Source organism: Tursiops truncatus, chromosome 15, assembly GCF_011762595.2.
Source record: "Tursiops truncatus isolate mTurTru1 chromosome 15, mTurTru1.mat.Y, whole genome shotgun sequence".
NCBI classification, from domain to species: Eukaryota; Metazoa; Chordata; class Mammalia; order Artiodactyla; family Delphinidae; genus Tursiops; species Tursiops truncatus.
This window is the reverse complement of record NC_047048.1, coordinates 15,873,441-15,934,388: the sequence shown is the minus strand read 5'-3', so window position 1 is coordinate 15,934,388 and position 60,948 is coordinate 15,873,441. Positions and strand designations below refer to the sequence as shown.

Genomic DNA, 60,948 nt, shown 5'->3' with positions numbered 1-60,948 from the left:
TACATTGTACCCTCATGTTCATTGCAATATTATTTATAATAGCCAAGACACTGACGCAACCTAAGTGTCATATACATATATATATATATATATATAGAGAGAGAGAGAGAGAGAGAGAGAGAGAGAGAGAGAGAGAGATGTATATACTTATATACAGGAACATTATTAAGCCATTAAAAAAGAAGGAAATCTTGCCATTTGTGACAACATAGATGGACCTTGAGGGCATTATGCTAAGCAAAACATAGAGAAACACAAATACTGGATGATCTCACTTATATGTGGAATCTTAAAAATAAAAAACAAACAAAAAAACCTCATAGATACAGAGAAGAGAGTGGTGGTTGCCAGAGGCGGGGGTGTCAGGGGTGGGTGAAATGGGTGAAGGGGGTCAAAGATACAAACTTCCAGTTATAAAATAAATAGGTCCTGGGAATATAATATACAGCATGATGACTACAGTTCATAATATTGTATTGCCTTTTTAAAAGTTGCTGAGTAAATCTTAAAATTTCTTATCACAAGAGACAAAACTACGTGTGGTGATGGATGTTAACTAGACAGTGTGGTGATGATTTTGCAATATATACAAATATCAAATCATTATGTTGTACACCTCAAACTAATATCATGTTATAAGACAATATATCTCAATTAAAATTTTAAAAAACTGGTGAAGTTAACAAAAGTGAAAGGAAAAAATCCAAGCCTAAGAAAGAGCAAATAGAGTAACCCACTTCACATTTGACTATGAGCCTCCTGGGGCTGGCCCTTAAAGGGACAATTTACATGATGAGTTTTCCTAGTCAAAGAGGAAGAAACACAGTAGTTCCTCAGGGGAGTCAGTGTTTTCCTGACACTCACTTATAAAGTTAAGGGTTAGGGATCCAGGATGATGGGCGATGAGAGGGAAGTGGCCAGCTGCTGACTCTCATCTGAGGTAGAACCAATGGGATTTCTTAACACATTGGATATGGGGGTGTGAGAGAAGGGATCTGACAGCACCAAGGTTTCTGGCCTGACTAACTGTAAGAACCAAACTGTCGTTTTCTGATATGGAAAGGCTGGGGATGGAGCAGGTTTGGGGGAGAAGATATAGCATTGATCAAACATGCTAAGTTTGATATGCCTATTAGACACCCAAGTGGAGGTTTCAAGTAAGCAATTCTCTAGGAGCAAGTGAGGAACTCCCAGAAGAGACCCACATTGAAGGTGTAAATTTGGGGGCCATCAGCATCTGGTTGGTGTTTAAAGCTGTGAGTCTGGATGAGCTCACCTCAAGAGTGAGTGTTGATTAACAGAAGAGGACCAGAGCTGACATGTGAGATCGGTGTTACTGCAGTTACAGAGAGGGCCATGGTGGCTCAGAGAGTTTAAGTGACTTGCCCAAGATCACACGGCTAGTAAGGGGGTAGAATCTGCATTCAAACCCAGGTCCCAGTTCGAATCTTTCAACACTCCTTTAGAGTCGTCTATATAAGCTTCTTTTGATCTAATTTGAGCCAGGGCTATAATTTAGAACACTTAGAGGATTTAACTGGTGTTCATTCAGGTTCCAAAGCCCTCGGTTGTTTCTCAACTGAGCTTTGAAAACAGCTAGAGAATCAGGAGTCCAGGGATGGGCCTGAAGGTCTGATGGGATTCCCACACACGGAGACAGGGCAGATCTGTGTGCTTTGCAAAGCCAGAGGTGATAGGACTCAAAATACTCGATTATGAAAGTTGGAGATATTGAATATTAAGACATGATTTCGGATCTATCCCAGCCCCAGAACAATTAGTGGAGCACTCAGTATTACAGCCCTGCAGCCTTCCTCCAGTCTGGAAGAATGTCACCAGTAGTTGTCACCAACTACTTGCCCTCATCCCAATCCTAAATTAAAGGTAATGGTGCTCATCTCTCCAGGACTGTTATAAGGTTAAACAAGAAAATATCAGTGAGGTCACTCAGCTTACGGCAAGCCCTGGCACAGAGTTTAATTTATTTTTCATCTCATGCCTCAGCCATTAAGAATATGGAAGCCATATGACTTCCAAGGGTTCCCTCCTGCCCCTACCCCAGGAATTTATTCAGTTTGACTTGTCCCACCTAGGACAGAGTTCCACCCTGGGGTTCAGAGGTGGTCCTTTGGGGCTTGTCACCCTGGGCTGGTTGACAGCTGCCCTCCCCAGATCCCTTCTCTGCCCTGCTCTCTGCCCTGGAGGCTCCCTTGCCCTCTGGCTCCCACTTGGGTTCAGCTAAAGGTAGGACAGCCTGGAGATCAGAGGGAGAGTGAAGAGAGTCAAGACATTTCTTCCCTGCTCCGGATCACGCCTCTGGCAGTGGCTTTATCTCCCTACCCATGTCTATAGCATCTGTGAGCTGGCCTCCTGTGATATTGTGATTTGCAATAAGAAATATACATTTGAACTTTGTCCCCGTTTCTGGCATGGAGCTCCCCAAACCACACACACACACACACACACACACACACACACACACACACACACACACTGCAATTGATGATCAGAATTTTACCTCCTCCTCTATGTCTCCAGCTTTCACTGGGGTTCAGCGACACTATTTCTTCCTCTTCTCCTTTAGTCCTTGGGGGCAACATTCTTTGTAGGTTCCTTTCTTTGGCAGCGTTGGGTCTTTGTTGCTGCACACGGGCTTTCTCTGGTTGTGGCGAGCGGGGGCTACTCTTCGTTTTGGTGCTCGGGCTTCTCATTGTGGTGGCTTCTCTTGTGGAGCACGGGCTCTAGGCGTGGGCTTCAGTAGTTGCAGCACGTGGGCTCAGTAGTTGTGGCTCGCGGGCTCTAGGGCGCAGGCTCAGTATTTGTGGCTCATGGGCTTAGTTGCTCCATGGCATGTGGGATCTTCCCGGACCAGGGCTCGAACCTGTGTCCCCTGCATTGGCAGGTGGATTCTTAACCACTGCACCACCAGGGAAGTCCTCTTTGTAGCTTCCTTTAACCATACACGTATCTCTACCAGGAGTCCCTATATTAAAGTCTCTGGAATTGTGCTGTCCAATATAATAACCACTGGCTACATGTAGGTATTTGAATTTAAATTACAATAATTAAATTAAACACAATTTAAAATGCAGTTCCTCCATTGCACTAGACACATTTCAAGTGTTCAGTAGCCAATGTGGATAGTGGCTACCATTTTGAACAGTGCAGATATAGAAATCTGATCATGACAGATGATTCTATTGGACAGCACTGCTCTAGAACCAGCTGAGTTAGACTCTGTTTCCTGTTGGGCTGGACTGGTACCTACCTTCCCCCACATCCGTCAGAACCAAGGCACTTCTTTTTTTTTTTTGATGTGGACCATTTTTTTTAATTAATTAATTTATTTATATTTATTTTTGACTGTGTTGGGTCTTCGTTTCTGTGCAAGGGCTTTATCCAGTTGCGGTGAGCGCGGGCCACTCTTCATCGCGATGCGCGGGCCTCTCACTGTCGTGGCCTCTCTTGTTGTGGAGCACAGGCTCCAGACGCGCAGGCTCAGTAGTTGTGGCTCACGGGCTTAGTTGCTCCGCGGCATGTGGGATCTTCCCAGACCAGGGCTCGAACCCGTGTCCCCTGCATTGGCAGGCAGATTCTTAACCACTGCGCCACCAGGGAAGCCCCGAAGGCACTTTTATCTGGTTTATATATTTGGGAATCCAGTTTAAACTGTCATTTGATTTCAACTATTCTAACAGATATTCAAGACATAATGTTTAGGGACTTACGTGGTGGTTCAGTGGTTTAGACTCCACACTTCCACTGCAGGGGGCATGGGTTCGATCCCTGGTCAGGGAACTAAGGTCCCACATGCTGCATGGCACGACCAAATAAATAAATAAATTCTTTTTTTTTTTTTTGGCATATGTACTTTCTTTTAAAATTTAATTTATTAACTTATTTATTTTTGGCTCTGTTGGGTCTTCGTTGCTGCACGCGGGCTTTCACTAGTTGTGGTGAGCAGAAGCTACTCTTTGCTGCGGTGCGCGGCCTTTTCATTGTTGTGGATTCTCTTGCTGCAGAGCATGGGCTCTAGGCGTGCGGGCTCAGTAGTTGTGGCGCATGGGCTCAGTTGCTCTGCGGCATGTGGGATCCTCCCGGACCAGGGCTCGAACCCATGTCCCCTGCACTGGCAGGCAGATTCTTAACCACTGCACCATCTGGGAAGTCCAATAAATGAATTCCTAAAAAAAAAAGAAGACATAATGTTTAACCCTCGTACACTGAGGGCGGGAACATGCAACAGTGCAGCCACCTTGGAAAAATTTGGCAGTTCCTTTACATACTAAACGTTTATAAGCATATGACCCAACAATCCCACTTTGGGGTATATACCCAAGAGAACTGAAAACATAAAAACCTATACGTATGCAAAAACTTGTTCACAATGTGTATTATTTCTAATTGCCAAAAAGTGGAAACAACCTACATGTCCATCAACTAACGCATGGATAAACAAAATCCCAATTCTCAATTTTTCATGGTCCCTTGGACCCCCAGGTCTCAGTTTCCTCCCTTGGGCTGTTATCTATCTGCTGAGACTGTTGGGTTATAAGCCGGCCTGGCCTCCATCTCAGACCACTCTTCAAAACCCTTTTCAATGAATATTGATTGAGCACCTACTGTGTGCCAGGCATGGCACTCAGTGCTGGAGGTACACGGGCTCTGCAGGGTTTCTGGCTTTCATGGAACTTACTGCAGCCATTGACAAGAGTTACGAAGGGGAAGCACAGACCTATGAGACCACATAACAGAAGCCCCTACTCAAACCTGAGGATCAAGGAAGGCGTCCTGGAGGAAGTGATACATTCACTGTACCTGAAGGATGAATAGTAGAAGTGAACCAGACAGAGAGAAGAGGGTAGAGAACTCCAAGAAGAGGTAAGAGCTTTAGCAAAGGCCTGGAGGCAATAAGGAGCCTGTGGTGTAGAAGCTGCTGGAAACAACTCACTGTGACTGGCATGTGGGGCGGGGGATGTGCTGTGAGCAGTAAACACAGGCCTGAGGGCCTTGTTAGGACAGGCGATAACAAACCTGCCAAGCTTCCTACTCTGTGGCAGGCCTGGGATCCACAGGCAGCCTTGACAGTAATGGCACCCCAGGCAGTGTCACGCTGGTGCCCTGCCATTTACTGCTCATGTTAGAACTTGCAAACACCAGTGTCTTCCTGAGATTCCCCACAAAAGTTGAGTCGGCACACACTGGTGCAGCTCTCCAATTGTTAAGATACTGGAATAGTTCTGTACCTCTACGTAAAGAGCCACTGGGCCAGGACTTCCCTGGTGGTCCAGTGGTTGAGACTCCATGCTTCCACTGCAGGAGGGCGCGGGTTTGATCCCTGGCTGGGGAAATAAGATCCTGCATGCTGCACGGCGTGGCCAAAAAAGAAAAATTAAAAAAGAGCCAGTGGCCCAAGAAATCCCTCCAGTAACCCCCACACCAGGCACTCTGGCTACTCCTTCAGGAAACTCCAGAAGGGCCCACATTCCTGCTACTGATAGGTCTGCACACCTGAAGAGCAATAGTACACCCTGCCCCCGTGTTATCATGAGGACTAATGTATGTACAATTAAGCCTAGAGCCTAAATGCACATTATTAGTACTTAATGAATGTAGGCTATTATTATTATCACCAAGACAACTTCAGAGCAAAGTCTGCTCCCCAGAAGACAAACCTCCTGTGGGTTTCAGGTAGATGTTACATGTCCTGCCTCCTCATGAATCCCAGAATAGCTGGTGGCAGAAGGACCGCAGGGAGCCTGTAACTGAGCAGGACCCTATGGGGTCTTCCCAGGACAGCTCCCTGCCCCTTGCCCATCCTGTGCCTGCCTTTTTCCTATAGAAAAACTTTAGCCTTCTGGCCTTCCCCAAGCTCCAAAGAATAAATTTAGTCAGAGAAATGAGAAAATGCAGAAACAAAGGAAAATAGTCAAGCAAGACAAAATAATAATAGTTTAGGCATTAAACAAAGTCAAGGACCTTTAGTTCCTCCTCAAGGGCTATAGATAATATTTTGAGCTCTTTTGCAGATACCAGGTGGAAGAAGCTAACTGTATGTTGCCCCAAGAAATTTGACCCCAGACCGGTTGGAAGCAGAAGGTTGATGATGTTGACTCCTGGTTACCTCACCATCAACAAATCAGAAAAATGTCCACGAACTGATCATGCACCCTGCAACCCTCTCCTCAGCATGTAGACCCTTCCTCATTTCCCTATATACTCTCCAAGCAAAACTTGGGGAATGGGGAGTGGTTCTTTGGGACATGAGTCCACCTTCTCCCCAGGATTGTTGGCTTCCTCAATAAAGCTATCTTTCCTTTTACGCAACACTTGTCTCTAAGTATTGGACTCTTGAGCAATGAGCAGCCTTACCTGAATTCAGTGAAAAGCCCATGGTCATGACATTCAAGGCCTGGGTCCTTCCACCACCCTGCTCCCCCATGTCTGCCTCTCACCCACATTGCATGGGTGCTCATGAACACAGAGAATGGGCCCTCCTGCTGACTTCCATGGAGAACTTTGGAGACATTTGTAGAAAACCAGAAGCTGCTGTTTACTGCCTCTTCTGCCACTAATACTGGGGCACAAGGTGGGGCTGGGCTGGGGTGCAGCATAGTGTAATAAGAGAGCCTGACTGGGGCTCTGACCACAATGGAGTAGTGGGGGCTGGATATACCTACCTATCTTAAACAAGTAAAGAGCCACCCAAAATCTAGGATTTTCAGACACTGGACAACAGGCAGTGCAGGACGGTGAGCTCTGTGCCCTAGTTTATTCTTCTCTGGGAGAGAATTCCCAGAAAGCACAGGAAGAGAGAACCCAGATAGACTCCAGCAGTCTCCCTGAGTTGAGGAGGAGACATTGAGAATTTGCGGAGGCCATGGCCATCAGAATTCACAGGGCAGAGTAATGGAGGAGGGAACTGTACCAAGAGGGAACTCTGGACCCTGGCAGAGGGTTGCCATGAGACTTCAGCTGAGTACTGAGCAGGGGAGAAAATCCCCAGGGCTCATGCGGAGTGGGAGTAGCTGCTGGTCCCACTGGGGAGAGTGAAAAGACCTCCAAACACATGGGCATCTTGTAGAGGATTCAGAAGGGCATTGCCTCAGCATGGGGGCCAAATTAACCCTAGACTAAAGGCTATTCTGGTCCTAACAAATTGTAAAAGCAAGTCTTGAAAGAATCAAACTGTTTCCAAGGCATTAAGACTCCCCGGAACTGCTTGGCCAAGTAACATAACTGTTTACCACAACAAAGTTCAAAATATTTAAAGGAGGAGATTTCCGGGAATTCCCGGTGGTCCAGTGGTTAGGACTCCGCGCTTCTACTGCAGGGGGCACGGGTTCGTTCAGGGAACTAAGATCCCGCATGCTGTGTGGCACAGCTACCCCTGCCCCAAAATAAGGAGGAGATTTCCACCTATGGTTGAGTGAGGAGGTCAGCAAATCCTCTCTCCAAAAGTAACTGTAAATCTGGGCAAACTAGACAAAACAGCTACTTCAGGGCTCTGAGATCGACCAAAGGCATACCCCAATCCAAGAAGCAAATTGGGTTGAAAACTGTTCAACTCTGAGTTAGAACAGTGAGAGTCTGTGGTGTTCTTGCTTGGGGTTGCTCCATCGTGCCCCCTTCCCAGCTTGATAGGTTCTGCCAAGGTGGGGCGGGTCTTGAGGACCAGTGGCTTCACTGCTGAAGGGGACTCATTGGATTTAGAGACCCAGACGATGCCCATGCCAAGCGACGTTGCCGATATAAGTAGCTAAATGTGTGGCGTGCAAGTGAAGAGCCTGGCGCTGTGGCTGTGGACGAGGCAAGCATGCTCCTAGCTGAGGCTGTGTGCTTTGCCGCAGAGGGCAGAGGGCCCGCTCCACCCTTACACGCTTGGCTAACCCTGAGGCTACATGTACAGAGAAGACTCAGAAGGGCTCAGTGGAAAGTAAGGCTGGGGCCAACTTGAAAACAACGGGAACTTTGTGCTCTCCTACCCACACACAGATCCATTGGCAGAGGCAGAATTCTCACTGACGCAAAGTAACTGAGTACAACCTCCATCCAATAATTGGCTGACCATTAAGCTACACTGACACAGAGGTCTACCTAGGAACCCAAACTTTAAAATTAAAAAAAAAAAAAGGATTTTTTAAAACATGGTAGGGACTTCCCTGGTAGTGCAGTGGCTAAGAATCCGCCTGCCGATGCAGGGGACACAGGTTCGAGCCCTGGTCCAGGAAGATCCCACATGCTGTGGAGCAACTAAGCCCATGTGCCACAACTACTGAAGCCCACGTGCCTAGAGCCTGTGCTCCGCAACAAGAGAAGCCACTGCAATGAAAAGCCCGCGTGCCACAATGAAGACCCAACGCAGCCAAAAATAAGTAATTAATTAATTAAAACAATAAAAACAGGGTAGAAAGGTCAGTGACCACACACCATGAAGGAGGCAGATTTCACAGATTTTGCCTAGGCCAATTATTAAACAAACAAACATACCATGACAACAATAACCTTTAGGGGGCATCAGAATCCAGTCTAAACTCAGGGGAAAAAAGTAATCAGTAGACGTTGTCTCTGAATGCCCCCAGATGTTGTATTTAATAGACCAAGGCTTTGAAGTAGCTATTATAAATATGTTCAAAGAACTAAACAAAGAAGTGTGACAGCAAAACAAAGATTCAAAGAAAAGTGTAACAACAATGAATCAAAAATAGATCATCTTGATAAGGGGGTAGAAATCATGTGTTTTTTTTTTACAGAAAAGTTCTGATACATGCTACAACATGGATGAACCTTCAAAATAGTATGTTAAGTGAAATAAACTGGACACAAAAGGACAAATATTGTATGATTCCACTTATATGAGGTACCTAGAATAGGCAAATTCATAGAAACAGAAAAAATAGAGATTATCAGGGACTGGAGGGAGAAAGGAATGGGGAGTTTATTAGTTAGGGTACAGAATGTCTGTTGGAATGATGAAAAACTTCTGGAAATGGACATCAAGGTGCCGAAGAAACTCAACAAGAATAAGAAACTGGCCAAGAAGCTGGCCAAAAAGTATGATGCGTTTTTGGCTTCAGAGTCTCTGATCAAGCGGATCCCATGAATCCTGGGCCCAGGCCTGAATAAGTCTGGCAAGTTCCCTTCCTAACTGACCCACAATGAGAACATGGTGGCCAAAGTTGATGAAGTGAAGTCCATGATCAAGTTCCAGATAAAGAAGGTACTGTGTCTGGCCGTGGCTGTTGGCCACATGAAGGTGAAAGATGATGAGCTTGTGTACAACATACAATCCGCTGTCAACTTCCCGGTGTCATTGCTCAAGAAAACTTGGCAGAACAGCCGGGCTTTGTACATTAAGAGCACCACGGGCGAGCCCCAGCGCTTGTACTAAGGTGCAGCTCAATAAACCATACTCCCATCATTTAAAAAAAAAAAGGAATTCTGGAGTTGAGAGTAACAATAATAACTGAAGTGAAATATTCACTAAAGGGACTCAGCAGCAGATTTAAGATGACAGATAATAGAATCAGTGAACTTGAAGATGGGTCAGTAGAAACTATTCAATCTGAAGAACATAGAGGGAAAAGGCAAATAAAAATGAGTCGTGGGACTTCCCTGGTGGTCCAGTGCGTAGGACGCTGTGTTCCCAATGCAGGGGGCCCTGGTTTTATCCCTGGTCGGGGAACTAGATCCCACCTGCATGCCACAACTAAGAAGTCCGCATGCCGCAACTAAAGATCCTGTGCACCACAATGAAGATCTGGAGCAGACAAAATAAATAAATTAAATATATATATATATATATATATATATATATATATATATATATATATATATATATATATAGTGTGTGTGTGTGGTACGTGGGCCTCTCACTGCTGTGGCCTCTCCCACTGTGGAGCACAGGCTCCGGATGCACAGGCCCAGCGGCCATGGCCCACAGGCCCAGCCGCTCTGCGGCACGTGGGATTCCCCCCGGACCGGGGCACGAATCCATGCCCCCTGTATCCACAGGCGGACTCCCAACCACTGCACCACCAGGGAAGCCCAATAAATATATTTTTGAAAAAATAAGTCTTTGCTCAGTTATCTATGGAACAACAGGTGTCCCAACATAAGCATAGTAGGAGTCCCAACAGGAAAGGAAAAAGAGAAAAGGGCGGGAAAAAATATTTGAAGAAACAATGGCAGAGATTCCCAGTTGGTGAACATATCTACATACTGGGAGGGTGGCACATCCAGTTTCATGGGGACAGAATCTCCTGTGCTCAGGACCCTTCCAGACGCTGCCCTATGTACTTCTTCATCTGGGTGTTCATCTATATCCTCTATAGTATTCTGTATAATAAACCGGTAAACAAAAACCTAGACACAGAGCAATGAAGTGACTTGTCTTCCACTAATAAGTAGCAAAGCTGGAATTCAAACCCAGGACTATCTGACTAAGAAACCAAAATCTTAATCACTTTGCTCATGGAATATGTCTTCATAGAAACTAGTAATATTAAGTACTTTACCAGGGAAAAGGGGAAAAAAAGACACGATAGCCAAAAACTTCCCAAATGTGATGAAAAAATAATCTACACATCTGAGAAACTCAATGAATACCATGTAGGATACATACAAAAAGATCCACGGCCAGACACATTATAGCCAAACTGTTGGAAGACAACAAGAAAAATCATAAAAGCAGCAAATACAAAAGACTCATCATGTGTAGGGAAGCATCAATACTGATATACGCCGACTTTGCATCTGAAACAATGGAGATCAGAAGGTAGTAGAATGACTTATGCAAAGTGCAACAAACAATTCAAAAATGAAATTAAGAAAGCAATTCCAGGGAATTCCCTGGTGGTCCATTGGTTAGGACTCTACTCTCTCACTGCCGAGGGCCTGGGTTCAATCTCTGGTCAGGTAACTAAGATCCCACAAGAGGCACAGCAAAAAAAAGAAAAAAGAAAAAGAAAGAAAGAAAGCAATTCCATACATGACTTTGTGCCAGTAAATTCAACCACATAGATGAAATGGAAACATTCCTTAAAAATAATAAACTACCAAAGCTCACTCAAGAATAGAAAACTTGGGGACTGCCCTGGTGATCCAGTGGGTAAGACTCTGTGCTCCCATTGCAGGGGGCCTGGGTTCGATCCCTCGTCAGGGAACTAGATCCCACACGCATGCTGCAACTAAGAGTTTGCATGCCGCAACTAAGGTCCGGCGCAGCCTAAATAAATAAATACATATAAAAAAAAAAAGAAAACTTGAATTAGACTTACATAATTAATGAAACAATTTGTAGTTAAACCTTCCTATGAAATCAATTTGAGCACTGTGCCTAAAATAAAAGCTTTATCTTCAAAACTTCACAGACTGGGCTTCCCTGGTGGCGCGGTGGCTGAGAGTCCGCCTGCCAATGTAAGGGACACGGGTTCGTGCCCTGGTCTGGGAAGATCCCACATGCCGCGGAGCGGCTGGGCCCGTGAGCCATGGCCGCTGAGCCTGCGCGTCTGGAGCTTGTGCTCTGCAACGGGAGAGGCCACAACAGTGAGAGGCCCGCGTACCGCAAAACAACACCAACAACAAAAACTAGCACAGACCTCTAGGCATTGAAAGGCAGAGTTTTTTCTTTTTCATTCCCAGAAATACTCTTTCATCATACAAAATTTATTGGTTTGGAGGGTTTTGGGGTGTGGTTTTGCTGTTGTTGTTGTTGTTTTTGTCTCTACATGAGCCAACTTTCAAAATATTTGGAAGCATAAAGGATTCACCCTCAGGTTTCCAGCATTTCTCTCCTGGTGACATTGTAAAGTCAGTTGAATTCCTTCACATTCCCCATAAACTGAAGGTAATAAATGGAAATATTCAGGAAAGGAAAAAAACTTTCCTACAAAGAAAACTCCAGGCACAGATGGCTCCACTGGTAAATTCTACCAAATATTTAAGGAAGAACTCAATAATATCAATAAATATTATTAGGAAGAAATAGATATCAATTCTACATGACTTAACACTATCCCAGTCTAATCCCAACAAGGTTTTTGAGAAACTGACAAGCTGATTCTAAAATTTATATAGAAAGCCAAAGACATAGACTAGCCAAAACAATTTTTAAAAAGAAAAAAGAGGAAGTACATTACATGATGTCAAGACTCACTATACAGCTACAGTTAACAAGACATGGTTTTGGTGTAGAGATAAACATATAAATTAATGAAATTAAATAAATAATTCAGAAAAAGATGAACACATATGTGGTCAGTTGATGTTTAGCAAAGGTGGCAGGGCAATACGATGGGGGAAAGGAGAATATTCTCAATAAATGGTGCTGAAACAATTGGATAGCCATATGCAAAAAAAAAAACCGAAATGACTCAAATACAAAAGCTAAGTCGAATGTATCATAAACCCAAATGTTAAAGCTAAAACTATAAAGCTTCTAGAGGAAAACATAGAAAATCTTAGTTACCCCGGGTTTGATGAAGATTTCTTAAATAGGACACAAAAAGCACAAACTATAAAAGAAAAAAAATTACAAATTGAACTCATCAAAATTAAAAATTTGTTGTTCTTCAAAAGATACTGATTTTTAAAAATGAAATGAAAAGCTATGGACTGAGAGATAATATTTGCAAAATATGTATCTGACAAAGCCCTTGTATCTGAGATATATGAAGGTCTCACAACTCAAGAAGAAGACCCAATTTAAAAATAGGCCATAAATTGGAACAGACAGCTCACCAAAAATTCTGTCTGGACTTTAGGATCACACAGGCCTGGGTTCAAATCCTGGCTCTACCATTTTCAGACTTTGCCATATTGGGCAGGTCAGTTTACTTCATCTCTCTAAGCCTCATTTTTCGCATCAGCAAGATGGGGAAAATATGTAACTAAATAGTAGGTAGTCGGGAAGATTAAACATAATATTCCTAACTTATTTAGATACTTAAGGAATGTCAGGAATTCCCTGGCGGTGCAGTGGTTAGGACGCCACACTCTCACTGCCGAGGGCCTGGATTCAATCCCTGGTTGGGGAACTAAGATCCTACAAGCCTCGCAGCATGGCCAAAAAAAAAAAAAAAAAAATAGAATAAGAGGATCTGAGTACCAGCCTGTCACTTTATTTTTTTAATTGGGGTATAGTTGATTTACAATATGATATTAGTTTCAGGCGTACCTTATAGTGATTCAAAACTTTTATAGATTTACTCCATTTAAAGTTATTATAAAATATTGGCTATATTCCCTGTGCTGTACAATACATCCTGCAGCTTACTTATTTTTTAAAATTTATTTATTTATTTTTGACTGCGTTGGGTCTTTGTTGCTGCGCGCAGCTTTCTCTAGTTGCAGTCAGCGGGGGCTACTCTTCGTTGCGGTGCGCAGGCTTCTCATTGTGGTGGCTTCTCTTGTTGCAGAGCACGGGCTCTAGGCGCGGGCTTCAGTACTTGTGGCACGCGGGCTTCAGTAGTTGTGGCGCACGGGCTTAGTTGCTCTGTGGCATGTGGGATCTTCCCGGACCAGGGCTCGAACCTGTGTCGCCTGCATTGGCAGGCAGATTCTTAACCACTAGCTTACTTATTTTATACATGGTAGTTTGTACCTCTTAATCCTCTACCCCTATCTCACCCCACAGGACCAGGGAAAAAAAAAGAAATGTCAAACACCCTCCTCTTCTCTTATCAAGTAGAGATGGGTTTAGCCTCAGAAGTCTGGGTCAGGTAAGAGGCAGCAGCGCCCTTAGGCCAGAGGGCAAAAGCCCACATTGTGTCCAAGGGAGTGTGAAGAGGCTGAGACAGAGAAATGTGTCCAAAATAGGGCGTGGGAGCCACAGGGCCTGATGCCACCGAGAGCTTCAGAGATACTCTGGGTAGAGATATGTGGGGTAGTGGGTGGAGAACAGGAAAGTAACAACAAGGATGATAGCATCAGAACAGGAAAACCAGAAGCTGCCCAAGCAAATCTCAGCATCAGCGTCTGCAGCTAGGTTTTACACACTTGTCACGAGCAGTATTTACACAGGGAGGTGGGGTCTTACCTACAGGGCAGGCTGAGCCAAACAAGCCTCCTAGAGGACAGGGCAGCAGCAGCCCCCAGCCAGCCAGCTGGAGATGTGTGCTGGGAAGCTCCCCCGGGAGGAGGTTGAAGCTGGTCTGGGAAGTGGTGAACCCACCACAATGAAAGTGTATCATTGAACTTGGGGAATGGCCGAAAAGGACCAGGGACAGCCCAGCCTCCACAGGGAGTTCAGAAATGGCTACTGACTTGAAGGAACATTATCCACCCTGGAATCCTGCGCAAAACATCTGCTACTAAATCCACCCTTGAGGGAATTCCCTGGCGGTCCAGTGGTTAGGACTCCACGTTTTCCACTGATGAGGACATGGGTTCAGTTCCTCGTCAGGGAGCTAAGATCCTGCAAGCCGCAAGGTATGTATGTATGTATGTATGTATGTATAAATCAATCAATCAATCAATCAATCAATCCACCCTTGAGAGGAATTCCTCTCGGGTCTCAGCACCAGAAAGAGCTTGGCATCTCCAGGGCTCCAGCTTGGTTCTGGCTGGAAGCAGAGTGGAAGGCAAGCTGCCAGGTTCAGGTCTCCCCACTGCCTGGGAGCTTGGGGTTCAGTGACTGTGCAGTGAGACTTCCAGCCAGCCAGGCGGGTCTGGAAGGGGTGGCAGGTGTGTCAAAGGTGTGAAGGTGCCCAAACTCCTCAGGCTTTGTGGATGCTGATTCTTCATTAATCTTAACCCCTTTTGGGCTCTTTCCCAGTCCTTGTCTCCCCCAGAGCCCCACCAGATGCCCAGGGCAGAGTGATACCCCAGCCCTCCACCAGGAGTGTCTAGACTCACCCTCCCCCACTCTCGCTACTCTTCTGGAAAATGGCCTGCCAAAGCCAAGAGGCTGCATTTCAGAGGGTCTGGTGTCCCAGATGCAGTGATGACACCTGCAGGTGTCAAGGGTTTGACCTTGAACCCCTCCTATAAATTTGCCCATGGGTCAGTGACACCCCCAGGAGTTAGAATGACCCTAAAGACCCCTCCATCCTGCCCCTCTGGGGGACGCTTGGGTCTAGACACCTGTACACTGCCCATCCAGGTCACACCTCACCCCCTCTGGGGCAACAAACAGCCCCACAGGTTCCCACTTCCCCAGTCTGGCTCAGGAAGGCGCTGTCCCCCTGACACACAGGAGGGGGAAAGAAATGGCTCATTCCTTATTCATTCATCAGCACTGATTCCCTGTCTCAGGCTAACTGGTGAAGACAGGCCAGGAAAAGCCGCTCTGGGTGTTGCATCAGACGTCTGTGCTACTGGGCGCTGTGGAAGAAATGCTGACCAACCTGGGAAGTGGGAGTGGGAGTCAGGAAGCCTTTAGGAAAAGGAGGCCTAGAGCTAAGGCACGACAGACATAGTCACTGGTCTCCCTGGAGAGTCTGAGAAGAGAGAAGGGCATCACTGGCCAGGCCTGGAGAAGTGAGTTATTTGTCCTGTTCTGGGAGCAGGCCGGAGCCTACAGCCTGGTGTCAGGGGAGGCCGGGAGGAAGGAAAGCAAAGGCAGCTGTGGAGGCGGAGGGGCTGGCTTAGGCCAGGCCACGGAAAACCTATCAGCTTCAAGCTTTCGAACTTTGAGGGCAATGCGGAGCCTTTAAAAGTTTCAGTGAGGGGCTTCCCTGGTGGCGCCGTGGTTAAGGACCCACCTGCCAATGCAGGGAACACGGGTTCGAGCCCTGGTCCGGGAAGATCCCACATGCCGTGGAGCAACTAAGCCCGTGAGCCACAACTACTGAACCTGCGCTCTAGAGCCCACGAGCCACAACTACTGAAGCCCATGTGCCTAGAGCCCATGCTCCACAAGAGAAGCCACCGCAACGAGAAGCCCGCGCACAACCAAGAGGAGCCCCCGCTCGCCGCATCTAGAGAAAGCCCGCGCACAGCAACGAAGACCCAACACAGCCAAAGATAAATTTAAAAAAAAAAGTGATGCCTGTAAAAAAAAAAAAAGTTTCGGTGAAAGGCAAGGGACTTCACTTCTGTTGTCTTCCTCCCCCAAACCCATAACCCAAATCTAATCATGGGGGTAATACCAGACAAGCCCAAACTTTAGGAATTTGACAAAATACCTAGCCAGCACTCCTCAAACTGGTCAAGGTCAGTGAAAACAAGTCTGAGGACAGAGGAAGCTAAGGAGACATGACAGCTAAATGTCCTGCAGTGTCCCAGATTGGGACACTGAAACAGAAGAGAGGCATTAGGGAAAAGCTAGTAAAATATAAATAAAGTGTGAGATTTAGTGAGCGGTAATCTGTCCATACAATTGAATGTTAGTCAACAATAAAAAAGAATAAAGTACTGTTACACATTACATGGGTGAATCTTGAAAACATGCTAAGTAGAAGCAGCAGACACAGAAAACACAGACCATGTACGGTATGATTCCATTTGTAGGAAATGTCCAGAATAGGCAAATCTACCGGGACAGGAAGTAGATTAGAGGTTGGCAGGGACTGGAGGGTGAGGGGGGATGGAGAAGAATAGGGAGGAACTGCTGACAGGTGGGGTTTCTTTTAGAGAAAAATGTTCTAAAATGAGATTGTAGCAATGGTTGCACAACCCTGTGAATGTACTAAAAACAATGGTACTTTAAACGGGTGGATTCTATCTCAATAAAGCTGTTTAAAAATAGCAAGGTCATTGGTACCTTGGCTGTAACAAACGTACTACTGAAAGATGTTAACAATAGGGGAAGCTGGGTGAACTCTGTACTATTTTTGGAAATTTTGTTAATCTACAAAACTACTGTAAGATATACAAAGCTTATATAAAAATATGTATGTATTTTTATATACATTTTTATATATGTACACACACATAAATATGTACACAGTTTGTTTTTTTAAAGGCAAGGGAGTTAAGTGTTGATAGGGGCTTGAAACAGGGACATGGTGGAGGTAGAGAGAATTTACTGATGCTCATGAAGGAGAGGCATTCAGCTGGATGGAGTGTTAGTTTCCTATTGAGGCTATAACAAGTGACCCCAAACTTAACAACTTAAAACAACACGATTTTATTAGTTCTAGAAGAGGTCAAAAGTCCAAAATGGTTTTCACTGGGCTAAAACCCACAGTGGGGCTGCATTTCTTTGTGGAGACTCTGGGAAGAACCCGTTTTCTTGCCTCTTCCAGCTTCTATAGGCTGCTGCATTCCTCGGTACATGGCCCCTTCTTCCATCTTCAAACCCAGCCGTGGGTATAACATCTTCATCTCCCTCTCACTTTGACCCGCCTCAGTCCCTTTCATGTAATAGGACCCTTGTGGTTACACTAGGCCCACCTCAATAATCCAGAATAATCTCCCCATCTCAGTCATTAACATAAGCACATTTCAAGGTCCCTTTTGCCATATAGTCATATATTCACAAGTGGCCATCTCTGGGGGCCATTATTCTGCCTACACATGATGTCTTCAGGGAGGTGAACACAGGAGGCTGTACGGGTGGGGAAGGTGAGATCAGCTTTGGATTGTGGAGCCCGGGGTGCCTTTGGGACATCCAGGGGAACTGCCCCCCATAGCTTCCATCTATTCACCAAACACTAAGTACCTCCCATGAGTCGGTCACTGGGGATATAAACGTGAACACTGTATTTCACTGGTCCTAAGACATCTGTTTTTCACTTTGGAACATTTCTGAAATCAGGAGGCAGCTCTGAACCAATGACATCTTACAACTGCAATGCGCAGGCTTTTCTTTCTAACTGACACATAAAGTAAGACATCTTACAATTGAAGGCATCTTAAAGTCAATGAAATCCAGGTCTGGGCTAGCACTAGAATGGGCCTAGTTATTATAGTAGTTAATTATTATATAAGTTGGGTGCCTCACTAGAGCATCAAGTATCCCCATGCCGCCCCTCCAGCCTTTCCTGGTTCCAAGCCTGACTCCTTCCACCCTCCCATCTGCCCCCACGGCTCTGGTGCTTGACTCTCCCGTAGGTAACAGACTCCACCAGAGCCCCGGCCACACCCATGCTCAGCTCCACCACAGCAGGGTCCACGAAACGGCCCCTTTCCCCAGGTGTAACCTCAGTCCTGGAGTCAGGCCCAGTGGTTTTCCACCTGGCTGCATGTGGGAAACACCTGGGAGCTTTTTAAAGCCCCAAACACCAGGCCATTACCTAGATCGATTCATTCAGAATCTCTGCAGAGTGATGTTACAGCTCCCCATAAAACTCCAACAGAGAGCCAAGGTAGAGAACTAACTGGTGTGAGTGAGAAGAGGCATAAGGCAGCACCGGTGGGAGGTGGAAGGTGTTTGGTTCAGACTATACAATTATGCATATCAGTCTTCCTCCCAATCCCTCCCCCTGACTCTGAATTCCTGGGAGGTGACCAGCCCAGTTCTCTCAGTTCCCTCAAGGCACTAACCAGTGTCAGACACATTGTGGAAGCCCAGAAAACGTAAGCCACAGGGCTTCCAAGGCCAGACAGAAAAGCCCTGGTGCCAGGAAAGGTCTTCGAAGGGAGCCCACTGGGTCTGGGCCCGCCCTCTGATGTGCTGTGTAACCTCCAGTGAGACACTGCCCACCTCTGTGCCTGTACAAAGCATGACTGGCCCAGGTGGCCTTGAAAGGTCCTTCAAGTGCCAACATTGAGTCTAGACTTTACCTAAGAGGCCGTTTCTATCCACTTCTAAGAAGTCTGAGGCAGTGGGGAGCCAGTGAGTATCAGCTTTCCTGCTCACTCCCAACAGATGTCCCAGCCTTTCCAGGCCTAAAGTCTCCACTTCTGGGGCTCTGTCCTGCACTGGCTGAAAAGCAGAGCATCTTAGGTCCTAAAAGCCAAAGACCTAAAAACAGCAAAACAAGAATTGCCAGAGAACTCTGGAGAACGGCATGTGAGTGGAGAGATTTTTAGATGGTGAACAAAGTCAGGTTGGGAGGCCACAAGACACCTGACAGGCCCAGCTCTGCCCCGAGGACTGGTAAACAAAGGCGAAGTGGTTCAAGGGACCAGAGACAAACTCCCAAGGAGGAACTTCATGAAAGGAAACACTCAAGGGCCAAAGCAAGTCCAAAGGGGTCTGGAAAACGTTCCCAACTTCTGGCCATCAGCCCAGCCAAGGCCCTAATACACAACTAAAGGCTTTTATTGGGGAAAGGAAGTTGACTGAAAAGTGGCCCCCGATATCCTCACTGCCTAAGGCAGCTGGGGCCTCCTCCGCAGAATCCAGGAAAGAAGGGGCCACCAAACTCGGCCCTCAGTAGGCTCAGGTGTAGAGGTCAAAATCAATCCGTTTGGAATTGTAGAACTGTCCGCCGGGGGTGTCCATCTTCCGGCAATACACACCGTCCGGGAAATAGCCTTCATTCACCCAGGTCTGCAAGAAGAGAGGGCAGAGCTGGGGGAGGACTAATGGGGTGGGGGGAGAGAGAGAAGAGGCAAAGTGAAGAAGAAAGGATTTTACCTGCATCTGGGTGCTGGAGAAGGGTCCATACAGCTCAGCATCCCCTGTGTTCTCCCACTTATATTCCCACATCACGTCGGCCAGACCATCTCCGGGCGACTCTGCGTCTAAAATAACAGGCAGAGCCATCTGGACCTCAAGGGGCCTGCCCCTGCCCACAACATCCCTCCTCTGCCCTTCAATCTTACCTCCTCTCTGGGCAGGGGTTGGGGTCTCCAGCTCCCCCTCCGCCACTTCCTCAGCAAACATGTCCAGGGAGGGTGGGGCTGTGGGGTCACGGGGTCCCTGGGTCTGGCACCCCAACCCCTTCAGCCGCATGGCCAATCGTTCCCTTGTCTCCTGATACACTCCGAGGTTGCCCCGAGCCACCATCTGGTCAGCCAACCCGGAGAGCCGGTCCAGGCGCTGGGGGGAACTGGGCCGCCCAGGCCCCTTGCTGCCCCCTTTGCCTCCTCCTCGGGCTCCCAGGCGCCTCAGTGCCCCAGCCACTGTCTCTCTTGGCAACATCAGCTCCAGAAGGCCCTCCAGGAGGGCCTGGGCGCTCATTGGTGTCTGGCCCAAGCTGTCCTCCTCCTCTGAGTCTGACGGCGGCCGCTGATTGGGCGGCCGCTCCCTGATCTTTACCTGCAACGTGAAAATGGGAAGGTTTTGTTTCTGACAAACTGCCAGCAAGGCCCAGGCCCAGCCACGTCCACCTCTGGCCCTCACCCAATCAATGTTGTCCAGCCAGCTGTCTCGGATCTGAGCTTCCCGGTTCAGGAAATAGTTGCCATCAGCATCAAAGTGGCCTTCCTCCATCTCTTCCTGCAGGTTGAAGGGTGTGATCCGCACACCTCCCTCACTGGGGAGTGTGGCTGCTTCCTGACCTGCACCAAAGACACAGGCGTCCCATGCTAGGAATGCAAAAATGAGACAGGAGCCTCCTGTGCTCTGTGACCTCAGAAACCCCTATTTGGTCCTCCAGCAGAAAGTCAGTTCTTGGCTATAGCTCACCTTCTACATCTTCTGAGGCCAGGATGTCATATTTGCTGGACCCTTCATCATCATCCTCCTCATCGCTGTCCAAAGAGTGTTTGCCTTTGAAGCGGCTCCCAGGACCTCCTGCCCCAGCCACAGGGTCCACCAACTGTGGGCAGCAGTCAGAAATCGAGAGAGATGCAGGTTACTGGCTATTACTCAAAATACTCTAGGATCTAGACTCAAACTGAAAATCCTGCAAACCCATTTCTCAGAGCACATAGAAAAGCTAGCCCTTTCCACCTTTTCTTTATCCCTCCAGATTTCTCTCTTGGCTTCTAGCTTTTTTTCCTCCCATCACTCCTCCCCAGAATGCAGGAATCTGGCCCCCTCACCTTTTTCTTGGGGGGACTGATTTCATCCTCATCATCCTCATCTCCCACGCCTTGGAAGGTCACTTTCCTCTTTGGCATGACTGGACAGAGGAGCCTTTCTCAAGCTGAGCCGAGGAAAAGGGTGCAGATTAAAGGAACTGGGTGAGGAGAATACTCACCGCGAGAGGATCCCCCGCACGACATATCTTTCCCTTAGTCGGTACTGGATCCAGTTTGGGAGGGGAGGGAGCACAGAATCAGGGGCCGAAAGGGGAGCTGGCAGCCAAGAGGCCCCCAGGACTTGGTCTGGCATCCGAAAGAGCTGCTGGAGCGGGGATGGAGAGGTGGACGCGCGGAGGAGCTCCCCACGGGCACCCCCCCTTGAGACGGGCTCCCCCGCGTGACCACCACCATTCCCGGCCCCCGCAGTCCTGGGCGCGACGTTGCTCTGCGAGCAGACACCCGCTCAACCACCTCCAGCTTCCTCGCAGCCAGCGGGGCCTCGGCGAACCCAGGACCTGGCACCCTGGCAGCCCCGCTCCTCCCTGCGCCGAACTCCCGACTCCGTGGGGTGACCCCCAACTGTCCTGGGCTGTGTACAAATCAGAGTGGCAGCAGAGCCACGAGGACTCCAGCAACCCCGCCGGCGCGCGCTCACCTAAAGACCCAGGAAAGGCGGGGGAATCCAGGGAGACTGGTTTTCGCCAGGACTACATCCGGGTCACCCGCCCGCCACCACCCGGAAGAGAACTGCGGAAGGCGCCGGGGAAGGCCGGAAGTGGCTTCACTCGTGTTAGAGGACTAACTGAAGGAGAGGGCGGAAGTACGCGCTGAGCGGGGAAAGACACCCCCTCCCAGAAGTGACGTGAGACGTGTGGGGCGACGATGGCGAGCAGAGGGCACGTATGAACGCCTAGACCCTGATCGGACGAGAGGGATGGCCGGAAGTGGTCTCAATTCCCTCCTACAGCAGTAGAGGCTCTGGGGAGAAAGCGGAGCGCGCTTTACCTAAAGGGGCGCCCAGAGTCAGGATGGAGGGGCAAAATCCCAGCAGGGCCGCTGGGTCCCTGCCCTTGTTTCCCTTTCCCCGGTTGGGTCTCGTTTTCTCCAGGGCTGGCTCTGCGCCTTTCATCATCTCATTAGAGATCCTGCCTTCCTACTCTCAGCGTTCCGTTGTCCGCCCTCTCCTAGTTCGAGGTGCGGCCTTGCTCTTGTCCCAGAGGGGTTGCTCGGTTCTCCTGGGGCATTTTCCCAGCCCAGCTCCTTTTAGGACCCAGGGGAAGTCATTTACCCCACGCCTACCACCTGGGCAATTTCCTGGTTTCTGAGGTGGGAAAAGCCATAATAGGAGAGGTGGCAGTGGCACCTGTGCCCAGTACCGAGGCCAGAGGTCCCTTGTGCCCTCATCTCAGGTACGCCTGGAAAAGGGCAGTAGTGGATACCCGTGCCCCCCACCCCCGCCAAAACAGGACCCCAGCCCAGCAGCCCCTGCCCAGGTTTTGTACTCTGTCCCAAGGGGCAGAGCTGGGGTTGGAAAGTGGGAGTAGGTCCCAGTGCTCAGGGTATAAGACCTCTACCTCTTGAGGATACTCAGAGTCTGAATCCCAGGAGGCCAAGGCTGGGCCCAGAAAGAGCCTACTGGAGCCAGAGGAGGGCACTGGGGGCAGCTGGGGTCCCTAGGATACCAGATGGTCCACCCCTCCTTTCTCCTGCCCCTAGGGTTTCCTCCCAGGATGGACTACCATGAAACTGCACAAGTCCGTGCTCAGTTTCTTCCGTGGCTACAGAACACAGGCTCTGGACCGGGAAGGCATCCTGCTAAAGAAGGGGGCCAGAAATACCAGCTACCAGCACCGCTGGTTCATCCTCCGGGGAAACCTCCTCTTCTACCTGGAACTGGTACCAGGCTGACCCACACACCCCTGAGCCTCATCCTTTTAGAGAACTGCCAGTGAAGCCACGCCTTGGGGCCACAGAACCCTACGCCTTTACCATCCTGACCCCAGGGGTAGAAGGTGGGCAGGCCTACAAGCCGGCAGCAGAAAATCAGGAGAAGCTGGGAGCCTGGCTGTGCTGCTACGCTCTCTGGAGGCCCAGCACCAGGAGCTGTGCCAGGCAGCTGGACAAGAGACCAGCTCACCCCCAGAGGACTGTGGCTCCCCACAGTACAGAGAGGGCAGTACCCTCTCCAGCTTGCAGGAGATGCACGAGCACTCTGGGAAGGAGATCCGGGTGCTGCAGGCGGCGCACAGACAGCTCCAGGAGGCCAGTGACAACGGAGGCAGTGGATCCCAGGCAGAGGTGGAGTGGGAGCTCAACCACTGTCTGTTGATGAGTGACTAATAGACCAAAGGCCAAAAGGTACCTACCTGCCGAGACCAGGAGACCAGCCGATTGCTTCAAGAGACACCCACATCCTGACTAGCTCCGTCACTTCCTCCCTCCTTGTCCTTATTCTAACCCCCTTCATCAAATAACAATGCAGGAGACAGGCCCAGGTACAACAGCAGGTTCTTTTCCGGTTCCTCAAAGCGCCGCACAGGGTGGGGGCAGAGACAGAAGAAAATGTAAACATTGGGTTTCACCCCCTGGTGCTCAAGGGAAGACCCCTTACCCAGGTAGGGGCTGGAGAGTTGGAAGGGAACAAGGTGAAAGGTGGGAGCCCTGGTGAGACAAAGCAGGGGAGGCCTGAGAATACAGAGAAAGGTAGGTGAAGAGGAAGGAGAGCAAGGAGGGTGGTGGTGGGGAAGTGGGGGACATTTCCTGCTCCAGTGCATGTCCCCTTAATTAAACCAGCGTGCAAGAACATGGTGGAGGAAAACCAAAGGACAGAAGAGAGTGAACACCCCCACCCTGGGCCAACCGGGCCCTCCGTACATAATTACAACACAGAGATGTCCAGAAGGAGAACACGAAGAGCCTGGGCCCCCCACCAGGAAGTGGGGGGAGACAGGCAGGACTGAAGAAGGGAAAAGGAACCCAGCTCCACTTCATGGGTAAGGGGAGTGACTGGAGTGTAAGAATCTGAAAACCGCTGACTCCCATTGCCAAAAGTCACCCCTGTGGTGACAAAAGGCCAATCAGGACAGCACCTGGGAAGGGATCCCAGAGGGAATCGGGGCAGGAGTGACAGAGACCCCAGCTGGGCCTAACTGGAGGGCTCCAGACTTGTTCGCTGCTGCCCCAGGGAAATGCAGCTGCCCCACGTACTCTGACTGTCCTGGCCGTGTAGGGATCAGCAGCTGGCAAGGAGACGGGGAATCAAGCCACTTTCCTCAGAAGGAGGGACAGCCTGCCAAGGGGGCCGGGAGCAGCACCCCAGGCCAAGGCCTGCTCTTGGCTGAGGGAAGAAGAGAGGGCCCTGCAGTCCAGCCCCAGGGCAGAGGTCAGAAGTAAGCATCCTGCCGGGCCTCTGATGCTGAGGACCTGTCCCCGCCATCCTGGGGGGCTGGGGGTCCATCTGCCTTCCGACGCAGCGAGAGCTTCCTGCCCTGAGCCTTCTTCTCCTGCTTCTGCCGCTCCTTCTCCTGCTTCTGCCGCTCCTTCTCACGTTCCTTTTCCTGTTTCTGCCGCTCCTTCTCCTGCCTCCGGGCCTCCTTGCTGGGAGCCAGTGGGGTGCTGTTGCCAGTAGGCGAAGGAAGGGATGGATGCAGTCCCTCAGCGGTGACCAGAGGCCCTGGGGCAGGCCCAGCACTGGCCCTGCGGACAGGAGGGGGTGGAGAGGGGGCCCCTCCAGCTGCCCGAGAGCCTCGGCTCTTGAGGCCAGGGAGGCTGAGGAGGCTGGAGGAGGGGCCCAGGGGTGGCTGCTGCCGCCGACGCTCCTCATGGATCGCCCGGGAACCGTGTAGTCTCCGTGAGGGCCGATACTGCAGCTCGCCCCGGGTTTCCCGCCACTTCTTGAGCTGGGCCGAGTTCTCTCGCTCAATCAGTGCTTCTGTCACTGGGAGGTTGGTCACCTAGATGGAGAAGAAACAGGTACCAGAATAAGATTGGGGATGGGGATGGGCCAAAGCAGGTGTGAGGTATGCTAAGGCTAGGGCCTACCTCATGCACCAGGAAGTCCTCCTGCATGCACTGCTGGGGCAGATTGCGCAGCTGCTCCATGGTTTCATACATGCCTTGGCAGGAGCGCAGCTTCTCCACAGAGCCCAGCGTGTGCCGCAGCAGCACCAGGGCCACCCGGAAGATGATCTTGACGCCTGCAGGGTCCAAGGAAGAGAGGCTGGATGATCAGCCCAGGATCTCAGCCTGTCCCATTTAGGAGGGACTCACAGCCCCCATCCCTGTCTACTGCCAACCTTACAAATGAGGAAACTGAGGCCCTAAGAAGGGAAACAAGCTGCCATGGGTTTTAGGTTCCTGGGAGGTAAAGCAAGCTGTGGGCTGGTGGCAGAGCCAACAAGATCAGGCCTCAGTTTCTCCAGCCCCAAGACATCTTCCAGTGAAGCCTTATGTCAGCAGGCCACCCTCTGGCAGCCACCACGGAAACCGCAGCCCCGTCATGGCCTGAAATGGCTACAGAAGTACCTTCACAGAAGAACATATCCCAGACACGTAGCACTGAAGCCCAGGGAAGAGTGCGGGCAAAGATGCACATGAACCATTCTGTCATGTACAGCACGGGGTCAATGCGCTGCCGTCGCAGGTGCCGATGTGCCAGTGGGGAGGCCCGGCGCAACAGCGCAAAAAAGATTTCTCCATCCAGTTGAATGGCCTCCTGAAAGTGGGACAAACCATGAGAAGAGGCCTGCTGAGGACCCTTGGGGTAGAACCGGCCCTGGTAGTCAGTACCCATCCACAAAGTGGGATCCTCACCTCAGTAGGAGAGGCCCAGAACAGAGGGACAGAATGGTACAGCGTGGGGCAGGACAAGGACCACCCTGCAGTCTTGGGGAAAAGTCACAGCCCCAGTTGCACCCAGCCTCCAGACACTCACCAGCCCTGCACTATAGTAACCGGGGAGGTACTTGTCGCAGATCTGCACCAGGCACCAAAAGGCTTGCTGAGAAGGGCAAGAACAAGGAGGGAGGGATGGGGCCTGAGAAACAGGGAGGAGGGAGCTCCCCCATCACCACTGTAGGCCAAGATCCTCCCAGCCCCTCCCCAACCAGGCCCAGCGTCTGCTGACCTCAGCAGGCATGTGCATGAGCAGCACTGCGGCCACGGGGGCCTGGGCCTGGCAGTAGCCCTCGTCAGGCCGGTAGATAGTGTAGGCCTTCAGGATTCGATACAGGTCCTGTTGCCTGTGGGTATGGGGAAAGACCATGAGGAAAGTCACAGGAGTTGGGAGCTCTCGCCCCCAAACTAACCCGCACCCCCCGAGAGCCCCCCTATATCCCGTGGCAGATCAACCCCAGAGCTTTACCACCACAACCTCTATCCACCTTCCTAATCCTGCCTATCAAGCTTAAGCCAAAGACTCAGACCGTAACCTAAGCTTTGTTCCAGGCTCTAGGCTTCCGCCCTTGCCTGCACACCCACGTGCTCCCCACCCGTGTCCCCACACGGGCTGTGCTCTCTCTCTGTCTGCCCCCATCCCGTAAACCTTCAAGGTCATCTTCTTCAGGAAGCTTTTCAACAGCGTCAGCCCTCCTCTGGCACTGTCTGAATGCTTTTACTGCCCCAGAGCAGGCACTCTCCCAGGGCAGGCCCTGCCTTATCTGTCTGGAATTCATCAGTCCCGCCGGGCAGCGCCCTGGTTCTCGGTGTAGGCTTGGGAAGCCAGCTGTGCCTCAGACCTTTCTCTTGTCTCTGCATCCAAAAGAATAAACTCTCTGCCCTAGATCTGTTCCTCTTCCCTGAGGGTGCCCCATCTCTGTGTGTGGGAATCCCATCCCCTCAGCCCCACATCAGAAAACAGCGAGCCTTCCATCACTCCCCACAGCTAATTATCAAGTCGTATCAACACTACCTTCTGAATTTTATTCACGTCTATTCCCTCTCTCCGCACGTCTATTCCCTCTCTCCGCCGCCACAGCCACTGAGCAGCTCAGACCTTCATCTCTTAACCAGGACGATGTAATAACCTCCCAGATCCTCTCCCTGCCTCCAGTCACACACACCTGACCACTGCTTACATAGTGTTTCTCAAAATTCAGTCACTGGAGTGTGATCTTCATTTGTGCTTTATCTGCACACCACCCCACTATTATTTATTTTTTCTCCACTTTGTAATAACGTCCATGAAATGACAGGTTTGATATACTAGTTATTTCATCTAATATATATTAAAATAAACATGTAACTTCCCTAAGCTCCCATGCTACATTCACCCACCTGCCTGCTTCTGTGCCCCTGCCTTCTCCCCTGTTGCTATGGGTGAACTATCTGTGATCCTGGCCAACCACAGCCTTTCCACTTGGACACTGGGTCCCATCCCCTCTCGCCTACACAGGCCATCCCTCCAGCAACCTTCCCATTGTTTGTGCGTCATCCATTTTTCTCTAACTACAGAGGCTGGCATACCAACATGTCATTTCTTCTAGCTTAAAAAAAAAAACACCTCGTGACTTCCCTGGCGGCCCAATGGTTAAGACTCCATGCTTCCACTGCAGGGGGTGCGGGTTCGAGCCCTGGTCGGGAAAATAAGACCCCGCATGCCACAGGGCATGGCCAAAAAACAAACAAAAACCTCTCTCTACCCAGCCTTCCCCTCTGAATACCACATCGTTTCTTTCCTACCTATTCAGCCAAACCCACCTAGAGTACAGACTTGCTATCTTCAAGTTCTTTCCTCCCATCCTCCAGTCAGGCTTTAGCCCACTGCTCCACACAAAACTGCTTTTATCAAGGTCACCAATGACCTCCACATTGCTAAATCCAGAGGTCGATTTGCAGACTTCACTTTACTTGACCCATCAGCAGCATTTCATACAGCTGATCCCGAAACCCCTCTTCACTTTGCTTCCAGGAATCACACTCTCCTGGTTTTCGTTATACCTCACCAGCTTCTTCCAGGCTCCTTTACAGGTTCTTTCTCATCTTCCCATTCTTGAAATGTTGGAGCTGCAGGGCTCAATCTTTGAACAGCTTCCTTTCATATCTACACTTGCTGCCTTGATGACCTCATCTAGTCCCATGGGTGAGATCTGGTCCCGTGTAGAGCCTGACAACTCTCAATTTCCAATCTGTCTCCAGTTTAAACCTCGCCCTGGATGTTGTGTCCACTGTACATCCAGCTTACTTGGCATCTCCATCTGGATATCCAGTGAGTATTTCAAACTTCACATTCCAAAAATGAGCTCCTGATATACCCTTCAAGCCTATGTTCCCCCCAGTTTTCCCATCCATATCAGTATACTGCAACTCCATTCATTCTAGTTTCTAAGACCAAAAACCTTGAGAGTCTTCCTTAACTACTATCTCTCTCTCTCTCTCTCTCTCTCACTCACACACACTCTCTCTCTCTCTCTCTCTCTCTCTCTCTCTCTCTCTCTCTCTCTCTCTCTCTCTCTCTCTCCCTCTCTCCACATCTAATCCACTGGCAAATTCTTTTGGCTTTACCTTCAAAATATATCCAGTTTCACAGCTACCATCCTGGTCTATCTATCATCATCTCTTTCCTGGATTATGGAAATAGTCTACCTGGTCTCTCTGCTTCTGCCCTTGTCTCCTATAGTCTATTGTCAGCACAGCAGCCAGAAATGATCCTTTTTTTTTTCTTCCAGCCGTGCTGCGCAGCATGTGGGATCTTAGTTCCCCAACCAGGGATCAAACCCATGCCCCCCGCAGTGGAAGCACAGAGTCTTAACCACTAGACGGCCAGGGAAGTCCCAGAATGATCTTTTTAAAACACAAGTCAGATCAGGTCACTTGTAACCAAATCTCGGCTCACATTCTCTTTTCCCCTTTCTTGCTTTAAACTCTTCTATTTACCACCATTGTACATACAACATACTTTCATTCTTTTATTTATTGTCTATCCTTACTAAAATATAAGCCCTGAGGGGGCAGCTGTCATCTGTAGCTAAAACAGTACCTGGCAGATAGCAGACGCTTGACTAATATTTGCTGAAAGGATGAACCTACTGTTAAATGTCCATCCACATGCTCCCACAAGGAGTTGAGAACCACCTAAAAACATCGCACACTACTAGGAAGCGATCTATAGCCTTCGTGAGGAAGCCGGGCAAACAGAACAAAGATCGAAGGGCCTGGGCACAGCATTTAAGGGCCCTTAATTGCTTTTCCAGCCTCAGCTCTACCCAACCCCACTGCCCAGACACAGCTTACATAACCCCCAAGCCAGGAAAAACCTGCCCCTTGCTCTGCTCCCATCTATCCTTTAAAACCTAGTTCAAATGCAACCTCTTCAATGAGCCCTTGATGTGCCTCCCCTTCCCCTCACCAGCACCCCACCCCACCCCCACCACCCTGAATCACAGTCTCCCTCCCAGGAGACCTCCTTCAACATGGCTAGACACTCAATCCATTAAGGACCACTCCTGTAGAAGTTCTGGAAGGCAAGACTGCTTTCAACCCAGCCCTGTATCCACCACTGACTCATATAGTCAGGTCGCCTTACCCATGCCCGCCTCGAGCAGCAAACATCTCATGGAAAGGGAACTGACGGTGCAGGTCCTTCTCAATCACATCCAGCCACTTAGGGTCCCCAGGAGCCCGTTCCAACTCCTGCAGTGGGACAGCTGAGATTATCTCAGGATCTGGGGGAACTGATGATACCCTTCACACAGACACTGTCACACGTCCCCACACCCTGGAGCTGTGCGCACCTCAAACTTGCCCGGGTTCTGCTCCAGGAGTTCCTTGCTATTGGACAAGTACTGCCAGGCCTTGGCTCTGAGGGAGGATGGGATCCCCTTCCGGCAGCGCAGCTTCACCTAAGGCAGAGTGGCAGGCAGGGGAACGGCTTCAGTGGCAGGCACAGCCTCCAAGCTTTCCCCAGCAGTCCTTGGGCTCCCTGGGACACTCGTACCACATCCCATAGGCTTCACTCCACTGGACCCCGCCTGGCCTTCTATCTTTAAAGCTACTCCTCCCCCAAGGCCCAAGTACCACCTACCCCCAACATGGTCCGGAGAGCAGATACTATCAGGTTCCTGGGCTTCCCCAGAGCACAAGGGCCCACCCTGTCCTCCCCACCCCCACCATGTCCATTGCCCTGCCCACCACAGCCTTCTCAAACCTTCTGGAAACGCCGTGAAAGCCATTTATCCCAGTGACTGAACATCTCCAGCCATTTGAGCTCCCGCTGCCGAGCCACATCCACAGGAATGGAGCTCTCTCTGAGGATATGGGGAGTATGGAAGAGGTCAGTAGCAGTAGTATAAAATCCAGATTGCTGGGGGGACTGAGGCAAGCCACTTCCCCAAGCTCAAACATGAGAGATCAGACCATAAGAGCATTTTGTGAGCTACCAATACCAAACATTAGGATGTCTGGTCATTCTGGCCATCCAAGGTCCTAGTTCACCACACTAAATGGAATTTCCTTGGAATCTCTGAACAGAGATCACATTCTCATGTTGGATCACTATACAGAGGCTGTGTTCAAATCCCACTTAAGACATATACAAGTTTGGGGAGAGAGCACGGAATACTGAAAAGCTACACTTTGCATTAGACCTGGATCCAAGTTCTAGGTTTGCCACCTATTCACTGTGTGGCCTTGGGCAAGTCACTCTCTAAGCCTCAATTTCCTCATGTGTAAGATGGAGAGAAAAATAGTATCTACCTAAGAGGTTATATGAGCTAACACATAGCAGTGACTCAGTAACAGCAATTATTATCCATAAAATAAAATACATAACAAACATACTTCCCTGTCCCCTTAGAAGCAACTGTCTGAGTTTCCTTCTACAAAACTCAAGATCCCTTGCACCATCTGCAATTTCCGCTACCTCCTCCTCCCTGAAATCACCCCACATTCCCAAGCAAATGAAGCTCTCCTTGCACTGTTTGCTCACTGTTCTTTCAGAGCTTCGCACTCAAGATACCCCATCAGTCTTGAAACAGTTAGTTGTAGGAGCCAGTACCAGGTGAGTGGAATGGAAGAAAGAGCTTGGGTTTCCAGATAGACCTGAGCTCAAAGCCCAGTTGTCCCTTAGAAGTTGGGGAGTCTCGGCAAGTGATAACCTAAGTCTCTTCCTTATAAATGTAAAAAGGAATGCCACCACCTACATCACAAAGTTATGAGAGGACTATTGAGAAACTGTATATAAAGGACTGTTAAATGGGAGGTTTAAACTTAGTTTCCTTTGTCCCAGAAACTCCTTAAACTAAAAGGTGATTTCTCGGGCTTCCCTGGTGGCGCAGTGGTTAAGAGTCTGCCTGCCGATGCAGGGGACACGGGTTCGTGCCCCGGTCCGGGAGGATCCCACATGCCGCGGAGCGGCTGGGCCCGTGAGCCACGGCCGCTGAGCCTGCGCGTCTGGAGCCTGTGCTCCGCAACGGGAGAGGCCACAACAGTGAGAGGCCCGCGTACCGCCAAAAAAGAAAAAAAAAAAAAAGGTGATTTCTCATTCATCTCTATCATAAGGCAATTCCAAACTCTACTAAAGGCCAGGAAGAGTAAGATACCTTTCCTGCCCTCAAAAGGTCACAAGCTAGCAGGGGAGATAATTGCAATATGTGAGGGAAATGCAATTACAAAGATGCACAGAAGAGGCACCTAATCGGAGTAGGGGCAATGGATATCAGGGAAGGTTTCCTGGAGGAAGGGACATCTGAGGTAAGCCATGAAGGACTGAGTAGAACATGGCAGGGAAAGACCGGGAGAAGGGCATTCCTGGCTGATGGTACAGCCTGAGTATGAAGGGAGAAAGACTACAATCACTTCAACAGGACCACAGCACACAGTGCATGGTGAGAAGGCGGTGGAAAAGAAGACCAGAGAGGCTGGCAGAGCCAGAACATAAGGACCCTGTGCGCAGGCTAAAGCGCTTGGACTTTATCCTGTGGACAGTGCTGAGCTGCTAACAGCTTTTAAGGTAACGTGTGCCACAGTCAGCCTTGCCTCAGAAGTTGATTCTGCCAGCATGGAAGATGGATTTTAGAGGGACAAAATTAAAAGCAGAGAATTAGGGCTTCCCTGGTGGCGCAGTGGTTGAGAGTCCGCCTGCCGATGCAGGGGACACGGGTTCGTGCCCCGGTCCGGGAAGATCCCACATGCCGCGAAGCGGCTGGGCCCGTGAGCCATGCCCGCTGGGCCTGCACGTCCGGAGCCTGTGCTCCGCAACGGGAGAGGCCACAACAGTGAGAGGTCCACGTACCGCAAAAAAAAAAAAAAAAAAAAAAAAAAGCAGAGAATTAGCACCCCGCACCGTGCCTGGTACACAAGAGGGGCTCACTAAAACCCAATTCAATCCAAGTTCCTCAGGGCAGCAGGGTATTGAGGAGAGTGCCATTGGTCACACAGATCCAAATTGTTTGAGTGGGGCAAGTCACTCAACTGCTCTAATCCTGTTTCTTCATCTATAAATTAGGTACAGCAATGCATCCCTCATGCATGGGAAAGCACCAGGGTCAAACTTAAGTTGCCCTCCCCACACAGGACCGAGAACGTTGGTATTCAAAGATTTTCTGATTTTTTTGTTGGATTACAATCCCTCCCACAGGGCTTCCCCCAACACATGGCAGGTCCCCCTCACCCCAACACGCACAGCCATGACTAAATCCTACTCATTCTTCACAATTCAGATCAGTCCAGCTGAATGCCCAGACTGGGCAAAAGATCCCTTCCCTAGCTGCTCACAAAACCCTGTGATGATCTCCAGGCTAAACCTAACGTATTATATTGAAACCAACTGTTTTAAGTATTTGTCTCTCCTCTAGATGATGAGCACCTTGAAATGATTATTTTATCCTTAGTACCCAGCACAGGGCCTGGCACTGGGGGTTCTCAGGCAGTGCTGTAAACTGAACTGACCAGCAGGTTAAAGGGGTACAGGAACAATGATCCAAAGAGAGGGAAGGAAGAAGTCAGAAGCAATCACACCCTCACCTCAGAAGTGACTCAGGCCCCTGGAGGGAACTAGGAAAGAGTAAGCCCGCCTGGGGAGATGAGGAAATGGGGAAGAGGCCTCCTCCACCCCCTTTCCTTCAGTGAAAACACAAGACTGCTCTTCTGTTTCACAGACGGGCCCTACCTTCAGAGTCTCTCCTCCATCAAACAGACTTCCCCACCTCACCACCACATCAGACCTAAGGCTATGGGGGAAGGGAGCTGCCTGCATCCCTCCAGACTTTCTCCCTAAGGAACCAGACATCTCTACCAGAACCCCTGTCCAGCCAACCCTCCAGAATATCTGACCTGTAGCTGGAGTTTCCCACCAAGGAGCTGGGACAACCTGAGGTACAATCTCATTCAACCTTTCACTTCACAGAGGAGGAAAGTGAGGCACTAACTCAAATGTGGAAGGCACTAACTCAAGGGCACACACACACCAAAGGCAAGGCTTAGGCTCAAACCCAGGACTCCCGACACCTGGTCTCAAACCCTAACACGCTGGTGCCACAGAAACCTCAGGAAACTAGGCGTGATAAGGATTGTTAAGCATTCCCATTCCCACTAATCACCCCGTGGATCCTCAGAGGAGGATGGGCAGCGAGAGCGTGGGCAAGGCGTATCATCCCCCCCACCCTGCAACCTCTACTTCCATGAAGCAGGCCCGCTGGGTGCCCGCTGGGTACTCACAGGCTGCCCGAATACTGGCTGCCCCCAAGGAAGCCGTACTTGTCCGTCTTGCGCAGGGCCAGCCCATTTATCTCCGAGTCTGAGCCCATGGAGCTCACATCATCCGCCAAGGACTCTAAGGTCCCAGACATGAGGCTCACGGAGTCCAAGTAGCTCAGAGTGTCTGGAGCCTGCCCTCGAGGCCCAGAGATTCCAGGTCCCAGGCTGGACGTGGAGCCTAGGTCCTGAGAGTTTTCAGCAGGCTCCAGAGCTGGGGTCACCGTCACGACAGCTACCGGGGCCTCACATGTCCCTGAAGGGCCTGTGCCAGGCCCTGAGGGGTCCTCTGGTGCCTGTCCTGTTGATGCTGATGCTGCAGCTCCATGTCCACTTGTCACCTGTCCTGCTGTCACTGCTGCAACCCGTGCAGTCACTCCTGAGGCCACAGTGGTTCCCGGCTTGGGGGCAAGCGGGGGTTTGGCGGTCAGGGCCCCAGGAGCCGTTCTTGAAGGGGTCCTGGTGCAGGTCCCGGTGAGGGTACCTGGCCCAGGATCGGGTGAGGTTCTGGCCTCCTCCGTCTTCGGAGAGTCTGCCCCTGGGGCCAGAGCCATGGACCTCTCGGCTCCTGCCACAGCCTCAGGCACCAAGGGCTCTGGCTCGGAGACCTGCGCCCTCAGGGCTTCGGGTGAGGCCTCCAGGGTCAGCCCCACCTCCGTGCTGCCGGTGACTGTCGGGGCGGGGGCCAGGGCCGAGTCCGAGGTCTGGGCTGGACCCGGTACCCATGCGGGCCGCGCCTCCCCGGGGGCCACCAGGGTGACCGGGGCCGAAGTGGCCGTGGTCACTGGCGGCCCCGGAGCTACCACCACGACGGGCCCGGCCCGGGAGCCGCGGGGCGGCGGCGACGGGGCCGCGGGGGCGCCATGACGGCGCGGCGGGGCCACCAGGGGCGCCGGGCCCGTCTCCATGACCGCGGGCCGCCCCTCACATCCCCCCGCCGCGGCGGCCGCAAAAGGCGCCGCCCCTCAGGCCGCTCCCCACCGCCCGCCGAGGAAGGGGAAAGGGCGAAGGGCGCGGCCCGGCGCGCGCCGGGGTCGTTGCTGGCGCGCGGGGGGCCACCCGGCGCGCGGAGCCGGGGCACGGGTCCCGGGGCGCCAGGCGCCGGGGTCTCGCTCGCGCCCTCTCCCCCCTTTCGCACTCTCGCCGCCTCCCCCTCCCTCCCGCTTCGGGCGAGCGGCCCACCTCGCGCCTGCGCACAAGCCCCGGTGCCGGCCAAGAGGCCAGCGTTTCGGCGCTTCACGCCTGCGCGCGGGCGGCCCCATCGCGCTCCTTTTTTCTCCCTCCTCGTCAGAGGGCTTGGACGAATAATAGGAGAGAGAGAACTGGGTTTCTGCCAATCGTTGGAAGTGTGGGTGGGGCTGGAGGTGGGAAGGGGGTGGGTAATTTGGGAAGAAGAAACAGACAAGGCGGAGGTTATAAAACCAATGAGAGGGCGAGTGAAGGCAGGAGGAGGCGGGACGAAGGGAGTAACTAATAGAAAAGCAGGAAGATGAACCTCCTGGCCAATAAAGATGGCTGAAGAGTGAACGACTGTAGAAGGAGGCGGGTGCTGTGCGAGAAGAGGCGGGCCTGCCTAATAGGAATGGTTAAAAGGGAGCCAATGAAAAGGGGAGTAGGCGGAGGTCAAATTGACAGACAGTGATGTCTATTTGGGCGGTGACAGACAGCATCCGCAGTCGATAGGAGCTGAGGGATTCTTTGGGTCTCCCAAGAAGGTCAGGAAGAAATGACAGCTGGGAGGGGAGGGTCAAATTTGCGATTAATTTGCCTCGTCAGCCAATGAATGCATTCTCTCACTTTAGCAAAAGGAGGAAGATAGACAGCTGTCTCAGCCAATGCAGCATCCAAAGGGAAGGGGTGCTGCCAGCAGGCAGTGCCAAGCCAGGGATGTCGGTGACAACCGGAGACAAGCGCGGGAGGTGGGGGTGACAGTTGGGGACAGCGCGGAGAGGGGGCGGGGACCGGGTGCAACCGTTAGCCAATAAGAGCGCCACGCTGCCCTGCCTGAGTCCTCTCGTGGGCCCCATTCTCTATTCAGCTCCCAAGCCCACCACAGGGCACTTGATCCAGTGCTCTGATCAGGTACTCTTGCCCTTCACTTAGCCTCTAATTCTCATTCCAGCCCGCAACAAATCCCAGGCGACTATAACCAGAGCCCCAAAATCCTATAAGTGACTCATCTCTCTGGATCCACCATTTCCTGTGGGTATCCCAATCCCCAAGTCCCTCTCCTCAGCCCCTTCTATCTGAGCTCTTCCCCAGGATCTGGGCTCCAGTTCCTTGGAACTCATCCTCTGAGTGCCCCCTCCATTCTAGTGGGGATCCCAGACCCCAAATCATGAATTCCCAATACCATGAATTCCCATATCTGTGTTCTTTTGGGGATCCAGGACCCATGCCATCAACTCCTCTCTCCTCATTGATACACCCCTCTGTGCTCCTCATTCTCTGCTAAGAAATCAGACCCCAATCTCATGAGCCCTCCAGGCTACCCTAGACCACAAACACAAAGCCCTGACTTTACCAGCCCCTTCTCTCTCTGGCTCTCATTCCCCTGAGGTCCAGGATTCAGGATTCAGCACCAGGAGGGCTCCAATTTCCATACAAAGTCCACCATCCTGAAATTTCAGTCAGGCCTAGCTCCCAGCTTCCCAGTTACTTGGTTGCTGAGTTCTCTGAGGCTCCTTACTCCCAGCTCAGACTCAGATCCCGTGAACCAGTGTCTGAGCTATGCCACTCCCGATCTCCTCCTCCTCAACTTCTCCACTTTCCATTTGGCCCAAGCTTCCTAAGCACTACCCCCATCCCCCTCTTTGGAGTTCTCCTCCCCTCCCAGAACCCAGTAATAAGTGGGCTCCTCCCTGGGCCTGGACCCCCATGGTAACCGTATAAGGTGAGGCAGCTGTCAACTGAGGCAGGGAGGGGCCAGTGCAGGAGGCCAAGGGCAGCTGCTAAGTTTAGGGTGGCTCTGTCTCTCTTCTTAGAGACAACAGGTGCCTGGACCCCAGTGACCAGAAAAGCAAATGTCTTAGAGGCATTGGTATGAGGCTGGAGGAGGGGGAGGGAAGGAGGAGACTTCCTTAGGACATCAGGTCCTAGAGGGAACAGGAGGAGGAGGAGAGGGAACAGGAGGAGGAGGAGACACGGGTGTCCTTGCCAACCTTGGGCCTCCTGGGGCTTCCTCACCCACAATTTCCGCAGACCTCCACTGTACGGAATGGACTGGGGCACCGAGGCCCAGAGGGGTGGGAGAGCGTACCTCAAAGTCACACAGTCAGCCTAGCTGGTTCTAGCCCAGATTGGAGAGAGAAGCCATTGGCCATCCCAGCCACCGAGGAGGAGGTGACCAATTAGCTTCCCTCTTGGTGTCCTTGACTCCCCTCCTCTGAGTTCCAACTTTCACACCAGTATCCAAAAAAGTGATTATAGACTCACACTAGACCATGTCCTTCTCCTGTTTCAAACCTTTCCAAGGCTCCCAAGGTCTCAGCCCTCAGCATGGCATTTGAAGACCCTCCAGTGTCTGATGTCCAGCCCCTTGTATCCTCTGCTCGAGCCCCATCCCAATTCTGGCAAACTGAACACTTCTGATCTTTCACTTCGCCAGGCCTTTGCCCATCTGTGCCCACCACTTAGCATGGCTGTTCCTCCACTTTCACCTGACTCACTTCTACCAGCCTTTATAACGTCATTCCCATACTCCTAGATAGGGCTGCTATGACCTCTACTTCTGTACTCCTGACCAGCTGGTTTGTCATTTTCTGCATTTACCCTGTCTCCACAGCTAGACTGTAAGTTCTACCAAGGCAGGGCCTGAATATTAATTATAATGATTATGGGAATTCCCTGGCAGTCCAGTGGTTAGGACTCCAGGTTTTCACTGACAAGGGCCCGGACTCGATCCTTGGTTGGGGAACTAAGATCCCACAAGCCATGTGGTGCAGCCAAAAAATAAAAATAAAAATAATGATTATACTTCACTAACTGTTTCCAAATAGTGTTCACATCCAGAAGTTCTGTGGGATGGGAATTACGTGCCCATTTTATAGAGGGGGAAACCAAGGCCCAGGGAGTTGGAGCGCAAAGCCCAGGGTCACAGAGCAGGCTCTCTGCTCCAGGCTGTCTAGTCTCTTCATACCTAGTGATTCCATGCCCCACATCTTTCCTCACAAAATCCCCCCTCTTCTTGAAGGGGATGTAGAAGACTTCCTGATCCTTCAGCTTCCCCAGGCAGCTCTCTCCCACCTGTAACCTCTGTCACTACCCCCACATATACATACCCTTGAGTGTGAACTCCACAGTGGGGGGGACTGTGTTTGTCAAAGTGCACCTGCAAAGCATGGACCAGTGCCTAGCACACTGTAGGTACTCAATAAATTTACTGGGTTTAAATCTGGGCCCACCCCACACAGGGGTACAGGAGCCTGGTGCATCTCTTTCCTAGTCCTGTGTCTCAGCCTGGGCCCTCTTTGAACCCTGGCACATTCCAGCCTCCTTTGGGGAGAAAGAACATTCCTTCCTGCCCAGGTCCTAGTGATACCTGCATCCCAAGACTCACTCCCTCCTCCCTCCCTCCCTGGGCTCCAGCTGTTGCCAGCCCAAGAAAGGAGAGGCCCTGAGCTGGGCTATTTTGGTATCTGGGGTGGGCACCCACAGGGCTAAGGTTACCCTGGTATGTTAATGACTCCCTGGGGCAGGACTATATAACTCCAGAGGGACCGCCCCAGGCTGACTCTCTGCTCCTTTCCAGCCAGAGCCACTGCCTGGCCCCCAGGAGACCTAAGATATGGTGAGTGAGAATCCCCCAGCCCCTGCCCAGATCCCTCAGACCTCAGGGCAGCCTCATCCTTTGAAAGAAAGTAGCTGGTTCCCAGTCTGGCAAGAGGAAAAAAGATGAATCTTCCCTTTCTTGATATCACTAATGGGGAATGTACAGAATGATGCCCTAGAGGATCCAACCAAGGATAATCTGCCTAGACACTCCACTCGCAGGAGCCCAGTCCCTCTCAAAGCATGCTCCATGCCATCCTGCACTCCATCTTCCTAAAACCCCCGGGACCAGCCAGACAAGTGTTCCCACTCCCATTTCATAAATGAGAAAGTAGAGGTTCAGGTGAGTGAGTGATCAGGGTCACGCAGCAAGTCTGGGACTCAGAGGAGGCAGGGTCAGGGCACTGAGAAGGGGAGGTACACTCCACTTGTTGGGTAGGACGGAAGGATGGGGACTTGAGGGCTACCCAGAGGAATTCGGGGGTACAACTGCAGCAGGTCTCCTCAGCATAAGGAAGAGGAAGCCTAGAGCCAGAAAAGTTGCTTTAGAGGAATGGACTCAAAGAAGCCTGAATCTAATCCATCGCCTCTAGAGAGGAGTAGGGATTGGTCCATGAACCCCTCTGCCCAACCCTCATCCCTCAGGCACCCAAGAAGGCCAGGAGAAAGGCAGTGGCAGAGGGCGGAAGCTCCAATGTCTTCTCCATGTTCGATCAGACCCAGATCCAGGAGTTCAAGGAGGTAAGGGCGGGGAGAAGGGAGACTGAAGGCTGACCAAAGACTCCCCTTGCTGCCCCTCCCCCAACCCCTCCCTGGAATGTGCACCTGTTGGCGGAAGGGGAAGGGTTTAGAATTCCTTGTACTCCTCCCTGCTTGGAGTGGAAGTGGACGGCTGGCTGGGGGCCAGAATCTCAGAATCTGATCTGCCTAGAGTAAGGATGCTGAAGCCTGGCCATGGGGGACCTAACCTCTCCCTACCCTGGCCCTCCACAGGCCTTCACAGTAATTGACCAGAATCGTGATGGAATTATCGACAAGGAGGACCTGCGGGACACCTTCGCAGCCATGGGTGAGCCTACTCCACCTGTAAAGATTCAAGGCTGCAGAGTCCTGGGAATTCAGCAGCCTTAGGTTCCAGCCCTGCCAGGTCCACCCTGGGCCTCAGTCTACCCAGATAAAAAATGGATGGGATGATGTGAATTTATGGGAAGCATTATTCCCTGGCCCCTAGACCCCACTCCACTCCATGCTTCCCCCACCCTGTTCCAGGGCGTCTCAATGTGAAGAATGAGGAGCTAGATGACATGATGAAGGAAGCCAGTGGGCCCATCAACTTCACTGTCTTCCTGACCATGTTTGGGGAGAAGCTCAAAGGTGAATGAAGTGTCCTGGGTCCAAACCCCCAGATGCCTCTCTCCAGACCTTTCAGGGACTGACCCTTTAGCAACCCTTCAGCTTCATGTGCCCTCTGACCCCCCCAGGTGCCGACCCTGAGGATGTGATCACTGGAGCCTTCAAGGTCCTGGACCCTGAGGGGAAGGGCACCATCAAGAAGCAGTTGTAAGTGACACCCTCCAGCTGCTCCCACACAGAAAGCCTCCTTAAATTCCTACCAAGAGTTAGGCACTGCCAGAGATAAGGGAAAAATTAGGACTGTGGCGATGGGATTAAATTTTCACAGCACACAGGGGGAAGGGCAAAAGGGGGGAGGCCAGAGTGTTTGGGAGACCAAAGAGGAATCCAGAGTAACCCTGGTTTTCAAGGCAAGACTGGGAATGGCAACGGGCACGAGGTGGGAGGGAGTGGAAAGGAATCACGAAGCCCAACCTCTGTCACCTCTCTCCAGCCTGGAGGAGCTGCTTACCACGCAGTGTGACCGCTTCACCCGCGAAGAGGTGAGTGGGGAAAGGGCCTAGGAGAAGCAGAGGGCTGGGGGAAGGGGAACGTAAGGAACCGGTTGGAGATACCCCTGCGTTTTTTCCCCAGATCACGAATATGTGGGCGGCCTTCCCCCCCGACGTGGGCGGCAACGTAGACTACAAGAACATATGCTACGTCATCACGCATGGCGACGCCAAGGACCAGGAGTAGCGGACCCTCTTAGGCCTCTGCTGGGCAACGCCTTCCTGCCAGTGCGACCACCCCACCTTGACTCCTAATAAATTAAACTGGTCTCGTTTCTTATCCGCGACGGCTTCAGTGCGTTTGTGTGAGCAGGGCTCAGGTGGGAGGCTGCGCTGAAACACCGGCTGGCACGAAACGAGTGCCCAGCAAATGAATGAATAAATAGTGGCCCAGAGGCCTGGGTGGAACGGTTTCACCCGCTACGCCCGCCGCTTATTCCCGCTGGGAAAGAAAAGACTTGCGTGGCCTCAGGGAAATTCAGTTTTTATTGAAGTCGCCGTTTGGGTGAAGTGGGGCGGGGTGGGAGAGTTAGGGGCTGGGAGAGTTAGGGAATGGGAGGGAAGCTCTGGCTCGCTAGGTGGGCCGAGGCGGATTGGGGCGGAGCCAAGGCGGGGTCGGGGCGGAGCCAAAGGCGGGGCTACACACTCCAGGATTGGGAGAACCTGCTAGCCCGCTAACCCCTTGCAAGGGCGGGCCTTACAGGCTGGGGCTCCGGGATTAAGCGCCGGGCAGCCTAGGGCTCGAGGATTGGACAAGAGACGAACTGAAGGCGGAGGCAAGGTAAAGTAGGGTCCGGGCGGGGGTCTCAGAGAGCGTCCGACTGCTCGCCCTGAGCCTGGTTCTGCTGCATCTGGGCCTGCATCTTCTCCAGCATCTCTTGCATGCGGCGCAGCTGTGCGGGGCAAGATTGCAGGCAGTGGGACTGGGCGGGCAAGGCCAGAAAGGGACTTCGAAGAGGATTTGGGGCCTTGATCTGGGGGAAAGAGAGGTGCTTGCTCACCTCTTCGTCTTTCTCGCGGATCAACTTCTCCGTGTCGGCCAGAGGCAGCATGGGCAGCGGGATCTCTGTGGCGCTCTGGCGGGAGAGCTTGCTAGGGGGTGGAGGAAAGGGGCAGGAATCAAAGTCGAGAACCGTGGTTGTGAGTCACTGCCGCGAGGCAGGGCCTGGGGTTTGGCGGGACCATGTCCTTCAGGTTAGGGCCATACGCAAAGTGGGTGGGGAAAGAAAGGCTCCGGGAGAGAGGTCTAGAAGGTGAAGGCCGGGGTCATGGATGGTGAGCGCAGAGCCTTGGAAGCACCTAGGAGTCAGCCCTGGCTCTCACCTACGGCTGGCTCGATCACGCGCCCCAGGCCGGGCCAGGCTCTGTAGGCAGCGCGCCCGGTAGCCCTCATAGAGCAGATCATGCGTCACCTCCTTCAGGTCCTGCAGGTGTGTCTGCACTAGCATCCGTCGCAGGTTCAGGAAATCGCAGTGATGTGGGTTCTCCACTGGGGGGCGGACCGGCAAGAGTCGGGGAGCTTGGGTCGGGTCTGCTGCCCAAGGACCCCTCTTTTGACTTTTAGGACCCCCGGGACCAGAACTCTCCCCAACTTCACCTGTTGGGTGCGGTTGACTCGGAGGCGTCCTGGGCTCCCTGCTGGCCTCAGAATGCGTTCCTGGCCTTACTCACCCTCCACGGTGCCCCAGGAGTAGCAGCGTCCCCTCACCGGTCGGGTCCCGCCGTCCCTCACTACTTCGCAGGAACCGACGACAGCAAAAGGGATGCTTTCCTAGAGGGCAGGAGTCAGCGATCACCGTTGGCCCCCTTTGGGCAGAAACCTCTTTCTCAGCTCCCACCTCCACATCCGCCCTCCCTGGCTTCTCTGCCCCTTCCTCCTTTGCCTCTGCACCTTCATCTCCGCATCCTGCCTCTTGAAGTCTTCATCCTCATCAGAGTCACAGTCGGGGAACTGGTAGATATTGATCTCCTCCTCCTGCAACTGTTCCCGGATCTTGGAGGAGACAGATGCAGAGACGGTGAGAAACACAGAGACTGTGAACCACAGACATTGCATGACCAGAGACAGTGAGATATAGATGCAGACACGGGGTGGAAGAGACAGAGAGGAAGACATGAAAGACAGAGATGGTGAAAGATGGACATATGGGATGACTGAAAACAAAATCTCAAACAACGAGAGACAGAGACGTAGATGGTGAAAAACTGAGACAGTTACCCTAATGGGAAGACTGATGCCTGGGAAGTTTTGAAGCTGAGCAGACACCGAAAGATCAGGAGAGAGAGGCATAAGTGGAAACAGTGGGAAAGGGCTCTGAAGACACAGGGGCGTGGGAAGGTGGGGGGGTGGGGCAGTCAGCATCCTGGGGCCAGAAGGATAATATTGGTCATTATGTCTACACCCCTGGCCTCAGACAGGCCTTAGCCAAGCATCCAGCCCAGGGATTCTATTCCGAACCTCCAGAGACATGGCTTCCTTAGGCAGCTTATGACCCACCTTCCTCAGAAACTTTCTTCCACAGTCTAGCCTGACACATCACGCTCCAAAAGGGCTACCCCAAGATCAAAGAAGTCAAGGCTGAGTTCGATTTTGATCCTGACTTTTGGCTTCATGTGAGGCCAAATGTCAGAGGCCACCGCACACACCTTCTGCTTGAGGGCCTGTGTTTCCTTAGGCATCAGGGCATCTGCTTTGCCAATGACTGGGATGATGTTGACCTTCTCATGCACCGCCCGGAGGAAGGCCACATCTAGGGGCCGGAGCCTGCACCCAGGGATTGGTCAGGGCTCAGTTTCAGGGCACAGAGACACTCCCCCTCCAGCCCTCCCCAAATGTCCCAACTCCCCAGGGTGCCCCTCGGACCCCCGGCCAAAGGGTGAGATGAAGTAGAGGCAGCAGTGGACACGGGAATCCTGGATGTTCTTCCTGTTCAGGCCACTCTCATCCCGAAGATACTGCTCAAATTGCTCCTCAATGAAGCGCACCACGGGCAGCCAGCTGGGGTGTGGGGAGAGAGCGGCAAGTCAGAGAACAGGGACCACAGCACAGGGAAGGGGAAAAGGCTAGCCAGGACTGTGGGTGTGGGAAGTAGTTTCTTTGGCTCCAAACAAAGACATAAGAGGAAACTGGCAGGTGAGATGTCGGGAAGTACAGGGCAATTTGGGCCACAAGGCCACCAGAAACAGGCCCCACCTTTGGCTGGGGGCGGGGGGTAGGGCAGGGCAGACCAGCCCAGAATCTGACCCCTCAGTCTCCACAGAGTAGCCACATTGGGAAGCTGAGCCCCAGGTCCTCCCCCATTCCTCACCAGTCTGAACAGTCCACTGAGTCCCCAAAGCCAGGTGTGTCCACCAGGGTCAGCTTCACCTTAATACCCCCCTCCTCGATCTCCACGCCCCGGCGCTCGATGGTCAGTGTCTGTGTCAAGCGAGCTATGAGGATGGGGAGAGGTCAGGGAGCTGGGTAGGGGCCTGAGGCAGGACTAATTTCCTTTCTCAGACTCACAGTTGCCTCCACCCATTTTTCAGGGGAGGAGAGCGAGTCTCGGAGAAAAGCAGTGAGCTGCCTGAGTCCCCCAGAATGTCATGGGAAACCCAGTTGGAAAGGAAGAGAGTGCAGTCTAGGGACATGGGAGGAGGGGGTCAGAGTGCCTGGAGAGCACGGTGAGGAGGGGGTCTTACCCCTGGCCTCTGGGACTTGCCGATCCTCATAGAGGTTGGTGAGAAATAGGCTGTTGATGAGGGTAGATTTTCCCAGGCCTGACTCCCCTGTGGACAAGACAGCCCCAGCTGGTCAGGTGAGGGGACAGCCAAGGTCTCTTGAGGACCCCTTGCCAGGCCCCTCTCCAAAACCTCCAGACCTGCCACCATGAGTGTGAAGTCAAACCCCTTCTTGACGGACTTGCGATGCAGCTGGTTGGGGAGGGCGGCGAAACCCACATACTCCTTGTCCTGTTGGCAGGGGGTGGACAATATGAGGCTGCTGGGGGCAGCAGGCAGGGCCCCCAGGATAACCTGATCTCAGAGGCTAGGAGAAGTCAGCCTATTGTGGGTTGACCTGGTTAACCTGGGGGTAGGGGACTGGGGGCAGAGATGCCTGGATTCCTGGGCATAAAGACTCACCATGGCCCCGATAGCTGTCGCTGCACCTGCTGTCTCTCCCCACTTCCTCTGGTGGGGCAGGAAGTTGAGGGCGGCAAACAAGGGGGCGGGCAATGTAGGAAGCTGAGATGCTCAAACTGGCCCAGACAGGTGGGAAAAGCTGAGACCAAGAAGAGCTGTGGTCCTCAATTCCTGGATACCTTTGCCCATAACCCCAATAGGAAGCTTCAACCCCCCTGTTCTCTGTACACCTTTATTCCAAGCCCCATTGTAACCCCATCACCCTGGTGGGAGGTAGGGTGTAAGCAGAGAGGAAGGAAGTGGGTTGGTCTCTCTAGCAAGTGAGATGAAGGCTTTGACAGAGGTGGTTAAAAAAAAATGTTCCAAGGGTCTGAGTGGACCAAAAGCCATAACAAAGATTGAGGGTGGGAGGGGCAATCAATTTTCCTCGCCAGCTTTTGCGCTGGATTCTTAAAAGAACTTCAGGTCTTTGGACACCTCTTCTAGAGAGACTGTCCTTCAGAATCCTGGCCAAGGCACTCCCCTGCTTGAAACCCTTCATGGGCTTCCCAGTGATCTCAGAATCAATTCTGAGTCCTGACTTGGCAGCCAAAGCCTCTCCCATCTGACCTCATCACCCCATCTTTCACTCACCCTTAGTGAGTGCCCATATCCTAGGCTCTGTGTATGTTGACCTTTACCTTCTTCTGCACCAGGTGAACTGCTCTTTATCCTTCTAGGGTTTGATTCAAAGGGCTCTTCTTCCTCCTCTATGAAACCTTCCCCATCCACCCCAGGCAGAGTCATTTTCCATCCTCTAGACTCCCCAGCACCTTTCACAGGCCCCTCCATTGCCCACCTTTGCTTATCTGGATATCTCTTCTACTCCCCGCTGAGTTTTCTGAGGACAGGGACCATGTCTTCTAATTTCTATATCCCTGGTGTCTTGCACAGGGCCTGGCACAAAGAAGGTGCCAATAGGGCTTCCCTGGTGGCGCAGTGGTTAAGAGTCCGCCTGCCGATGCAGGGGACACGGGTTCGTGCCCCGGTTCGGGAAGATCCCACATGCCGCGGAGCGACTGGGCCCGTGAGTCATGGCCGCTGAGCCTGTGCGTCCAGAGCCTGTGCTCTGCAATGGGAGAGACCACAACAGTGAGAGGCCCGCGTACCACCAAAAAAAAAGAAAGAAAGAAAAAATAAAGAAGGTGCCAATAAATAATATACTAGATAAATGAATGCACGAAAGAGTGAGTGATTGAAATTGGTCCGGGACAAAGGCTGGCAGGCTGCAGAACTTGTAAAAGGAGCTTGGCTTTGGAGTCAGAAAGAACTTCCCAAACCTCAGCTCTCCCACTTACTGTGTGACCTTGGGCAAATGATTTGCCCTCTCTGAACTCCATTTTTTTCATAGTAAGATGAAATACACACATTTATATTTTGTTATCAGGACTCAGAGTGGTTTCGGATGACATGGGCTTTGGAGTTAATCAGTTATGTATACAATATACTATATATATATATACACACACACACACACACACACACACACACACACACACACACATACCCTAGCTTTAGCATTTATGAACTGAGTGACCTCTCTGAAACTTTAAAGCGAGTCCCCTTAGTATGACCTATAAGGCCTTGCTCAATCTGGATCCTGCCTATTGCTCCAACCCCATTTTCTTTCTCTATTCTTCATGGTTCTATTTATTATTTCCCATTTAGCCCCTGTTATAGACTGAATTGTGTCCCCCTACCCCCCACTTCATGTGTTGGAGCCCTAACCCCCAATGTGACTATATTTGGAGGTAAGACCTTTAAGGAGGAAATAAGGTTAAGTGAGGTCAGAAGGGTGGGGCCCTGATTCTATAGGTCTGGTGTCCTTATAAGAAGGGACACCAGCAATCTCTCTCTGCACATGCACAAAGGAAAGGCCATGTGAGGACACAGTGAGAAGGTGGCTGTCTGCAACCCAAGAAAAGAGGCCACACCAGAAACCAACCCTGCTGGCATTTTGATCTTGGACTTCCAGTCTCCAGAACTATGAGAAAATAAACATCTGTTGATTAAGACTCCTAGTCTGTGGTGCCCTGTTATGCCACCTCAGAGCTCACTCATTTCCTCTCCTCAGCCTAAGGCAACCACTCTAATGTGCTTAATGTGTAATTTTTTAGTTTGTACATATTTTGAAAAATGTGCAGTGCATAGTACATGTTTACACAAATAGCTATATATGTACATACTAATATGTATTTCTGTTTGTTAATTTTTTTCAATCAGCGCTATCTTTTAAGATCCATCTACGCTACCACATTTTCCTTACTTCAACCTCATTTCTAGTACTGCTCCTTTCATGTAACCTTGGAAAAATCACCTCTCTGGGCCTTACTTTCCTCATCTACCATGTGGGATTGGACGCTCCCACCACACTGAATTCACAGAAGTTGTTCAAGTTTCATGATTATAAAGACATAGAATAATTAAGAGCTGTGTGACCTTGGGCATCTTTAACCTTTCAGTGACTTCGTTTCTGTATCTGTTAAATAATGCCATTAATAATTTCACTTCATAGGGGCATGACGAGGATTATATACCTAACACATATAAAGTTCTTAGCAGTGCCTGGCATAAAAGATGAGCTCACACATGACGCTAGTTATTGCTATTACATGAGCTGAGGGGTGCAACAGTGCCGCTAGCTCCAATCTAGCGACTGCTCTTCTGCATTAGTTGCTGAGAATCCAGAGAGAGTGAATCAGCCAGGGTTGCCGCCCTCTGGGGAGACAGAGACAGCCACAAGCAAGAGTGACACACAGCACTGGTGCTAAAAATGTAGTGTAATAATGAGATAAACAGAGTACTTTGAGAAGCCAAGGGAAGGGATAATTATACCCTTCCCCCTGCACCACAACCCTTCCCCCTGCATTTCTCACCAGGCTGAGCAGCCCTACCATCCTAGTTAAAACTCTGAACTCCTCCCTCCTTTGCTCTCCACAAGTATATCCAATTGGTTTCCAAGTCCTTTCTATCCATGAGAAAAATTGGCCCCTCCTCTCTACACCCTTCACCGTCTTGCCCCTGCCCTGTGTTCAGACTCTAATCAGCTCTTCCCTGAATTATTCAAATAATATTTAAGAAAATAACATGTACACACCTGTCAGAATGGCTATCATTCAAAAAGACCACAAATAACAAATGTTGGCAAGATGTGGAGAAAAGGGAACCATTGTACACTGTTGATGGGAATGTAAATTGGTGTAGCCAATGTGGAAAACAGTATGGAGGTTCTGCAAACAACTAAAAATAGAACTACCATATGATCCAGCAATAGCACTCCTGGGTATATATCAGAAGAAAACGAAAACACTAATTCAAAAAGATACGTGCACCCCAATGTTCATAGCAGCAGTGTTTACAATAGCCAAGATATGGAAGCAACCTAAGTGTCCATCAACAGATGAATGGATAAAGAAGATATGGTATTATATATACATATATAAAATATATATACATATATATATATACATACACAAACACACACACACGTAATGAAATACTACCTACTCAGCCATAAAAATGAATGAAATTTTGCCATTTGCAACAATATGGATGAACTTGGAGGGTATTATGTTTAGTGAAATAAGTCAGACAAAGACAAACACTATATATTATCGCTTATATATGGAATATAAAAAACAAAAAAAAAAACTATCGAATACAACAAAACAGAAACAGACTCACACATCTAGAGAATAAACTAGTGGGGAGAGGGAAAGGAGAAGGGCAAGATAGGGCTGAGAGATTAAGAGGTACAAACTAAAATAAGCTACAAGGATATATTGTACAGCACAGGAAATACAGCCAATTTATAATAACTATAAATGCAGTATAATCTTTAAAAATTGTGAATCACTGGGACTTCCCTGGTGGTCCAGTGGTAACGAATCCGCCTTCCAAAGCAGGGGACGTGAGTTTGATCCCTGGTCGGGGAGCTAAGATCCCACATGTCTCGGGGGAACTAGGCCCGCGCGCCACAACTATTGAGCCCTCGTGCCTCAACGAGAGAGCCTGCGTGCCACAAACTACAGAGCCCACGCGCTCTGGAGCCTGTGCGCCATAACTAGAGAGAGAAAACCCGCACGCCACAACTAGAGAGAAGCCTAAGGGCCACAAAGAGGAGACGGCACGCCGCAATGAAAGATCCCACATGTCTCAACGAAGATCCCGTGTGCCGCAACTAAGACCCGATGCAGCCAAAAAGAAGGAAAATAAATAAAATAAATATTTACAAAAAAAATTGTGAATCACTATGTTGTACACCTGAAACTTACATAATATTGTAAATCAACTATACCTCAATAAAAAAAAGAAAAAAAGAGAAAAAATGGCATTTATATTCATTTATTTACTGTATAACCAATACATATTCTCATGGAAAAATTAGCAAATGCAAATGGTTAGAAAAATTTACATCTAATATCATTCCATGATATATCCTCATTTTGATTTTCATCCTTCTAGATTATCTCATATGCCTGTACATATGAATAAATATATATTCACAAAACTAGGATCATAACTTTGGAAACCTGTTTTCATCACCTTATATATCTATGATCATAAATACACATCTACATTATCATTTTTCTAGATGCTTAGTATTCAGGCTGATTCCCATTCTTCCCTGTGATAAACAACGCTGAGCTGAGATGACTGTGTTTGTGGTGCTATCATTGTGCACTTGTCCAACCATTTCCTTGGGCCTCATTTCTATAAGGGGAATTACTGAGTCAAAGGAAGTCACATATTTAAGGCATTTGTGCATACTAATAAATGCCCTCAGAAAAGGCTCTTGGCTTGGTTAAGTGCAGAGATGATATGAATTAGCAGTGACACAATATTCCATTTACATGCTTATTAACACCAACAAATTATGCCCAATTATTCCTGTGATAAGGTTTGGGGCCTGTTTGTAGAAAGGAAGATCCCCCCCTTGAGTTTCCTATGGGGCAGTGAATTGTAGACAGCAGTCTTCCCATTTAATAATCATCTGGATTAGTTCTTTTTCATCTCTCCATCATATCTTCATAGCTACCTATGGCCCTACCAGACATCCCTGAAAGGGTTTCTATGTCTTTAGACCTGAGTTCAGGTTCAGACCCAATAACTCCAGGCTTTGTCTTCTCAAAGTCAGAGCTAGCTCTCCAAGTGAGTATGGCATGTGGGCTGGCCAGCCTTTGCGGGTTTCCTCCAAGAGGGGCTGGCTCTTTGCCATTTTGGTACCCTCTTACCTCTGTTTCCCAGCACATGTGCCTGGCACATATTGGACCCCCGGGAAATGTTTGTGGAACAGATGATTAACTTACCATCTCATCTGCAGCTTCCACTACTTTCCTATTATGTAAACTTTTGACACATTAAAACAGAACTATTATCTATCTTCCTCTTTGAGGATAGATCTTAATCATCTTTGGATCCCAAGCTTCTAGCACATAGTAGGTTTGCAATTAGTATGTGGGCCATTGTTCATTTCATTCCCTCTGCCTGGAGTTCTTCATTTTAGGCCCACTTCAGCCAGGCTCTGGACTTGGCTGAAATCTTACCTGTCCTGAAAGGATCAGCTCAAAAATGCCACCTTCTTCCTTGGTTACTTCAGCCCAAAGTGTAATAACTGATATTTTTTACTAAGTACTTTACACCTCAACCATTCAAATTAAGTATTATCCCCATTTTACAGTTCAGGAAACAGAAGTAACTTCCCCACCCAAGGTTAAATGGGAGCAAATGACAAGGTCAGGAATCAAACTCTGCATGAATGAACTTAAAGACAGTGTCTACAGCCACTAAACTCTTACAGGTCTCTCTCTCTCTGTACTGCATTCCTATCACATCTTTGTTTATTAGGTCGGTATACAATCTGTCATATCATCTGTATGTCTCCATGTTCTACTGAGCAGAGAGAGCTCCCTGAGGGATTTCTTTGTATTTCCAGGGTCTAGACTTACGGTTGATGATCCATAAGTATGTGTTGATTGACTTGTGCTCCATGTTTACCCGTGTCTAACATTCATGCATACCAGGTACACAAAACCATACAGATTCATTCCCACAAATAAGAACTCTTCCTACTATCTTGAATCGGTGAACGTAACTCTCTCACGCCCTTAGAGTTCTTATTTATCATGATTTGTTTGCTTGCCCCTTTAAACTGGTAGCACCCCAAGGACAACTCTTACACGTGTTTCATCTCTTTACCAAACTCTTGACATAGCACTGAGGTACTAATAAATGTTAATTGATATACAAACCTTGGTTACCCCTCTCCATCATTAGATGGGCTGCAGACACTTACAGGCACCCCACCCCCTCCCCAAAGGCAACCTTGCCCAGAGTACAGATACTGGGGATCACACCCCTGGGACCACTGGAACACAGCCCCAGCCAGGGTCCCACCAAGCTGGGAAACAGGGTTTAATGTTTTAGCCTCTCCCTGGGCTCCCTTGGTAGGGCTGTAGACCTGTCCCTAGTCTCCCCATGGCCTCTTTCTTTGTGTCCCTGTCTCTCTTTGTCTCTGCCTGTTTCTTCGTTCCTCTGCCTCTGTTTCTCTCCAGGTTCCCTGCCTTTTCTTGTAGTTCTTCCGACTTTGCTTCAACGACTTTATGTCTCTCTTATCTGTTTCTACATGTGTTTGTTTCTGGCGGCCAATCATTTGCTCTTGTGTTTTTGGTCTGCTGCAGTCTCTGACTCTCTGCCTTTGCATCCTCTCTGATTCAGGGCTCTTAGGTTACGACTCCGGATCCAGGTCTGTGTCCATCGGCCTGCCTCTCCTCAGCATTTATCTGGCGTCTGCCACTAGCTCCCGCTACTGCCTGTCTCCCCCAGCCCAGCCCAGCCCCCACGCGCGGCCCTCTGCCTCGCCGACCGGTCCCGCTTTGTTTCCCGTGTCTCGGCGCCCCGCCCCCGCCCCATCTGGGGTCTCCGCCGCCCTCTGCCGCCCTTTGTCTGCCTTGGTCTTTCCCCCACCCCTTTCCCTGGGTCTGCCTTTGGATCTCTCTTTGTCTCTCCGGGCCGGGGTGGCTGGCGCTGTTGGCCAGCTCCGGAGTTCGGCGCGGGTGGCCCGACACAGCGACAATTAGGAAGTCTTCGGCCCACCACATCCAGCTCCAGACCAGGAGGCACACGGTTAATACCACCGAGTTCGGGCAACTGTCCTCGGCTCAGAGTAGCCCTCTCCGCGGCACGCGGCTGCCCGCCGGCCACAGAGCTCTGGAGGACGAGGGCTGCCCCCACAAGCGTGCAGCTCCTCCAAGGTCCTAGAGCGGCCGGGTGCCACCCGGCGCTTCCGCTTCCCGTCCCCGCCCCCGGCGGCCGCCCCAGGGGAACGCCTGGGACGGAGCCCCCTCCCCGTTTGGCGCCGAGCCCACATCCCCGAGCCGTTGGCGGCGCGGGCACCGGAGCCCCGCCGAGGAGCTCCGGAGGGCGCCGGGGTGGCGGAGGCGGCTGCTGCAGCGGCGGCGGCGGGAGGAGAAGGGGAGCGGCTGCGCTCCGGAAGGAGCAGCAGGTGCAGGGGCGGCTGGCGGCGCGGGCGGGGATCACCGGGAGCCGCGCCCCGTACCTCGGACCCGAACGCTGCCCGGTCCCCGTGCCGGCCAGCAGAGGGCAGGGCGCCGCCGTCCGCACATGGCTGTGTGACCGTGAAATTGTGTCTGTCCCCTTGCTCAGGGCGGCGTGCCGGCGATGGAGCGCTCGGTGGGGCCCTGGGGCGCGGATCTCCATGGCTCAGAGGACAGGGAGCAGCTGAGAGGCACCCGCACAGGTGAGGGCCAAAGCGGTGCACCGCCGTGGGCAGGTAATGGCCGGGTGAGGACCCCGGTGCTGGGCTCTGCCTGGCCCAGACCCAGAAAAATCGGACATGAACTGTGCTTCCGGGGGGTGGGCGGGGAGGAGGAGAGCAAAAGCCAAGGGATGGAGCCAGTGTTTCTGAGCACCTACTATGCGCCAGGCCTTGAGGGGCATCATTTCAAGGACTCCCTCTCCGTCCCCGACAGTGATCAGCAGGCTTGCTGCCTCTGCCCTACTTCAGGCCTCATTCTGTCTCATCCCGGCAATTGCAGCAGCCTCCCCTCAGCCCTTTTCTCTCCAGTGATGCACTGTGCAGCCACATTGATCTAAGTCCAGATCTAATCCTGTCTCCCTTCACAAAAACCTTCCCTAGCTCCCTTCTGCTACTAATTAAAAGCCTTAGCCTAGTGTTCAATCCAGATCTTACATGCTTAATCTAGTCTCAGCATCCCTTTCCATGGTTTACTCTTTTCTCTGCTGTGAAAGCCCAGCCCTGTCTCTTTATTTCCTCTCTCTCGTGACAGCACAGTTATTCTGAGCCTGCAATTATAATTTTTTGTGCCTATCTCTCTTACCCATCCTGAGGGACAGGTGTGTGTCTGGGTCCTCTCAGGTACACACAAGATGATTGAAGTAATAAGTTACAGACTGGGCTAATATAAAAAAGATATAATGTAATTAGCAAATACCAGGCAATATAATGTAGGGGTTAACACAGGCTTGAGAATCAGACAGACCTGAGTTAGAAACCTGGTTTTGCTACTTTATAACTCACTTTGAGCAAGTGACTTAAATTCTCGGAGTCTCCATGTTGGGTAAAATGGGGGTAGTTAACAGTATTACCTCATAGGATTGTTTGCAAGGATTCAGTAATGCTTGGTTAAGTTATTGGCACATATGAAGGGCACGGTAAAAGGAAGTTACTGTTACTGAGAGGCACAGACAATAATAAGTGCTTCAGAAATTCAGAGGAGAGAGAGCAAGAGAGATCCTTGCAACCACAGATGGTCAAGGACGCCTTTCTGGGGAGGTTGCTATCAAAGATAGGGGCTGAGCCAAAGGGCAGGGTCTACAACTCCTTTTTCTTTCCCCAGGTCTAGGGAGTGAGAACGTGGAGATTTCTCAGCCAGATGAGTTTGAACATGCCCCACAGGAGGATGACTTGGGGTTCAAGGAAGAGGAAGATTTGGCCCCAGGTCATGAAGTAGGAAATGCCTCTCTCAAACCCGAAGGCATTCAGACCTGGGATGACTTGTGGGTCCAGAGAGTGGGACCTGGGAAACCACAGGCCCGGGACAGAGGCCCTCGGCTCCTGGGAGAACCACGCTGGGGCCAGGCTAGTGATCGGGCTGCCGTGTGCGGCGAGTGTGGCAAGAGCTTTCGGCAGATGTCAGATCTGGTGAAACACCAGCGAACCCACACAGGGGAGAAGCCCTACAAGTGTGGGGTCTGTGGCAAGGGCTTTGGGGATAGCTCTGCCCGTATCAAACACCAGCGAACTCATAGTGGTGAAAAGCCCTACAGAGCCCGGCCACCAGCCCAGGGCCCCCCAAAGATTCCTCGATCCAGGATCCCTGCTGGTGAGCGCCCCACCATCTGCGGTGAGTGCGGCAAGAGCTTCCGGCAGAGCTCTGACCTGGTGAAACACCAGCGGACACACACGGGCGAGAAGCCCTACAAGTGCGGGGTCTGTGGCAAGGGCTTTGGCGACAGTTCTGCCCGCATAAAGCACCAGCGGACACACCGGGGGGAGCAGCCCCCCCGGCCCGTGGTGCCCCGACGGCTGCCATCTCGAGTAGCCACGGCAGCCGCACAGGGACCTAAGGCCCAGGATAAGCCATACATCTGCACTGACTGTGGCAAAAGATTTGTACTCAGCTGCAGCCTCCTGAGCCACCAGCGCAGTCACCTGGGGCCCAAGCCTTTTGGCTGTGATGTGTGTGGAAAGGAGTTTGCCCGGGGCTCAGATCTGGTGAAGCACCTGCGGGTGCACACAGGAGAGAAGCCTTACCTCTGCCCCGAGTGTGGCAAGGGCTTCGCTGACAGCTCCGCCCGGGTCAAGCACCTCCGCACCCACAGTGGCGAGAGGCCTCATGCCTGTCCGGAGTGTGCCCGCACCTTCAGCCTCAGCTCCACCCTTTTCCGCCACCGCCTCACTCACGCGGAGCCCCAGGACTTCAGCTTCCCAGGCTACCCCCTCGCCCCCCTGATCCCCAGCCCACCCCCCAGCTCAAGCCCACCCCCACCTCCCCTTGGCACCAGCCCCCCGCTGACGCCTCGAAGCCCTTCGCACTCAGGTGATGGCCCTTTCGGCCTGCCTGGCTTGGAGCCGGAGCCTGGGGGCCCACAGGCTGGGGAGCCGCCTCCACCGCTGGCGGGTGACAAGCCCCACAAGTGCCCTGAGTGTGGCAAGGGTTTCCGCCGAAGCTCGGACCTGGTGAAACACCATCGTGTACACACGGGGGAAAAACCCTACCTCTGCCCTGAATGCGGCAAGGGTTTTGCCGACAGCTCTGCCCGGGTCAAGCATCTCCGCACCCACCGCGGTGAACGGGCTCGGCCACCACCACCATCCACTCTCCTGAGGCCACACAACCCCCCTGGCTCAGCACCCACGGCCCCTCGATCCCGAGTCCGGGCTCAGCCCTCTGGGCCCAGCCAGCCCCACGTGTGTGGCTTTTGTGGGAAGGAGTTTCCCCGGAGCTCGGATCTAGTCAAACATAGGCGTACACACACCGGGGAGAAGCCATACAAGTGTGCAGAGTGTGGCAAGGGTTTTGGTGACAGTTCTGCCCGCATCAAGCACCAGCGTGGGCACCTGGTCTTGAGGCCCTTTGGGACAGGGGATGGTCAGGCAAGGCCCCTCAAAGAGGAGCCACCAACGGGACTGGAATGATGGGGTCCAGGGTGGGTGGAGGCCCAGGAGACCAAAGGGGAGGGTATCTGCCGCTTAAGCAGAGAAGAAAGGGCCTGGGAGGCAGTGGGAGGGAGAAGGAGGGGAAGAAACAAATGGGAGAAAGGAGTGGATAGATAGCAATAGAGATTTGGAGACAATGACCTTGAAGCTCAGGAAACTCCTGGCTGGGCTCAGTCAGGACCTTGCCAGTGTGGTTTATACCCCCAGCTTCTAGAACACTGCCTAGTATACAGTAGGCAATAAATATTTGTTGATGAACAAACTGACCTTAGCCTGAGGGCCCTTAAAGAACTCTAAATTCCTGCTGCCTCTTAACCTGTAAATTGACCCCTCCCAACCTTGCCCCTGGGAGACCAGCACCCTGAACCAGGGTTTGTTAGACCTATGAGCTTCAACAATGAGACTTCTGAGGTTTAGGGTGACAGAGTGAGGCAAGGCCATCTTGACCACCCTACTGATGGTGAGAGTATTGTTGTGAGGCAGGCAGTACCCAGCCTCAGGCCGCTGGATGTGGTCTTAGCCAGGAAGAGGACACTTGGAGAGGCCAGACCTATCTGCCCTGGAGAAGCCCAAACTGCCCTGACACCTGGACACGGCAGAACAGGTCAGAGACAGCAGAAAGAGCAGTCATCTGCCCTGGGTGCTAAGCCCAGGTCCTGGTGGACGGCAGCAGAGATACACTGGCAGAAGGGCAGTACAGGGGTGAGGAGAAGCCAGGGAAGCACCAAGGCCTGACAGCCACATCTCCATGTGTCTCGCCAATAAACTGCTTCTTGTCTGAGGCTTGGACTCTTGTGTGCGTGTGTGCGTGGTGAGGGGTGAAAAAGGTGCCGAAGGGTCGCCACAGGCAAAACCCATAAGCCATGTTGTAAACTTGCTCTCTTTGAGCCCTGTCAAATAAAGAAGTTGGGTTGTCATAGCTGCTTTTTAGCTCTGACAACGGGTTAAGAAAACGGCCACCAGGCCTGTCAGCTGATGCCTCAGACCTGAGTTCTGGCTGCCCACAGGAGCCACCTACGCCACAGGCTCGAGCGCGACCCTTAAAAGGAAAAACACTCGGTGGGAGCGTGGGGGGTGGGGGTGGGCGGGTGTTTTGCGAGCGCTGTTGCTATGGCGACAGGTACCGGGAGAAAAGTGGCTGGCAGGAATTGGTACCAGCTCAGAAGACCCCGACACTGATGTTCTGCTTTCTGGGAAACCCCACCTCCCTGCGACCCTTTTTTTATTTGTCGAGAAACAGGTCATTCGTCTGCATAGCCCAAAGGCAGGGCCAAGGGGATGTCTCTATCCCCCAGGAAAGGCAACCGTATTTCCCAGCCATCCATGCGTCATTAGGTGCAGGACTCCAACTCCTAGCTTTTTCCGAGGAGGGCGCCAATAGGGAGGAAGGGGAAAAAGGAACTGACCTGATTGGCCAGGGACAAAAAAGACTAGGGCGGTTCACCCATCTAAGAAATGAAGTACAAGACTCCCTACAACTTCGCAGGCTTGTCGTCTCAGCTAATTTGCGTGCGGGAACGGTCCCCGGGTAGAAGCTCTCGCGACATCTTAACCGTCGGCCGGGCTTCCTTAGAAACCAATGAAAGCTTGCTGCAGCGCGGCTCCTCCCAGTCCTCCCACCCCTGCCAAGTTGTTAAACAGATTCGAAATCCCAGAATTTTGAGTTCAGGTCTGGAGTGCTCAGCGGCTTCTGTCCTAAGTGCACACAAACACCCATAGACCTGAATGGAAGCCTTTGGGGCTTTGGGAAGATCCTCCCTGCTGGTTGCCGTGTCTCACCTCCCTACCAGGTTGGCCTCCAACGTAGCCTGCAGTGAACTTTGTAAAATCTGACCACTTCACTCCCCTATTAAAAACCCTGCCGTATGTGCGCATGTCCTCTCTATAAAACTTAACTCCTAGATGGCATTCAAGGCCTTCCACTTGTGTGGTTTCAGACCCGTGCCTCTTAAATATTCTGTTTTTGTAACTTGGAATGCCCCCCTTCCCAACGTGTTAACCTATCCAAACACCTCAAGTGTTACTTCCTCCCAGAAGCCTTCCCTAAACCTCCAGCCTGGTTAGAACCCCCTTCATCTGATGTGTTAAGCTCCCTTAACACATCGAGAGCTTCTTTAGGATAAAGAGATACTCAACAGCATTACCTACTGTGTGCTGGGTACTGGGCATAGAAAGATGAATAAGACAAAGTTTCTGCCCTCAGTTTCTACGCAGAAGCTAGACATTGAACAAATATTTTCAAGTGTGGTAAAGACTATGCAGGAAGCAGGCATGCAGGAGAGACTCCCACATGGTTCAATGCCTCTCCAAAGAGGCAATTATGTTAAGACGTAAAGAATGACTTGGAACAAGCCGAGAAAGGAGGAGGTGGGAGATGAGATGGCGAATGGTGTGTTCTATGCACCAAGTCCTTGGGATTCAAGAACTCAAGTAAACTTCTAGTGAGGCTGAAGGCAAATAGTGAAATGCAGAATAGTGAAAAGTGAGATAAAGACTTCCAAATTCAACTTTCTACCTCCCAGTCCTAAAAGGGGCCTGGCACACAATAAGGCTCACTCAATACTTTGGTGAACGATGTCCTTGGGACATGATGTTCTCTTCACGAGAGTTTACAGTCCCACAAACTGCTACCTCTTTGTCCATCTGGCAAACTCCCACTCATCTTTGAAGGTCCTTTACATTTATCTCTTTGGTGAGGCCTGCACCCAATATCCACTCCCTTCCACGGGGCTGTCAGAACACCTATTGTTTCCTTTTCATATGTATATAATATATATATATCATATACATATATATTTTTAAATCACCTTCTTTACTAGACTGTGAGATTCTCAAGAACAAGAACTAGCTCTGATTCCAGATAGATACTTGTACATGTTCCTCCTTTTGCAAGCATCTGTTCCAAAGTCCTCCCACAGTAGGAGGACCTTCCAGTAGGGACTTTCGCTGCTCCCAGCTGAGCCTCCTCACTGATTCTCTGAATTAGGGGAAGCACGCCTTGCCTTTCGCTAGAGTTCCTGCCATAATCTGGCCCTGCCTGCCTCTTCTCCAGCTCCCACACTACATTTCCATTAACTCACTTGGCTCCAGCCATACAAGCCTTCTTTCTTTTCCTCAAACATACCAAGCTTAATCTCACCTTAAAGTCTCTGTAGTTCTGTCTAGAACATTCTTCATCTAGATTTTCAAATGGCTAACTTTTTCTCATCATTCAAGTTTCATCTCATATATTATATCCTAAGAGATGCCTTCCCTGCTCACATTAAAGAAGCTCCCAACCATAGCCACTCCTTGTTGCATCATCTGGCCCTATTTCCTTCTTACACCCGTCCTTACCTGAAATTATCTTATTTACTTGTTGACATTTTTTACACCTTGAGAAGTGCCATGGTAGCTAAGATTTTTCTCTCTTTTGTTCACTACTGCATCTCCAATATCTAGAATAGTGCCAGGTACATAGTAGGGTTCAATAAATATTTGATGAGAGAATTAACACAATCAAAGTGGCTTTTGGGATCCTGAGGGTGAGTATCACATTCATTTACCCCCTTTTCCCAGCTCTGAGGAAGAGCAAAACTTTGACCAGATGTAATCCCAACATCCAAATTATGTTATGGGCTCTGCAGACTGAGGATCAGGCTTGAGTCCTGGCTCTGCTACCAATTTCCTCATGTAACCTCATTTCTGAGAGAGAATTTGGTGCAACAGGAAGAGCATGAGGTTTGGAATTGGCTACTTACCGCTATGTGACTTTGAGCAAATTACTTAAGTTTTTAGTTCCGTCATTTGTCAAAGGAAGGTAATATGATTGATCCCCACAGGGTTGTTGTAAAGAGACAACTAGGGATTGTAAGCACTTACTGAATGTAATTTCTCTTTCATCATTTCTGAATCTTCGTTGCCCCATTCATAAATTGGGAGAATTAGGTATCTTTTTCAAGAGAAGTGGGAAAATACAGATCTTTACATGAAATATCTCAATTTTTAAATGTTGGAAATTAAATTTTGTAAAAGACCTCTCGTGCTTCTTTTGAAGTTAACTTTTAAACCTGAGAGCCAAACAAGATACTTCTGTGGACTGGATCTGGTCCGTGTGCTATAATTTTCCACCTAGGCTACTGGGATGCTGTGACAGTACTTACTGTGTAACTTAGGCAAGTCAGTTAGCTTCAATTAGCTCATCTGTGAATTTCAATTAGCTCATCTGTGAAATGGACCCACCTTTGTGCGGATCGAGATCAGATGTGCAAAAGGCTTAGCATAACGATGGCGCATAAGAGGCACACCACGCAACAAACAGCAGCGGTTGCTTGGGTGGCTGTTGGTAAGTATGTATTCAAGGAGCAAGATATCCCAGAGACCAGGAGACCGTGAAGGCGACGCTGCGAAAGGAGAAAAGATGGGAGAAGAGGCAAAAAGAGGGAAGAGGCAAAAAGAGGGAAGGGAAGAGGTGAGGAGGCAACAGGGTCCGCCCTCCAGGCGGGGCGCCAGCGAGAGGCCCAGGCAGGGGCGGGAGCGCACGTGGCCTATTTCGGGCGGAGCAGACGCGCTTGGCCGCAGCTGAGACCTCCGAGCCGGCCGCAGGAGACGAGCCTTTAAGGTAGGTCACTACAGGACTGTGAGGACCTTGAACACCGACTAGGGCAGCCCGGGGTCTTTGGGAGTCGGAGTTGAGCGGAAGGTACTGGGTGTGGGCTCGCCACCCTCCCGGGGCAGTTTGGGCCGGACGCCTGGGTCCTCTGGCCCCTCCCCTAGGGGGCGGGGTTAGGTATTCCGACCAATGACCAGTCGTCACCGAGGCCCCGCCTACTCCCCGCCCCCGGAGTCGCGGCGTCGCAGAGTGCCCAACCGCCCGGCGCCCTGGCCTGGGGCAGCTCGAGCGCCCGAACCTGTGGCTGGTGAGTGCGCACCCCCTCAGGGTCTCCGTCCCGATCCTGCCTCCAGCCCGTGCCCTAGAGCTCCGGGCCGCGGACCCAGGCACCGGGGAGTGACTCAGCGCGGGGAGGGTGGTGACTCACTGGGGCTAGAGATTCGAAGTGTTCAGGGCCTTGAATGCCGGGATGAGTGGGGTGAACGAGAGTCTTCCGAGCTGGTCCCGGGATAGGGCTGGGGCCTAGGGCCGGGCTGGGATAGAGGGAAGAAGGTCAGACACAAAGATCACAGGAGAAGCCACGGCTGCACCGCCTTGTGTGGGCCAGAGCCATGGTGGGGGGGCGGGTCCTGAGCTTCTGACTCAGCTCCCTGCCCCAGGACACCAAGATGCCCGGTGAACAGCAGACAGAGGAGGAGGAGGAGGAAGAGATGCAAGAAGAGATGGTGCTGCTGGTGAAGGGTGAGGAGGATGAGGGTGAAGAGAAGTATGAAGTGGTGAAACTCAAGATCCCCATGGACAACAAGGAGGTACGTGTTCCACACCCTGGGGTCCCTTCGCCCCTAAACCTGGTGCAGGTCCAGCCTCCCTCACACAGAATCCAGGGATCCTGTCCCTACTTTCCCTTGACTCTCAGGGTTGGCCACCCATCCTTCTGTCCCACAGTCCATGCTGCCATCATACAGATGTCACGCCTACTGTGCCAGGCTCTGTGCTGGGTGCTGGAGAGTAAACGCTCTCCTCGGTTCCTCGAGGTGATGTCTAGCAGGGTTAGACTGACAAGGGTGTTGAAGGTTTAAAGAGAGGAGTTTTAAGGAGATCAAAATATGAGTTAGATTTACCCATTAGAGACCCTAACTGCCACTAGGTATAGTTCTACTTCCCAAAACCCTACAGGACTCCCACCCACAGCCAGAGCAGCCCTGAGTCCAGCTGGAAGACTCCTGGGCCAGATTTGTGGGCCCAGGCTCCCTCTGATTTCTTCCTGCACAGGCGCCAGTTCCCAGAAAAAGAAAGTTCTGCTGCCCCCTAGTGGGTGTGGTGGGCCCTAG

The 60,948-nt window shown here is 51.2% G+C and overlaps 6 protein-coding genes and 1 long non-coding RNA gene across 13 annotated transcripts in view; 4 read left to right on the top strand and 3 right to left on the bottom strand.

Moving 5' to 3' along the window:
* Window positions 1–17,052: 17,052 nt before the first annotated feature.
* On the bottom strand, window positions 17,053–21,584 carry CD2BP2 (CD2 cytoplasmic tail binding protein 2). 5 transcript variants are annotated; one of them, XM_019921969.3, is made up of 7 exons: window positions 21,458–21,584; window positions 20,821–20,924; window positions 20,462–20,594; window positions 20,177–20,334; window positions 19,657–20,092; window positions 19,469–19,575; window positions 17,053–19,402 (listed from the first exon to the last, which is right to left on the bottom strand). In XM_019921969.3, exons 2-7 carry the CDS (start codon window positions 20,896–20,898, stop codon window positions 19,271–19,273), a joined length of 1,044 nt encoding a protein of 347 aa, XP_019777528.1. In that variant the 5' UTR covers window positions 20,899–20,924; window positions 21,458–21,584; the 3' UTR covers window positions 17,053–19,270. The 5 variants fall into 5 exon arrangements, with proteins under 5 accessions (XP_019777528.1, XP_019777527.1, XP_033697189.1 ...); XM_019921968.3 differs by lacking the exon at window positions 21,458–21,584 and adding an exon at window positions 21,274–21,451; XM_033841298.2 differs by lacking the exon at window positions 21,458–21,584 and having other exon boundaries at window positions 20,821–21,451.
* A 273-nt stretch (window positions 21,585–21,857) lies between these two features.
* Window positions 21,858–23,305, top strand: LOC109547730 (uncharacterized). The gene is made up of 2 exons (XR_012326050.1): window positions 21,858–21,996; window positions 22,519–23,305. It is a non-coding gene; the product is annotated as an uncharacterized lncRNA (long non-coding RNA).
* On the bottom strand, window positions 23,294–34,657 carry TBC1D10B (TBC1 domain family member 10B). The gene is made up of 9 exons (XM_033841297.2): window positions 33,454–34,657; window positions 29,945–30,044; window positions 29,532–29,639; window positions 29,324–29,430; window positions 25,928–26,042; window positions 25,736–25,801; window positions 25,327–25,516; window positions 24,844–24,998; window positions 23,294–24,755 (listed from the first exon to the last, which is right to left on the bottom strand). Exons 1-9 carry the CDS (start codon window positions 34,395–34,397, stop codon window positions 24,186–24,188), a joined length of 2,355 nt encoding a protein of 784 aa, XP_033697188.1. The 5' UTR covers window positions 34,398–34,657; the 3' UTR covers window positions 23,294–24,185.
* Window positions 34,658–38,233: 3,576 nt separating this feature from the next.
* MYL11 (myosin light chain 11) lies at window positions 38,234–40,445 on the top strand. Its single transcript, XM_004328667.3, has 7 exons — window positions 38,234–38,278; window positions 38,905–39,000; window positions 39,253–39,328; window positions 39,529–39,633; window positions 39,741–39,819; window positions 40,106–40,154; window positions 40,246–40,445. Exons 1-7 carry the CDS (start codon window positions 38,276–38,278, stop codon window positions 40,348–40,350), a joined length of 513 nt encoding a protein of 170 aa, XP_004328715.1. The 5' UTR covers window positions 38,234–38,275; the 3' UTR covers window positions 40,351–40,445.
* A 246-nt stretch (window positions 40,446–40,691) lies between these two features.
* Window positions 40,692–46,807, bottom strand: SEPTIN1 (septin 1). Its single transcript, XM_033839827.2, has 11 exons — window positions 44,286–46,807; window positions 44,024–44,114; window positions 43,845–43,931; window positions 43,472–43,595; window positions 43,027–43,161; window positions 42,810–42,927; window positions 42,055–42,156; window positions 41,835–41,934; window positions 41,487–41,652; window positions 41,165–41,255; window positions 40,692–41,056 (listed from the first exon to the last, which is right to left on the bottom strand). The coding sequence occupies exons 1-11, from the start codon at window positions 44,286–44,288 to the stop codon at window positions 40,970–40,972; spliced, it is 1,104 nt and encodes a 367-aa protein (XP_033695718.1). The 5' UTR covers window positions 44,289–46,807; the 3' UTR covers window positions 40,692–40,969.
* Window positions 40,887–55,808, top strand: ZNF48 (zinc finger protein 48). Of its 2 annotated transcripts, none has more exons than XM_073792124.1 (3): window positions 40,887–40,944; window positions 51,990–52,083; window positions 53,204–55,808. In XM_073792124.1, the coding sequence occupies exons 2-3, from the start codon at window positions 52,005–52,007 to the stop codon at window positions 55,003–55,005; spliced, it is 1,881 nt and encodes a 626-aa protein (XP_073648225.1). In that variant the 5' UTR covers window positions 40,887–40,944; window positions 51,990–52,004; the 3' UTR covers window positions 55,006–55,808. The 2 variants fall into 2 exon arrangements, with proteins under 2 accessions (XP_073648225.1, XP_033695883.1); XM_033839992.2 differs by lacking the exon at window positions 40,887–40,944 and adding an exon at window positions 51,622–51,828.
* Window positions 55,809–59,485: 3,677 nt separating this feature from the next.
* ZNF771 (zinc finger protein 771) overlaps window positions 59,486–60,948 on the top strand; it is an 8,467-nt gene continuing 7,004 nt past the window's right edge. The window contains exons 1-2 of one of the 2 annotated variants that reach the window (XM_019921748.3): window positions 59,486–59,626; window positions 60,277–60,426. In XM_019921748.3, the coding sequence (XP_019777307.1) occupies window positions 60,286–60,426 (141 nt within the window). In that variant the 5' untranslated portion in view covers window positions 59,486–59,626; window positions 60,277–60,285. Of the gene's footprint in view, window positions 59,627–59,708; window positions 59,925–60,276; window positions 60,427–60,948 lie in introns of those variants that run through there. The other variant, XM_019921747.2, reaches the window with a different exon arrangement.

Bases quoted from the DNA above. Each gene is read 5' to 3' on its own strand.
- SEPTIN1 (XM_033839827.2), bottom strand. The intron at 43,162-43,471 runs GTGAGGAATGGG...CCCACACCCCAG, and splicing joins TCAGTGGACTGTTCAGACTG to CTGGCTGCCCGTGGTGCGCT. The intron at 41,653-41,834 runs GTGAGTAAGGCC...TCCGCCCCCCAG, and splicing joins CTCCTGGGGCACCGTGGAGG to TGGAGAACCCACATCACTGC.
- ZNF48 (XM_073792124.1), top strand. From the start codon at position 52,005: ATGGAGCGCTCGGTGGGGCCCTGGGGCGCGGATCTCCATGGCTCAGAG. The intron at 52,084-53,203 runs GTGAGGGCCAAA...TTCTTTCCCCAG, and splicing joins GCTGAGAGGCACCCGCACAG to GTCTAGGGAGTGAGAACGTG.
- CD2BP2 (XM_019921969.3), bottom strand. From the start codon at position 20,898: ATGCCAAAGAGGAAAGTGACCTTCCAAGGCGTGGGAGATGAGGATGAT. The intron at 20,093-20,176 runs GTGAGGGCCAGA...TTCACGTTGCAG, and splicing joins GGCTGGACAACATTGATTGG to GTAAAGATCAGGGAGCGGCC. The intron at 19,403-19,468 runs GTAAAATCCTTT...GTCCTCCCCCAG, and splicing joins TCTCCAGCACCCAGATGCAG to CTCTGCCCTCTCTTCTTGCA.
- TBC1D10B (XM_033841297.2), bottom strand. From the start codon at position 34,397: ATGGAGACGGGCCCGGCGCCCCTGGTGGCCCCGCCGCGCCGTCATGGC. The intron at 29,640-29,944 runs GTTTGAGAAGGC...ACTCTGCCTTAG, and splicing joins TTTCACGGCGTTTCCAGAAG to GTGAAGCTGCGCTGCCGGAA. The intron at 25,517-25,735 runs GTGAGTGTCTGG...TCCCACTTTCAG, and splicing joins GTTACTATAGTGCAGGGCTG to GAGGCCATTCAACTGGATGG.
- MYL11 (XM_004328667.3), top strand. The intron at 39,001-39,252 runs GTAAGGGCGGGG...GGCCCTCCACAG, and splicing joins AGATCCAGGAGTTCAAGGAG to GCCTTCACAGTAATTGACCA. The intron at 40,155-40,245 runs GTGAGTGGGGAA...TTTTTTCCCCAG, and splicing joins ACCGCTTCACCCGCGAAGAG to ATCACGAATATGTGGGCGGC.